The sequence below is a fragment of the Hevea brasiliensis genome, chromosome 3 (genome assembly GCF_030052815.1).
Source record: "Hevea brasiliensis isolate MT/VB/25A 57/8 chromosome 3, ASM3005281v1, whole genome shotgun sequence".
Taxonomy (NCBI): Eukaryota; Viridiplantae; Streptophyta; class Magnoliopsida; order Malpighiales; family Euphorbiaceae; genus Hevea; species Hevea brasiliensis.
This window is the reverse complement of record NC_079495.1, coordinates 19,391,123-19,463,211: the sequence shown is the minus strand read 5'-3', so window position 1 is coordinate 19,463,211 and position 72,089 is coordinate 19,391,123. Positions and strand designations below refer to the sequence as shown.

General features: G+C 31.5%; 1 protein-coding gene and 2 non-coding genes across 3 annotated transcripts; 2 read left to right on the top strand and 1 right to left on the bottom strand.

Annotated features, from left to right (window-relative positions):
• The first annotated feature begins 10,003 nt into the window (after window positions 1-10,003).
• On the top strand, window positions 10,004-15,780 carry LOC131178653 (transcription initiation factor IIB-2-like). The gene is made up of 7 exons (XM_058143927.1): window positions 10,004-10,578; window positions 11,216-11,240; window positions 12,602-12,731; window positions 12,824-12,954; window positions 13,109-13,197; window positions 15,035-15,114; window positions 15,378-15,780. The coding sequence occupies exons 1-7, from the start codon at window positions 10,226-10,228 to the stop codon at window positions 15,509-15,511; spliced, it is 942 nt and encodes a 313-aa protein (XP_057999910.1). The 5' UTR covers window positions 10,004-10,225; the 3' UTR covers window positions 15,512-15,780.
• Window positions 15,781-50,604: 34,824 nt separating this feature from the next.
• Window positions 50,605-50,711, top strand: LOC131178959 (small nucleolar RNA R71). The gene has a single exon (XR_009147966.1). It is a non-coding gene; the product is annotated as a small nucleolar RNA R71 (small nucleolar RNA).
• Window positions 50,712-62,112: 11,401 nt separating this feature from the next.
• On the bottom strand, window positions 62,113-62,219 carry LOC131178825 (small nucleolar RNA R71). The gene has a single exon (XR_009147834.1). It is a non-coding gene; the product is annotated as a small nucleolar RNA R71 (small nucleolar RNA).
• Window positions 62,220-72,089: the final 9,870 nt, after the last annotated feature.

The following is a 72,089-nucleotide window of genomic DNA, read 5'->3' as shown; positions in this document are numbered from 1 at the left end:
AGCCGAATCGCTACTGAAAGCCGCCCATCGTGGCGCTGTTTTCTCTCTCCTCTCCCTCTCTTGCCGCCGTTTCTGGTGGTCGCCGGAGGGTCGCCGGCCGGTGGGGAGCTGCTTGGGACGTCGCCGGCCGGTCACCGGAGAAAGGAAGAAGAAGAAGAGAGGGAAGGAAAGGGAGAGAAGAGAAAATGGGGGGGGGGGGGCTTCCTCCTCCCGTTTTTTATTTTGAATTTTTTTTTTTTTTTTTTTTGTTCTTGTACAAGAAAAGTTGGCTGTGACAGTGGGAAACCCACTGCCACACGCCAAAAATCCCAACAGCAATTTTTTTTTTTTTTTTTTTTATATGGGTTGTTACATTCTTACCCCATTAAGAAAAATTCGTCCTCGAATGTTAGAAGAAACAAGAGATATGGAAAAGAAGATTATCTAACAAGTGAAATCATTACTCCTCCATTTATGCAGGATTGATAAAACATTTATTCTTCAAACTCTTGTAACTATTCATTGACCATTTTCTGACATTTTAAGTATTCGCTATACCTCACCGTTCTTGACTTGATGTCTCATAACTTTAATCAACTTTAGTGCTTACCTCACTTTTATTACGCCCCAACATGTCTCTTGGTGACTTCAGTCATCATTCCTTTGTTTTAATAATCTCTGTTTTCCCCAATGACATAACTTATGTTCCTTATTCCATGATATCCTATGAGTAGCTTTCCTGTAGCACCTAATCTAGGCATCTTGTTCGAGATCTTCACTCTTCTTATGACTTCAGTGGTTAATACCTATAAATCTTCTCACTCCCATTATACTTTAAATTTTTAATCTCTCTTGTGTCATTACTAAGGTACTTAGACCAACCTCTATCGATCTTATGTAACTAGTCAGGTAGAGTCTCCTCCAAGGGCCAAGTGTATCATCTGCATGAACCCTTTACCGTACCATTGTCCTTCCTGACATAATATTTTATAATTTATTAACTTTACTTATACTCGACCTCTGATTCATATCTATCATCGTTTATATTGTGCCCTTAACTTTTGTTGAATTCTGAAAAATTTCTCTCACTAATAGATTCTTCCAACACTAATTCCACCCTTATATATGGTCATTAATTTGATCCTTGAACTTTCTAGTGATTTATTACCATCCATACTTGTCACTTTTCATTCTACCCCTACTGTTGTTCTGTCGTTATTGCTTCACTGCAAAGTGATTCTGTTGATCACACTAAAAATGTTTGCCTGACATTCATAACGAACCTCTAACTACCTTCTCACTATCTCAAAAGTCTAACCTAAAGCCTCTGTGTCATTATCTATCATTCTTTTCCTCTCATCATACCTATTTGATCTCTTAGATTGACTTTTATTCAACTTACTGCTTACTAACTTCTCTTTCTCTGCCTAATTAGATAGTCCGCAATATCATCGCACACCTTCTACTTTTTACTCATTATTATTGTATTCCATACCTCCATCACTATTCTTATTAATATGGTCCCATTTTGGGTTCTCCATCCTTGTCATTCACCTTGCCAAAATAACACTTAGCCTACCCTATATCTTAACTTTGTTCCTTTTATTATGCGCCCTTCGAATTGTCCTTTCATTTATTTCCTTTGTCTTACCCAAAATAGAACTTGACTATTCTATCCCTGGTTCCATTCTTCTTCCTAACATGACAATTGTACCTGCTAACTATATCTTCCAGAGTCTCTACCACGTTATCACATATCTATGTTACTCAGATTTGGTCCTTTGACCACTCTAGCTAGTACTTCCACTAGCACTTAGATTATATTGCATCGGCAATCAATTTTTCAAACTTTCATTCTGCACTTCCTTTATCCATTGGCCTTCTATGATTTATCTTTGCTAATTTATTACTCTTAATACTGTTATAATTAGATTATACTATTATTTTGAACAATATGAAGTTAGAAAGGAACACAGGAAATTGCAGTCATACCTTTATCGTATGATTTCTATTCTTATCCTTTAGCTTACATAATACCCTTACTACCTCGAGAACTGATTCTGCAGTAATTTTATTTATTTGTTATTATTATTATTATTATTATTATTATTTTCCATGTTTACTCAATTAGCCAAAACTTAAGATTCCGGGCACCCAAACCCATCATCCAATTCAAAGGATTTACATCCATCATGATCTGATTATATATAGTTCCTATAATGGAACTTGTACCCTCTGCAGGATACCCGAGCCAACTACTCTCTACCACACTTTACAGTCCCATCTGGGACACTATTTTTGTTCGTCACTATTATTAATAATAACTTTCGATCCCTTCTGAAAAGATAGGACTATACCCTAACTTGTTGCAACAAAGGTACTACATTTACTACCTTGCCAAAACCACGTCAAATTAATGACTCTCTTATCATATCATAGCTTGTAAATCATCAATTCATAGTTCCAAACTTCCCTAGGTAGTAGGGTTGTACTTTATTCCTTACTAATACACACAAGGTATACTATTCTCACTAAGTTCTAAGCAAAACGTCTATCGTTCTGCAAAACCATCCAAAATTCCATACCAAGACTAGACGGTCTCACTCTATAGGTGTCACCTTTACTTTGCAACTAGTCCAAACCTGCAGTCCGATGGCAACTTTTATCAGAACTCTAGCTCATGTCAGTAATCGAGTCACCGACTCTAGTTATCACCCAACCGTGACCTTTCAATATTCTAACTCTAGACCCTAATCAAGAGTTTCCAACTCCTCTGCCAGATATAGAACTCGCTCGCATTATCGCACCAAAACAGTAGACCGCTCGCAAACATCCTCATCATAAGCACTACAGGAGGTACGCAGCCTCTACACAATAATCTCATGTCAGATCGTGAATGCATGTGAGCGCATACATCGAGAACATTGTATAGTTACTACGATACGTCCTGACCGACTAGGTCTCCTAATTTCTTATCTCTCTTTAATCTTCTATTATCATAAACTTATTCTGACTGGGTCATCCACTGATGACTGCTAGCAGTGGTATCCTCATCCTTATCTAGGGCAACTGTACTTTCAAGACTCACCTTTATGTACTCGTGCCTTGCACGAAATGGGCACACCATTTAAACCCATACAGACAGAAACATAGCATTTCTTGGAGTACGTATCCTCATGAGGGACCTCACATGTCTACTAACTCTATTTCACATTTCTATGTACTCCACGAAAATCAAGACACTAATTGAGGCACTTTTACATTTCCCGAGGTATAACGCAGAATCTAGAAGTAAAGAATTACAGAAAAAGACAAAACAGAATCCTATACTCCGCATGTAACATCCTAACAAGACTCTTTTTACACTCCCAAGTATATTCTTTCCCATGAATCTAGAGCCTAAGCTCTGATACCAACTTTGTCACGACCCAACCTATGGGCCGGACCGGCACTAGGACCTGGGCCAGCTTAAAGCCCCCGAGGCCCGTAGTAAGCCTAACTATTCCTCAAATCCATAACCAGGCCCACAATTTAGACCCAATATGCATATAAGATAATTTAAATTAAACTGTTATAATTTCATTTTGGGCCAACTTAGCCCATAACTTTTCAGAAAACTAAAATCAGGGGAGCCCAGCTCAACCCTATTACCTCATTTATAACCATTTAAAACTCATAAATTTTTTTTTTTCTTTTCATTTATTAATATGAAAACTTGAATTCATACAGTCTCTGATAGGCTTAATGCTACTACTAGCACATGCGGAGTCCTAAATTACAAATTTAGAGAATAATAATACAATTAAGTAATCTTTTCATAACTCGAGAGGAAAGGGACAGTTATTCAAAAATGTCTCCTCCGTAGTCTGGAAAATGTGGTGAACAGGAGTGAGCGTTCGACTGAGAGTAAAATATCAATTTTAACAATATTCTATATAACTATCTAAAACTAATGCACTCGAGAGTGAAATGCAACATCAACATCATTTTCACATCATAACATCAAAAGGTAATTTGGAGCACTCACACACCGTAGTATCAATCATAACATATGGGAGCCGATCCCCATACACTCTCTTAAATCCAACCCGTGCCAATTACTCAAGCTCTGACTTCCACTTAATAACCAAATCGAGGTCCCAGTAATTACTCAAGCCGTGACTACCCTCGAAGGATCGGGTCCCAATAATTACTCAAGCAGTGACTACCCGTCCTATCCATAGTCCACACCACATCACACGCACGCCAACGCACGCACATCGCTCCAAATTACCACAACAACATCATGGCACATTAACAGTTATGAATGCAACATAAATCGTGCCTAGAGTTTAACTATATAAATATATGCATATAAGTGATGCATGGGTATGCTTGAACATATAATAATATCGAAATTACAATTAAAATTAATATTTTACTCACAGACTTGACGACAATCACTGTGGCGGCTGGGCGAAGGAAGAAGGCTGTCCCGGCTCACCTGACAATTTTATTACAATCATTTAATAAATTTGACTCAATACAAACAAAGAAAAAGACCAACACGCCCTAAGTCGTGCAAAATCCCAGAGTCTCCCTATACCTAGACCTACCCAACCTGCAAAAGGCTCAAATAGCACTTCTATATTCTCTATGTCCACAACCTCATCTCATCAATAGCCCAGGGCCCCTCCTGTGCCCTCCAAATCCGACAATACTCAAATTATCAAAAATTACGTTTTAGTCCCTATGATTGACATTTTTCAAAAATACACTCAAATAAGCTCTAAAATTCTAAAATTTTGCCCTCATGTCCTTAATAATCATATAAGACTATTGCAAAATGAATTGTAATTTTCTTGTCACCCATGAATATTTTATTCAAGAATTTTACTCAATGCCATAAGTTTCCAACAGCTCATATATTCTTAATTCAACCCGATTAAATATTCACATATTTAAACCTCCATCCTCAAGCTTTAACCAATTATATAAAATTTAATTATCTAAATTTCAAACAATCTTATATGCCCATATGCTAAAAATCTAATTAAAATCCATCCATATTTCTCAAAAATATTCTATAATCACTCAAAAATTCAACTAACACCATAGAATATCTCCAAATAATTTTACTTTCATCATATATTTTTCTTAGAATTTTTCTCCAATTTTTCCTGTTTAAGAAACACTTTATTTATGCTCCATGCAGAGAAATAATAGAAATTGTCTTACTCAAGTTTATCTGTGTCTCAAAATTCCAAAAATTTATGAGGAAGCCTCGGAAGTTGAACCATCTCCATAGCTCATAGCCACAGCACCACCACCGCGCACGGTGGCCGGCCGCCGGTCACCGGCAACATTTGCCGGATCTGATCATACCACCATGTTCCTTTCCTCTTCCTCAGTCCATATGTGGTCTCGGATGGTCGATCCAACGGTCGGATCGTCGTAGATCTGACGAAAAAGCTTGAAAAACCCGAAACTTTTCTCCTCCATATCTCACTCATCCGACCTCCATTTGCTTCAAATTTGGTGTCAAAAGAAAGCTCTCGGAACAAGCTTTCCAACGCCACCAGAATCGCCTCGATCGGACGTCGGATGAAGCCGGAATCGCGCCGGAAAGCCGCTGCCCACTGTGCGCGCGTTTTCTCTCTCCTCTCCCTCTCTTGCCGCCGTTTCTGGTGGTCGCCGGAGGGTCGCCGGCCGGTGGGGAGCTGCTTGGGACGTCGCTGGCCGGTCACCGGAGAAAGGAAGAAGAAGAAGAGAGGGAAGGAAAGGGAGAGAAGAGAAAATGGGGGGGGGGGGGGGCTTCCTCCTCCCGTTTTTTATTTTGAATTTTTTTTTTTTTTTTTTTAAAAAGAAAAGTTGGATGTGACAGTGGGAAACCCACTGCCACACGCCAAAAATCCCATCAGCAATTTTTTTTTTTATATGGGTTGTTACAAAATAAATGATATAATATAAAAGATTAATAATTATATATTTATTTAAATAATATAATCTATTAATTTAATAATTATATATTTAATTTAATAATAAAATAAATAATGTAATGTAATAAATTTATAATTTTATATTTATTTAAATAATATAATAAATTATATGATATATACCCTTATTAGTCATTTCACATATCAACAGCAACAACTAAATATAATTTTACCAAACAGTTAACATAAAACAGTTATAATCAGCTATCAGCTATCAGCTGTATTCAACGGTTAAACCAAACAGACCTTTAATCTTTTTGTCCACTTTTTCATCAATTAAATATCCAAAAATATTTCAAATTTTATAAACATCCTTCATTAATAAAAATATTTTTTTCGTGAATTTCTTTTAAGATAACATTTTTTTAAAGAATTTTTTTGCCAAAAAAATTAATTTCAAAGAAAAAATGTTTTCTCGAGAAAAGAATTTTCAAAAAAAATATTTTTATAATGTTTTTTCAAAAATGTTTTTTAAGAATAAAGTTTTTGCAAAAACGCATGGACATTTAAAAGGTGGATAAAATTTTTTTTGTTATATTCAAGATAATTTTTTTTTTCCTTTAGGATTTTTTTTTGGAAAAACATTAGAAATATACTCTTTTTCTTATTATTTTTTTCTTTGAAAGAGTTTCTACTTTGAAAATGTTTCTTCCAACAAAATTATTGAGAGAAAAAAAATTTTCAATGGTGATTTGTTGAGGATGTTTATAAAATTTATAATATTTTTGATCTAGAATTGTTTTGAGTAATAAAAAAATGTTTACAAAGTGAACAAAATGTTAATAAAATCAATTTTTAAGAAATAATTTATCACTTATAATTTTTTTTTAGAAAATAGAAGATAATTTTTTTTTTAAATGGAGGAAGAATATAAATATGAGGTACAATATTTTATAAGAAAATTTAAGATAAATTTTTTATACAAAATATAATAGTAATTATCTTGATTTGAAAATTTTAACCATGTTGGTAGAGCATTTAAATTGTCTATTCATGATCTTTCTATATACTCGATTTGAAAATTATTAAATTTTTTAATATTTTCATAAAAAAATTACACTTTTTATTATTGTATTATTGTCCAAATAACAAAATAACATATCTAACAACTCTATAATAAAAAAAAAAAATCATAATTGAAGAAATAATGAGCTTAGTAATATCTAACTATTTTTCCTTATGATATTTCATTTCAACAATTTTTAAACCACAATAAAGCCATATTATAAATTAATTTTTAGATATAATATATATTTTTTATAAACACAAATTTCTAATTTTATATACTGAAATATACATTAGGATTTATTTAAATGGCCTTTAAATAATAAGCCTCTTCACTTGTAAAATAAAAATAGCAACATCACACATTTCATTTATTTTCCATTAAATGTGCTAAATGAATATTACTGAATGTTTCGACTTTATATAAAAATAGGTTAGTAATTAAATTAAATATTTATATATTAAATTTTAAAAAAATATTAAATTTTATATAAAATTATTTAAATTATGCATAACGAGTGTTCGAATCTAAATATAAATATTTAATTTAATAATTATTAAATTTATTTTCATATAAAATCGAGTTTATAATTGTTACACCTTTTATTATTTTTCAAATCTCATTATTGCATTAATTATTTAAATTTAAAATTTATCGAGTCTATATCACCGAATAATCTTTATATATATAAAATAAATTCTAATTGGGACATATACTTAAAATTTTATAGTCTTAAAGATAATTATATAATCTTTTTAAAAATTACAAGTATAAATATTTAATTTTTAAATAATTAAAAAATAATATCAAAGGCATTAAATAATAAATTCAAGATGAAAGCAATCCAAACAAAGGCATTGTTTTAATTTTCTTGGTCAAGATCCTCCTCTAGCACCTACCTACAATGAAGCATTAAATCATGATTCTTCATGTGAACCTTTTCCTTTCCTTGATAAGAGCTCATCAATTTTGATTCTTTACCCCTTTGGAAAACAGAAACTACAAAACAAAATCTTCTCTATGGGTAGACACACCAAGCACATAACATCCAAAACACACTCCCTCATTTTCCAACTAGGCATCAAATTAGCTCGTGTTACTCAATTTGAATTATATCTCAATCTAATTAAGGCCTAATTTCATATATGATTAGACTTGACATTTGTTCTATTTGGATTACTCTTGCCAAGTTTTTGTGCATTGCATCAAGTTAATAAACATTACAATCATTTATATTTTCAGTAATAAAATAAATTTATAATGGTATTTGGCTATTATCTTTTTATTTATAGTAATACAATAAATCTTATAAAATAATATATTTATTTCTCTTTTATTTTTAACATATCATTAATTTTTTCATAAATATTAAAAATATTTTAAAAAATAAAAATACAAATAAAGATACCCATTAATTTTTTATGCTAGTTTTTGTAATTAATTTCAACAGTAACGAGCCAACTACGAAACCAAGCGAAGCTTCGAGCCCTACACCAGTACAGTACAACCAAACACAACCACATGCGACATAGATAAACGACAGAACCAGTGGGTCCCATCAGTCAACGGTTAAAACAAAAAATCACATTGATCAACGGTACATGTGAGTGTATCTGTGTTGTATTTATCTCTTTTAATGAAATTATTTCTTTTTTATTGTAGAGTTTTTATATTTCCTCCATCTCACTTCAAGTTTTCAACATTTTATTTTTATGAAAAAAATTAATAAATTAAAATATTTTTATATTTAATTAAAATATAAAAAATAATAAAAAATAAATGTATAAAAATAATAATAAATAAAAATAAAATAAAAAATAATACTTTCTTAATTTTTTTTAAAAAATAAATAAGTGGGATTTTTATTTTTTTAAATATCATTGTAATGGAACGAAAGTAATATATATCTTATACAATAATATTCGTTGAAAAATTATCTTACATAATAATATTCATTAAAAAATAAAATAAATCACTGATAAATATATATACTTTCTTTAACAAAAAAATTAAATTTAAAATTGAACAATTAACTTTATAAAAAGATTATGAAATTGAAGATTGAAGCACGTTTGTTCACTTATTATTCAATTAATGTGCTTTATAAATGTTATTGAATTTTTTAAATTTTTATTATTATTATTACTATTTTTTAATGAAAATTGAGAAAATAAGGGTTTGCTATATAACAAATAATGATGGATTTATGATATATGAAGTAGAATCAATTGACCCACTTAATTTTTTTTAAAGTTATATATATATATATTATTAAATTATCCATTTAATTATTAAAATAATTTTTATTTTATTAAAATATTTAAAATATTATGATAATGAATTTAGAGTTATTATTTTGACAATTATTATTATATAATAATTAATATTTAAATTAATAATTGTTACACTAATTATTTTGATAACTGACATGTAATATATAAAAAATTAGCGTACTTATTAGTTCATTTACTCATTAAATTGATGTTAATATTATTTATTACGATTGTAAATATTAAAGAGTATTTTCTACAATAAATATTATAGATACTCAATTGTGGAATAAAATGGGAGATCAAGTCATTAAATAATTATTTAACTATGCAACATTTTTAAAAAATAAAAAAATTTATTGAAAATAATATTAGATTTACGATTAAAAGAAAATTTATTATTTTATAAAATTATTTTTTTTTCTTATTCAATTTTTGTTACATATTTACATACATCATTATATTTGTTTTACAATATTTTTTTCTCTAAATAAAGTAAAATAATTTTTTTTATCTCACTAATTTAATTTGTTGGTTTCTTATTAACGAATGAGTAATATATTTTTCGTCACTAGATTAAGTCAGACTAAATTATTATTTTTTTAATATTAAATTCTCCTTTTACATAAGAAAATATAATATATTAATTAATATTTAATTTTATATTCTACTCTCACTTAATAAAGTATATTTTATTCCTGGCAAAAAAAACAATAATAAAGTATATTTTATTTTCTGAGAAAATAAATAACAAAAATAAACCACAGCACACCTGATCATTTCCTAATTCCTAACCCTGGCTGCAAATAACCGCTGTTTGTTTCCGTTAAGTTCTGGTCTTTCATTTCTGTTCTTCCACTTCCTTTTCCTTCCTCCCAATTTCAGTTCTCACAGGAACGCGATCAAACAAAAATGATGGGAAATTGAAACAGTAACAGAGCAAAAAACAATCTAAAAAACTTTTTTTTTAAAACTAATCATAATTTAATTTTTTAATGGGGGACGCGTACTGCTCCGACTGCAAGCGGCAGACGGAGGTGGTGTTCGACCATTCAGCGGGGGACACGGTGTGTTCGGAGTGTGGATTAGTGTTGGAATCGCACTCGATCGATGAGACGTCCGAGTGGAGAACTTTTGCTAATGAGTCTGCTGATAATGATCCCGTCCGTGTAGGTGGCCCTACCAATCCTCTCTTGGCTGACGGTGGCCTTTCCACCGTGATAGCAAAGCCTAATGGCGCTTCCGGCGAGTTCCTTTCATCTTCATTGGGTCGTTGGCAGAATAGAGGCTCCAATCCGGATCGGGGGTTGATTTTGGCGTTTAAAACTATAGCTACCATGTCTGATAGGTATCAAATCTCTCTTAAAGAAATGGAATTTCTTTTGGATTTTATTTAATTATGCTGGATTGCCATTTTTAATGTTTGCTTATGATAGGTTCTTTTGGATCATGTATTAAGATATTGAAGGAAGGCTGTTGATTGACTTTTAAGTATTGCGACTTAATGTAGTTTAAATGACCGAGTCTAGTGCATTGCTTCTTGTCGTTTTGAATTTGCAAAAGCAAATCAATGGAGTTCTCAGTTTTGGGTTTTCTTTAGTATGAGAAATTGTTCTGTACTTGGGCAATTCGGTAGAGGGGTAGCGGAATTATATTTGGATCTTGAATTTGGTAGGGTTTTTGATTGCTTATAATTGTATGAAATTAATTGATTTCTCAAGTCTGTAGTTCACGATATTGAAATTCATCTCCTTAATAATGATGGTGAGAAAGTGCCTTTTTTTTTTCCTTTTTTAAGAAAGATTATGGATTGAAGGAATAGTTAGAATCCATTCTTTGCTTTGTTTGCAAGTTTGCTTTTTTTTTTTTTTTTTTTTTTTTTTTTTTTTTTTGTAAATTATTGGTATCATATTGTATTTCAGTAATTAGTTAAAGAAATGAACTATTGCAAAATCATTGCTAATGTCAATAAATTTTTGTTTCAGGTTGGGCCTCGTTGCAACTATAAAGGTATTCTACTCAATGATTCAATATTTATGTTTCTGCCAATTGTGTTAACCGTCTCTTTAATGCAAATATCCACCCATTTGACTGGGAATTAGTAACTTGCTGCAAACTTCACTTTGTTGTCATTTATGGTATTATTCATTGGGGGTGGGCCTTGGAGCTGGTTCCAAGATGACTGGAAGTTCATGCTGATTTGAACTACAAAAGCATTCTCCTCACAAATACAAGAGAAGGCTGCATATTTTTTAATTCCTTTCTAGATCTTGCAATGTGGGATGCCTCATATGTTAGCTCACATTTACTTATTGGAATAGAATTTGAACAAATCCAGTATAACAATGCTATTTAACTGCAGGCTTAGTGTCAACAATTACCATTAAATTTTAATCTTATAATCCACCTTTGCCTTCTGTTCCAATAGTTATGGGATAGGGAGTGATAATTCCAGTGCAAAAGTAATTTGATCCTGCAATGTAATGTTTGTGGTAGATTTTGCTGAATCTATAATATAGTCAAGTGCTTCCCCGCCCCCCCTTCCTTTCTTCTTTTCTTTTAATATTTTTCTTTAGTTTCTTAGTTTAAATTTTAACTCTTCTTTGAAAAGCCATAGCTTTTATTTAGGCCTCTTTATAAAATCATAATAGTGGGCTTTCTTTGGAAGTCGTATGGAGGCTATATTTTTACCTTTTATATTTTTAAATATAGATAAAAGTGACATTTTGTCTGACAAGATCATTTTATAATTGATTTTATCACTTTCTTTTTATTTTTTATTTAATTTTTCCATTTTGTAATGTAGACTGAAAATTCAATTTAAACATTGTTAGTTCCACTAGAAAACGTCGCCATAGTTACTCAATTATGACTAGAAATCTGTATGCTTGCTCCTGACAGCAGCATATGCCCAATTTTGTAGGGTTTTCACCTTGTAGAATGAGGCCCAAATTAAATTTTTAGCCAACCACAACTAATTTGGGATTTAGACTTGGCTGAATTAAGTTAAGTGGAGAACAAAAGAGTAAAACATAATTTATTTTCGATGAGAATATGTGAGTATTTAGTTAAATCGATGTAAAACTATAAATTTGAGTAATGTTGCTTATTTTAAAATAAAAAAAATTGTTAGCAATGGCCAATACAGTTTGAGGTGGACTGTTATAGTCCGATACAGTGACATTGTGACTGCAACCAATTCCATTATTTAAAACCCTGATTATAACCCTAGAAATATTTTTGAAATTGTCAATTTTGATCCCTTGCTGCTTGGTTTGTATTATTTAGTTTTGTTGTTTATACGAATTAGAGAATTGGTTTCCTTGATGATTCTTTTGTACCTTTAATGATAAATTTGTCACAATCTGAAGGATCGGGCTAATGAGATCTATAAACGGGTGGAAGATCAAAAGTCCAGTAGAGGAAGAAATCAGGATGCCTTATTGGCTGCTTGCCTCTACATTGCTTGTCGACAAGAAGACAAGCCACGAACTGTAAAGGGTACAGCCTAAGATCCTTTTAACATCTGGATGCTTCCTGATTTATCTTTCTATATGTGTTTGAGCTTCCCTGAACCTGTGGATTTCAACTAGAAATTTGCTCTGTCGCCAATGGAGCCACAAAGAAGGAAATTGGCCGAGCAAAAGAATACATAGTGAAACAGCTGGGGTTGGAGACAGGTCAGTCAGTGGAGATGGGAACAATACATGCCGGGGATTTTATGGTGGGTTCCTTTTTTATAATTTTTTTATATTGAATAGCTTGAGTGCTCTTAGTTTCGCTATTTGTTCATGTGCAATGTTTCATATTGATCTGTATTGGTTGTTTCAGTGCTTTGTTAGCACTGTTGCTAATTTTAACCTCAACTTGATATGCAGAGGCGTTTTTGTTCCAATCTTGGTATGAATAATCAAGCAGTGAAAGCTGCCCAAGAAGCTGTGCAGAAGTCGGAAGAGTTCGACATAAGGTACTCATAATCTTCCAGTAGTTACTGTAGCTTCTTATTAACGAGAAAGTCAATGGTGCTTTAATTAATCAGTGGAGGAATTTTCCCTTTCAGGCTGTTTTCTCTTGGTTTACTGTAGTGCATAGCCTGTAGAACCCTTTTTGGTGGACAAGTAGAAATGCTTTAGTATAATTGGTAGAACTCTAGGGTTAAGATGATATGAAATGAATAGTTTCAGATTTCAAAGGAAAAAAATTGAAATATTTACTTCAGGTTCATTATGAGGCTGCACGTGATTGTTTTTGTCTCCAAGCTTGAGCATGTTTATAAATTGTTAAAGGCCTTTTTATTTTTAGTGCCCCTTCCATCTCTAACCATTTCATCTCAGACATTGGCCTAAAGTTTTAAAAGCAGTCTTTGATAGAATTATGTCCAAGCGGTCTCCATTTAATAAAAGTCTGATTTCTGGATTGTATTTCCTCAAATTTGATAAAGCTAATGCAATTATATGAAGGAAAGGCTAGGATCCTATTTTAGTTTCATTCTTGGGTACGAGTGAATGAGATACTGATTTTGAAAATTCAGTTTTCTTTTTTCTTCCCAGCTTGCTGTGGGGGTCTGTGGGGTTCTGTGAGGCTAGGTGATTTCCTTTGCTTCATTTTTGGTCTTCTGTTTTCGCTGTTAACATGATAGGAGTGCATTCCTAGGATCGAGCTAGAAAATCTTTTACGGGGCTCAAAACAAATGATATCATTGAAATAGTTTTTTCTTCATTTGACTGGGAGATATTTTAATCTTTTTCCTTCAAAAAAAAATGAATCAATAGTTGTAGATTTCAATATATTTTAACTTGATAAAAAGAAACAAATAACCAAATAAATAAATTATGTAAAATAAAAATCTAAACCTATTCAATCAAATGATGATCTCAACTTCTATCGATTATTCTTCATATATTAAATTCTTGTTGCTTGCATAATAGAATGATGAAAATTTATCAACTCACATTATGAGGGGAAAAAATAATGTGAAATTAAAAAAAACAAATTTTTATTCTATTACATAATAATACATCAATCACACAATCTTATAAATGAGAAATTGAAAATCCTAATTTCTAAAATAATGCGGAATAAAAAAAAAAGAATGAAGAGTATTTGGTTAGAGGAAAACAAATTTACCTATAGAATTTAGAAAACAAAGCTTGAGGAATGGGTTCAATCTATGTAAAATTCAAGAAGAAATTCTGAATCGGAGTAATAGTGTAGATAAACCACTCTTCCTTTAAAAAACTAGAGATTGAAAAATGTGAGTAAAAGAGAGGCCAATAGATTTTAATTTGAAGGAGAAAGAAGACCAAAAGACTTCTTTTTTCTTTTTTGGAGGATGTTTTCTGCTACAATTAAGAATTAGATGGAGAGAGAGTGTGAAAGTGGATTTGTAAATTCTAATGGTGCACTATATTTTTGGTTTTTTTAATTGGTTGTTTCTAATCAATGACCAATTTTTTTTTTGCTTTAAAATAAACTTTTAATTAGTTAAGGTTTAAATATTACCCATTAATTTTAGGAGGGCCACAATTGATATGTATGTGTGTGTGTGTGTGTGTGTGTGTGTGTGTGTGTGTGTGTATTAATTTGTGTTTTTTCTTATCTTCCATGTATTTTCCTTCCATGATTTAAAAGAAAAGGAGAATAATTGAAGCTTTGTTTGCAAAGCTTTGAGGGTCATGTTGTTTGGGGATGCAGTATTTTCATTTATGTTCAACTGATTTTCCTTGCTTAGTTCCTTACGCACATGCGTGTATGCTTTCTTTGGTTTCTTATTGATATTTTGTATTTGCTTATAATGCTTGCAGGAGGAGTCCTATATCAATTGCAGCAGCAGTCATTTATATCATAACTCAGCTTTCTGAAGAGAAGAAGCCTAGTCTCAAAGGTTTGATGATCTTATGCCTTTATTTCAAATGAGAACAGGAGGTTCATGTAAATATTTATGTACTATATTACTGGATTTAGTCATATATTTCCAAGTCGCCTGATTTTACCATTTGGTTCTGATAATCTATGGTTGTTACGTATTTACTTGCGATGCGCAATTTTACAGTACTACTGGACATGATTTTTTGAACATCTGTTATTATCTTTGGCACCTGAATCCAGAGACATTCGTGTTATTTGATAATATTGTTGTTGATGCAGATATTTCAGGTGCTACAGGAGTTGCCGAGGGAACAATCAGAAATTCTTACAAGGACCTCTATCCTCACGTGTTGAAGATAATACCAAGTTGGTTTGCCAAAGAAGAGGATCTCAAGAATCTTTGCAGTCCTTGAATTATAAAGTTGACAATAATGGGAATGCCTACACGATTTGAATTGGTTTTGAAACCTTCCATCAATATGTTAGAAACCGTTGAGACATGAATCATTGTATAAGGCCCTTCTGTTTTCAATTTTCCTGGACAACTGATTTAGTTGAGACACATAGGAAAGCAAAAGTATGTAAGCCATTCAATTCTAACTCACGCTTGAAGGAGCATTAACATCCAACATGTCAATGGATATTGATGTGTATTATGCAATCAAAGCCCACTTTTGAACCATTTCATTTTCATGAGATTTGGCTACGGAAATCATGTCAGCTATCGCATGAAATTTGGGCCGGATCCTTTAACTTACCTGATTGTTGGCTCTTACTTGGTTGAATTTGTTCTATTTACTGCATGTCTATCTGCTCATTTATATCCTTCCTGCCTTGAATCCTAAATCTTCTCTCTTCATAAGGGGTAAAATTTCTGTAGTTTTTGAATAAAGATTGCCAGGCTTCCAATTGTATTCAAATTTGTTCAAGGATATTTACTGATGGAGATCATTACAATGCCAATCAGATAACATATAATTGGGCTGGGGAGAAGTTTAGGTTTAGGAAATAATATTCATATTAAGTTAGGATTGAATTAGATTTTACAAGCATGATTACTTGCAGGTTGGCACAATATTCTTCAATAATATAAATAAGTATGTTTAATTCTATATTTTATTTGATAATTATCAGCTTTATTATCATTAAATTAAAGTTGGTGTAAATAAATTCTTAATTTTATTTTAAAGATCATTATAATCAGCCATTTCAATATTTGAGAAGTTTTCTTTACATTAAAAAAAATTAAGAAAATATTTCAATTTCATTCACATAAAAATCTTAAAGATATTTTATTTAAAAATCAATTTAAAGGCATAATTAAGATAAATTATTTAATTATATTAATTACATAATAAAATATTTCATATAAAACAATAGTAAAAAAACAGTGAAGAATAAGAATGAAGTGATTACATCAAGATAATGAAGGGTTTTAGTGTTCTAAAAAAAACAATGAAAGTACCCTCTCTTTTAATATAGTAATATATTAATAATTTAATTGAATTTTTGACATATTATTTTTTAAAATCTATTTTATAATTAAAAAAAATTATTGATTTCATAAAATAAAAATAAAAATTAAATAATTTTATGTCATAATAAATTAAAATAAAGTGATTGCATTAAAATTTAATGATAAATTAAATAATGACATGCTAAATTAATAATATGTATAAATTGAGATATCACTTTTATCCACTTCATTTTTATTCTTTATTCAAAATGTTGAGTATAAAGTTATAAAAATTTAAAATTTCAATTTTCAATAATTATAAAACATATACTCAATTATTGAAAATTATTACAATGTCATTTATTTTTTTTAACAGTTAATATCTTTTGATGGAAAAAGATAACTTATAAATTGAAAAAGAAAAGAAGGATGGCATTTATGAATAAATAAATAAACTAATAATAAGTAGAGTAAGAAAAAAAAATAATAATAAATAAATAAAATATATTATTAATATATTATTATTTTTCATCCCTATAACCTTTGATAATAACATATTATTATTTTTTATTAAAATTAATTTATTTTTACATATTCAAATATTTAAATATTACAATTTTAATGTATGTAATTAAAATTATATTTAAATCTTATATTTTTAACTTATAATTTATTTTTTAATAAATAAATTTATATTTTATAATGATATATTAAAATTAAAAAAAAAATCCCCACGGAAAAATCTCTCCCTTTTCCCCCTATCCTAACAAGAAAGTTCCCACCGCAAGCCACCGTTGCCTTTCTTATCCCCAACCAAACAATCTCCATTTCTGTATAAGGCTTATATATAGCCTAGATCCAACCATCTAGCCCATAATCTACTTCCTTTTCTATCGAAACCCATATATATTTATTATTTATTATTATTTTATTTTAATTAACTAATAATAATTTAATATATTTATAAAAATATATATATTTTATTGGATGATCTGCTTATTTATTTATATATATATATATATTATTTTTGAAATTAAATATATATCTGCAATCTGAACAGTCCAGTTCAATAATAACTCTTATCTCATTCTACACCTAATAGAACTCTTGAAATATATATATATACCCTAATCATCTCTTCTGCTAAACTTTGCTCTCAAAACCTGTTTGTCACCTCCTTATTCTATCAAATACTTTCAACAGAGAATCTCTAAATTTTTACTTCTCTATTTATCACATTCGATTCTGTTTTCAAGGTAAAAATTCTCATTCTTTATTTAATAATGGGTGAATTTGATTTTATTTTCTTTCATTAATTTGTTATAACTATCCTAGAAATTTATTTATTTATTTATTTATTTATTTATTTTTTATCATTAGTATTAAATTGGATTGATCATAATTACTATCGGACAATAATTAATTATTTTATATATATATATATATATATATATATATATATATATATATATATATATATAACTGTTCATCCCACATGCACCTGCACCTCGTCCATCCAAATCTGCGTCCCGTTCCTCCACCACAAATCCACATCCACAAATATATATATATATATATATATATATATATATATATATATAAAAGTTATTATATTTTATTATTATTTGATATTTTTCTTTAATATTTTGGGTGTGTAGGAGATTTGAATATTCAATCAGTCAGTTGAAATTGTCTTTCTTCCATTGAAATAACTATTGTCTTGGAGATTCCAGGTGAGTGGTAATTATAGTACATGGCACTGTTTTTGTCCCTTTTAAAATTTCTTAGCATTAAGTTTGTTATTAAATGAAATTTTAAATCAATATTTTAACAATGATTTTATATGTGATTTTCTAGAGTTTTATTTTATTATTGAATTTTATCTCGATTTTGATTAAATAATTGATTTTGTCAACTATCTCTGCATTAGACCCATTAGGATTTCGGGAACAGGCTTTAATATATTTATATTGATTTATATTTGACTATAAAATTTACCGATGTGTTACTGAATTGATTTGAGATTGATTTGATTTTATTGACTCTCTGAAACTATTGAAATACACTATTGGAATTGCACTATCAGTTATTATTTGCTATCTGAAATTTTTTATTGATTTTGATTGATTTGTACAAATTGATTTTCTGTTTTGAATTGGTACATGTGCCCAGTATCTGTTTCTGTTATCTGGCCCCACCGTGTGGACTATCACGGTATTAGGTTGCATTGTCGAGTCATGCATCATTACAGTTTATGGTTTGCATTAGTATCATATATATTGATATCTGTGAAGGAAGAGGAAGGTATCTAATATCCGTAGCGCTTACCATCCGCATTTGGTGATGTGTATCATCACCCCGTGCAATCGTACCATAAAATTTTTATTGAATGAATTTCTTTTACATTTATGTTTTTATGAAGTTGTTTTATTAATGATTTTTGACAGCATGAGCATGATTTTATTGAATAGAAAATTTATTATGAAATTAATCAAGCGTCTGCCTGTTTCTATTCCGTTGTGTGCTATAATTATCATTTACTGAGCATCTAGCTCAAACCACGTTTTCTCTGTCTGTTATCTGTTTCAAATCAGTAGAATTCTGCAGCTGATCTAAATATTCAGTCCATTTTCTGGAGGGAGACAACTTTGATTTATTCTCATGGTATGCCCGAATTCATGTTTTCTCGGGCTAATCATTAGTTTAGTTTATCGAACAGTTTAAGTTTTTATTTGAAATCTGTAGAGACTCCGCAGTTTACTTATGGGATATTTATGATGTTTATTTAGCATTTTTTCTATTTGGATTTTGTCTATTTTTTGGATTAGTAAGTGACAATATATTCATTCAAAATACTCTGATAAGGCTTGCATGATTTAAGAATACTTAAATTATGCGCCGGTCACGGTTCAGAATTTTGGGTCGTGACAAAATTGGTATCAGAGCTCGGTTGAGGTCTAGTAAACTTGCGGAGCATAGGATCCTTAACGCTCTTTCGCTTTATCATTGCTTGGATATCTGCGTCCTTCGTACTTTTTCACCTGTCTTAATTTGGCTCACATTTTCAAATTTAATGCTTGTTTATTAAAATGAATAGGTGCCTGGGACTGTTAGACGTAAGAGGAGAACTAGGGCCAAGGGTCTTAATGGTGCAAACTTTGATCCAACAGGGGAGGTACCACCTCAAGCTATTAATCAGACATTTGAACAGACGCCTATGGCTAAGACTGGGGCACAACCATTCCAATTAGCTACTGTAGCTCAAGCACCTAGGGCTGGTCAAGTTACTGTGGCAGATCCGCAATGGATTGCATGCGTGAATCGTCAGTTAATACTATAGCCGAGTACCTTACAACTCAACCACAAAGAACTGCTGGTTGGCCCTATTTCAGCACCACTGTGATAGGGCTCGATTCCTTGACTTAATAGACTTTCTCAAGCTAAAACCAAAGGAGTTCATCGGAGAGGATGCATTAGTGACCCTTAGATTTTCTAGATGACATGGAGAGGTGTTATGACACTATGGGTTGCGTGAGTGCTAGGATGGTGATGTTGGCGGAAATCACCTAAGGGAGTTGCTCGTGAGTGGTATATCTCTAAGAAGAATGGGCGACCAAGGTTCTATCCTCCGCCTGAGTTTCCCTCTCTTTTCTTAGAGCGATTTCTCCCTCCTAGTGTTCAAAAGGCTAAGGCTTTGGAGTTTGAAACCTTGAAGCAAGGTAAAATGACAGTTACAGAGTATGAGATGAAGTTTACCAAATTATCCCGTTTTGGTAAACACTTAATTCCAAATGAGGAGAAGAAGGCTCGCTGGTTTGAAAGGGGTTTACGAGATAGGCTAATTGATCGTGTAGCTCCTTTACGACTACCTAAATATGAGGAGGTAGTTGATCGGGATAGACAGATGGAGATGTATGATGATGAACATTGGGCTCGTGAGCAACGCAAGCGGTTTAAGAAAGATAGTCAAGGTAATCAATTTAACAGAGGACAAAGTCATCAGGGTTCTTATCAGGATAATAAGCAGGGTTCTCAGTCTACAGTTGGTAATAGGGCACATCAATCTGGAGTTGGTCAGGGACGTGAGCAGAGGACACATGCAGGGAATGCTCGGTATAACCAGATTAGCACTGAGCCTATTACCACTCTTTGTCAGCATTGTGGTAAGCCACATAAGGGCACTTGTCATTGGGTCACTGGAGCATGCTTTGGTTGTGGACAGTTGGGACACCGTAGACAGGACTGTCCTACTAGTGAGACAACTCAGGGTGCTGGTCAAGCAACACATTCTGCTCCCTCTCAGGTTCAACCAGTTTCACAGTATAGTGGTAGAAGTCAGGGTTTTGGTGGTCGTGGACAAGGTGGTAGAGGTTCTGGTGGTAGAGGATTTGCTCAAACTCAGGGACAGACATCTGGTAGTAGAGGTCAAGCTAGAGTTTTTGCTTTGACTCAGCAGGATGCTCAGGCATCTAATGCAGTAGTGACAGGTACACTTCCTATTTGCTCATTTGATGCTAGAGTACTGTTTGATCCTGGTTCCAGTCATTCCTTTGTTTCTCCATACTTTTCCATGAGATTTAGTACACCACCTACTTTGTTAGAGTATCCTTTATCTGTATCAACACCTATGGGGGATGCAATAGACACTGATATGGTGTATAGGGATGTCTGATTCACATTGGAGATAGGGAATTAGCTGCAGATCTTGTTTCTTTAGATATGTTTGAGTTTGATGTGATTTTAGGCATGGATTGGTTAGCCACTTATCACGTTTCATTGGATTGTCATAATAAAGTTATACTCTTTAAAATTCCTGGGGAGGCAGAATTTCAATTTCAGGGAGATCATAGTGTAGCCTCTAGTAATCTTATCTCTTTAGTGAGTGCTAGACGATTATTGCGAAAGAGGTGTAAAGGGTATCTAGCTTATGTTAGAGATGTTCAGGTAGAAGGTGCAGGTTTGGAGAATGTTGCAGTGGTTAAGGAGTTTTCTGATGTGTTTCCAAAAGATTTATCAGGTTTACCCCCGAAGCGAGAGGTAGAGTTTGGTATAGACTTAGTTCCTGGAACTGAGCCCATATCTATGCCACCTTATCGTATGGCACCCGCAGAACTTAAGGAGTTGAAGGAGCAACTACAGGACCTACTAGATAAGGGGTTTATTCGCCCTAGTGTTTCTCCATGGGGTGCTCCTGTGTTATTTGTACGGAAGAAGGATGGGTCTTTGAGAATGTGCATTGATTATAGGCAATTGAATAAGGTAACTGTGCGTAATAAGTATCATCTTCCATGCATAGATGACCTGTTTGACCAACTTCAAGGTGCAAAGTATTTTTCCAAGATTGATCTTCGATCTGGGTATCATCAATTGAGGGTCAAGAAAGAAGACATACTCAAGACGGCCTTTAGGACTAGGTATGGACACTATGAATTTCTTGTAATGTCTTTTGGTCTTACCAATGCTCCGGCCGCTTTTATGGATCTCATGAATAGAGTTTTCAAGCCTTTCTTAGATCAATTTGTTATAGTGTTCATCGATGACATTCTAGTGTACTCAAAGAGTAAGGAGGAGCATGAGCAGCATTTGAGAATTGTCCTTCAGACCTTACGAGAACACAAGCTATATGCCAAGTTCTCAAAATGTGAGTTTTGGTTAGATAGTGTGGCCTTCCTAGGCCATACAGTATCTAAGGATGGGGTGTGCGTTGATAAGAAGAAAGTTGAGGCAGTGCTTCATTGGCCTAGACCCACAACTGTGTCAGAGATTCGTAGTTTCTTGGGTTTAACAGGGTATTATAGACGGTTTGTTCAAGACTTCTCTCATATTACAGCACCTTTAACTAAGTTGACACAGAAGAATGTGAAATTTCAATGGTCTGAGGCTTGTGAAAAAGGTTTTCAAGAGCTTAAGACTCATTTAACTACAGCACCAGTGTTAGCCCTTCCATCTGGATTAGGGGGTTATGCAGTATATTGTGAAGCTTCTAGGATTGGTTTAAGATGTGTTTTGATGCAGCATGGACGGGTTATTGCATATGCTTCTCGTCAGTTGAAAAGGCACGGGCAGAATTATCCAACTCATGATTTGGAAATGGCTGCAGTAATTTTTGCTTTGAAAATCTGGAGGCACTATCTATATGGTGAGACTTATGAAATCTTCACTGACCACAAAAGTCTCAAATACATATTTGACCAACGTGATCTTAATCTTAGGCAAAGGAGATGGGTAGAATTGCTGAAGGATTATGATTGCACCATACAGTATCATCCTGGAAAAGCTAATGTAGTGGCCGATGCTCTAAGTAGGAAGTCTTCTGGTAGTTTAGCCCATATATCTACCAAGATGAGGCCTCTGATTGGTGAATTACATGGGTTGCTAGATCAGGGAGTAGAGTTTAAAATCATAGCTGGATCATTCTTAGCACATTTTTGAGTTAGGTCTATCTTGATTGATCGAATTAAGGCTGCTCAAAAGAGGGATTCTCAGCTGTGTGAGATTATAGATAATATTCATCAGGACCAAGCTCAAGGGTTCATGTTGAGTGATGATGGAGTTCTTAGTTATGGCATTAGACTTTGTGTCCCCAATGTTGATGAGTTGAGAAGAGAAATCATGGAGGAGGCACACCATTCTGCTTACACAGTACACCCAGGTTCAACTAAGATGTACCATGATTTAAGGGAGCATTATTGGTGGGGTGGCATGAAGAGGGATATTGCAGACTTTGTTGCTAAATGTTTGACTTGTCAGCAGGTTAAGGCAGAACATCAGAGACCATCTGGGTTACTTCAGCCATTGCCTATTCTCGAGTGGAAGTGGGAGCATATTGCCATGGACTTTATTGTGGGTTTACCTAGTACACGAGGTGGTTACAATGCAATATGGGTGATAGTGGACAGATTGACAAAATCTGCTCATTTCCTTCCTGTGAAGACTACATATGACTTTGCTAAACTTGCACAGTTGTATATAAACAAGATTGTTAGTCTTCATGGAGTTCCAGTTTCCATTGTCTCTGATCATGGTACTCGCCATTTCGATTTTGGAAGAAATTCCAAGAAGCTTTAGGAACACGAGTAGACTTTAGTACTGCTTCTCACCCTCAGACGGATCGACAGTCAGAAAGGACCATACAGACATTAGAGGACATGCTTCGTGCATGCGTTATGGATTTTGGTGGCTGTTGGGATCATCATTTGCCTTTAGTGGAGTTTGCTTATAATAACAGTTATCAAGCAAGTATAGAGATGGCTCCATATGAGGCATTATATGGTCGAAAGTGTAGGTCACCGGTTTGTTGGGATGAAGTTGGAGAAAGAAGGCTTACTAGACCAGAGTTGATACAATTAACTTCAGAGAAGGTTCGACTAATTCGTGATCGAATTTTGACTGCTCAAAGTCGACAGAGAAGTTATGCTGACCCTAAGCATAAAGATGTAGAATTTATGATTGGTGATCATATATTTTTTAGAGTTTCCCCTATGAAAGAAATCATGAGGTTTGGGAAGAAAGGGAAGCTTAGCCCTCGTTTTGTTGGTCTATTTGAAATTTTGGAGAGAATTGGAGCAGTTGCTTACCGTTTAGCCATTCCACCTGGTTTTGCACATGTACATCCAGTTTTCCATATTTCTATGCTTAGGAAGTATGTACCAGATCCATCTCATGTTTTACAACCTCAAACCATGCAATTTAGGGATGATATGTCATATGAGGAGCAACCAGTAAATATTTTAGATCGACAAATTAGGAAACTCCGGTCTAAGGAAGTGGCTTTGATCAAAGTCTTGTGGCATAATCACTCAAGTAGTGAGGCCACATGGGAGGCAGAATCTGAAATGCGAGCTAAATATCCTCACTTATTTGATTTTTCAGGTTAGAATTTTGTTTATTCAAATCCAGGGACCGAATTTTTTTTAAGGGGGGAAGTATGTGGAAACCCATATACATTTATTATTTATTATTATTTTATTTTAATTAGCTAATAATAATTTAATATATTTATAAAAATATATATATATTTTATTGGATGGTCTGCTTATTTATTTTTAGATATATATATATATATTATTTTTGAAATTAAATATATATCTACAATCTGAACAACCAGTTCAATAATAACTCTTTTCCCATTCTACACCTAATAGAACTCTTGAAATATATATATATATATATATATATATATATATATATATATATATATATATATATATATATATATATATACCCTAATCATCTCTTCTGCTAAACTTTGCTCTCAAAACCTGTTTGTCACCTCCTTTTTCTATCAAATACTCTCAACAGAGAATCCCTAAATTTTTACTTCTCTATTTATCACATTCGATTCTGTTTTCAAGGTAAAAATTCTCATTCTTTATTCAATAATGGGTGAATTTAATTTTATTTTCTTTCATTAATTTGTTACAACTACCCTAGAAATTTATTTATTTATTTATTTTTATCATTAGTATTGAATTGGGTTGATCATAATTGCTGTTGGACAATAATTAATTATTTTATATATATATATATATATATTTATATTTATATAAAGCAGTAATAGCCTCTCGTCCCTCCCACCATGCGTCCAGTTCATGCGTCTAGTTCACGTTTATATATATATATATATATATATATATATATATATATATATATATATATATATATATATATATATATATATAACTGTTCATCCCACATGCACCTGCACCTCGTCCATCCAAATCCGCGTCCCGTTCCTCCACCACAAATCCACATCCGCAAATATATATATATATATAAATAAAAGTTATTATATTTTATTATTATTTGATATTTTTCTTTAATATTTTGGGTGTGAAAGAGATTTGAATATTCAATCAGTCAGTTAAAATTGTCTCTCTTTTATTGAAATAACTATTGTCTTGGAGGTTCCAGGTGAGTGGTAATTATAGTACATGGTACGATTTTTGTCCCTTTTAAAATTTCTTAGCATTAAGTTTGTTATTAAATGAAATTTTAAATCAATATTTTAACAATGATTTTATATGTGATTTTGTAGAGTTTTATTTTATTATTGAATTTTATCTCGATTTTGATTAAATAATTGATTTTGTCAACTATCTCTGCATTAGACCCATTAGGATTCTGGGAACAGGCCTTTAATGTATTAATATTGATTGATATTTGACTATAAAATTTACCGATGTGTTACTGAATTGATTTGAGATTGATTTGATTTTATTGACTCTCTGAAACTATTGAAATACACTATTGAAATTGCACTATCAGTTATTATTTGCTATCTGAAATTTTTTATTGATTTTGATTGATTTGTACAAATTTATTTTCTGTTTTGAATTTGTACCGTCAAGATTCGCTTACATTATCCGCCCCGCCGTGGACTATCACGGTATTAGGTTGCATTGTCAAGTCATGCATCATTGCAGTTTATGGTTTGCATTAGTATCATATATATCTGTGAAGGAGGAGGAAGGTATCTAATATTTGGCAGCGCGCTTACCATCTGGCCTTTAGTGATGTGGGGTATCATCACCCTGGTGCACTATACCATAAAATTTTTATTGAATGAATTTCTTTTATATTTATGTTTTTATAAAGTTATTTTATTAATGATTTTTGACAACATGAGCATGATTTTATTGAATAGAAAATTTATTATGAAATTAATCAAGCGTCTGCCTGTTCCTATTCTGTTGTGTGCTATAATTATCATTCACTGAGCATCTAGCTCAAACCACGCTTCTGTCATATCCTGCTTTGGATCGAGAATTCTACAGCTGATCTAAATATTCAGTCTATTTTCTGGAGGGGGACAACTTTGATTTATTCTCATGGTATGCCCGAATTCATGTTTTCTCGGGCTAATAATTAGTTTAGTTTATCGAATAGTTTAAGTTTTTATTTGAAATCTGTAGAGACTCCGCAGTTTACTTATGGGATATTTATGATGTTTATTCAGCATTTTGTCTATTTGGATTTTGTCTATTTTTTAGATTAGTAAGTGACAATATATTCATTCAAGATACTCTGATAAGGTTTGCATGATTTAAGAATACTTAAATTATGCGCCGGTCACGGTTCAGAATTTTGGGTCGTGACATTTTTCCTCCCCCAGGCCTAGCCCTTTTCTCTCCCCAAAATGAATAAAGCCTTTTCCCTCTTAGAAATGAAATCCCTAAACCTGCCAAATCGTCCTCCATTCCCCCCTGAGCCTTTGTTTGGATAGGGTGAGGGAAGGGTAATTAATGGAAGGGTAAGAAGTGTTACAATAAAAAAATTCTCATATTTGAAAATGAGTGAATTAATGAAAAGGTAAGAAGAGATAACATATATTCTTTATATTTGAAAAAGAGGTGAAAAAATGGTAAATAATTATTAGAAAAACAAAATTATATTTTTCTATTAGATAAAAATTTATTCTGTAGAATTGATAATTTAGAAAAAAAAATTGATAATTAAAACATAATAATTACAACAAACTATTAAAAGAGCAAATGATTTAATAATTGAAATTAAATAGAAAGATAAAACTAACTTTGTTTCTGCAAGAATTCGAAATCCATGAGAAAGAATGGAGATATCAGGTACAGTCACTTGAGAGAGAAGATATATGTTTGTATTAGTAAATTAGATTTATTTTTAATGAGTATAATTAAATTTTTAATAAAAAAATTAAGTACACAGTAGAAAAATAAAAAATAAAGTAATTTTCAGCTCTCATAAAAAATAAAGTAATTTTTAACTCTCAACTCCTCTTGCTTGGGGTGTAAGAAAAATTGAGATTTGAATGATAAGGGATGATAAGCCTTTTCCTTACTTACCTTTAACTTTTACTAACTAACATTTTTCCAAGAAAAATATATAATAGTTACTTATCCTTCCATACCTTTATTTACCATTCTCTCAACCCTAATCTGCATTTTAATGACCCACTGCCATCTCCAATTCTCACTGTCGCTTAAGGTTTCAGCTGTGGATTTCCATTGGTTTCTATGGCCTCTCGCTATCTTCCTTCTCGATCCGGAGCCATAAAGAAGAAAGCCTCGCAGTCTTCCCCTCTTTTCTTCCCCTTTCTATGATCCCTTCGTCACAAATAGCATACTAGATACCCATCCCTCCCTCTGTCGCCACGTCACTTCGCCTAAAAACCCTAACCCAAATCGAGACCGTCCGACTCGCCGTTGAAGAAGGCTCCAAGTCTTTGACGAAGATGAAATAAAATTATAATTTTATCCCTCTCTTAATGAAAATAAAAATTAATTAAAACTAACCATTAAAATGCAAAGTTACTTTCAAAAGACAATAAATTTACTGAATAAGATTGTGGAAAATTTAGTTGTTTTTTATTAAAATATCAGCTTTCAGTTTCTTTTATTACTCAAAAAAAAATTTAATTATTTTAAAAAAATATAAAATAGTTTTATTATTATTAAAAATGAAAATCTTTTTTTTTTGTCAAAAATTGGATTCCATTAGCGTTAAAATAAAAAATATTAAATACAAAAATTTTATCTTTAGCCTATATATATATATATATATATATATATATATATATATATATATATATATATATATATATATGTATTCATAAACATATTTTTATTAAAAAAAATTAATTTAATTAAAAAAATAATAAAAAATAAAAAAACCCAATCAAACTCACCTTGGGCCAGAGATATTCTCTGCCCAAACAATAAACATAATTAAATATTAAATATCATAATTTCAATCAAATAAATCAATAATTTTTAATTTAACACTAACTGAATTTAGTTTTTCAAAAAAAAATAGCATGGTTTTTATTTTTAATAATAACAAAGTTTTAATATTTTAAATAATAAAAAATTTGTAAATACCGAAAATAAGCTAAAAATTAAAATTTTCATAATTTTATTTGATAAAATTATTATTTTAAAAGTATTTTTGTATTTTGGTGGTTTGTTTTAATTTTTTATTAATTTTTATTTTGATTTAGAGAGAAAGAGAAGGAAAAAAAAAAGATAAAATAATAATTTTATTTTAATAATTAGAAATTTATTATAGTAGCTCACAATGACACTTTTTTTAATATAAATTAAAGTTGAATGATATTATTTTAATAAATAAAAATTAAAAGATTGAAATGAAATAATCCTAAAAAGTTAAAAAGTAACTATTAGTATAATTTATCAGTACAAGAATAAATCGTAATGAATTTTACCAAGAGATTTGAGTCAACAATTTATTAACATATTGATAGCGTGTTTGAGATGGCAGCAAATAAGTAACCCGTAAAAATTATTATACTTAAATTTGATTAATATTTTTAATATTTTAAATTTAATTAAAATTTATTATTAACTATTTAAACTCGTATCAAATTTAATTATTATTATCTAGAAAATATTTGAACTCATTTAATTTTATATATTTTAATTAATAATTTATATAAAAATTTATATTTATTAATATTTTATGTTTAAAATTTTTACTAATTTCATAAAATATTTAAATTTTATTTTATTTAAAATAAAAATATAAAACTTATAAATATTAATATAAAAAATATATATTATATATTTAATTAAATATTTATATAAATGAGTTCGAGCAATGGATACCTAATATATAAAATCTGAACCCATCATGATATTATTTTTCAAACTTAAACTTATCTCAAATTCGATTATGTACTAATTAAATTTGTCCTATTAGGGTTCAATTGAATTAGGTACGACGAAATATGTTTGACATAAAAGATTAGGTTTACAAATTGTCAATAAATTTTAAAATTCATTGATAAATTACTAAAGGAGCTAATAAATTTTAAATTCATTTGTAAATTATGCTACATAAATTCACTTTTTTCTATTTTATTTATTTTTTTCTTTCTCCCATTCATTTTTCTTATCTTTATCATTTTCATTTTTCTTTTCTTTTCTTTTCTTCTCTTTTCTTATATTCATTTTTCTCACATTTATATTTTTTTTTCTTATTATTTTTTCATATTCTTTTTCTCATCTTCGTCATTTTTCTTCTTTTCTTTTTCTCTAATTTTACTCTTTATTTTCTGCTATCTTCAATTTTCTTCTTATTTTCGATTTCTTTCACATCTTTTTCTCATTTTTCCTTTCTTTTAGAGCAATATAATTTGTTAAAAAAAATTACGTTAACTAATATATTTTTTTAATTTTCATTATAATTTACTAATGAATTTATAATATTTGATGCTCAAATACCTTTTTTTTTTTAATTTTTTTTATAATGTAGTAATGAATTTGAAATTTATTGATAAATTATCAATGAAGTTTATCATAACCGAACTTGTCCGTTGGTAATTAAAATTATCTGTTGATAATCCCTAAAATTCTTTTAGTGTATTTTTATATATTTGTTTAAACTATATGTAAAAATTATATAATATTTAATATATAATAAAATCTATCAATAATTATAAAAATAAAAAATTTTACTCATTTATTAATAAAAAAAAATACTTAAATGGAAATGTGAAAGAAATTAAAGTGTTCCTTCTTTCTGACACAAAAGATTTAATTAATTAAAAAAATAGCATGTTAAAAGATTCAAAGATATGTCATGTAAAATAAAAAAAAAAGTTTTGTTTCTTTTAAATCATTGATTTATACCTAATCTTGCTCATGTCAAAAAAGTCTATCAATTCAATTCAAAACTAAGCCTTTATCTTAAAAATTTATTGGGATCGACTATATGGATTCTCTTTCTCCACTCTAAACAATTTTGAGTTAAATCTCCAAAAATATATAATACTTCTAGGTTATGCTGTACTACTCTACACAAAGTCAGTTTATGTTCACCTCTTCTTTTCTTTCTATTCTCCAATCCAATGTACTCTACTTGTCTAATTGAAACCTCCGCATGTCTACATTTCACATGACCAAACTACCTCAATTATCATTCGCTCATGTCAAGAAAGTCCATCATGAAGATAAAATACTTTCAATAATAATTTTCTCCATTCGAATATTAGATCTTACTTAAAGGATAGGGTTAAAATATTAAATTACACTTTATTAAAATATAATTATTTTAATTAAATAATAAAAATAATAAAACAACTTTAAAGTAATTGACGTTAAAATAATAAATTAAAATGATATATATATATATATAACACACGCACATTGCATATGCAAATGCTTGCTGGCTGTCAATGTACATCGTACATCACATGGTTCAATTCGTGACAAATGAAAAAAATAATAATAATAAAAAAAAAACAACAGGTTAAGGTTGATCAAAGGTGCAGCTCATTTAATTATATCCCGCGCAGGGTTTTTTTTTTAAATTAATATATAAATAAATAAATATTTATATTAAAAAAATATTTAATTATATTTTTGTAATAATATAAAATGTTACATTTACATTTTATAAACAAAACTATCATTTATCAATAATTATTAAAATTATTTAATTAATTCAATTAAAATAAAATTTAATCATTAATTATATTAAATATTAATTATGTATATATAGTTTATTTTAAAATTAACTAATTTATAATTTACTCTTTATAATATATTAAATAAAATATAATTTGATAATAAAAACATTTAATTATAAAGTCTAATTATATAAAATATAATAATAATAATACTGTTTAAAAAAATAAAATTATTAACCCATCTAAAAAAAGCTAACACATTCTTAGGTTTAGTATTTTAAAATAATTTTGATTATTAAAAAATAAAATCAATATGTTGTAAATTATGTTAAATATTTAAGAGGAAATAAATCCAAATTTTCTTTTATTTATAAATCAAATTTACATAACAGATTAACAATTCTAAATAAATATTATTTATATATATATATGTTGACTTTTTAGATACTAATAATTACAATATTATAACAAAAGAATAATAATATCAATAAAAATTTTGTTATTTTATATTAGTGTTTTTATAAAAAAAAGCTAGAAAAATATTGCTAAAATAGATGGGCAATTTATTATTATTATTATTATTATTATTATTATTATACTTTTCTTGTTACAAGTAAAAACAGTCATAATATTTCATTAATATAATTTTAAAGTACATATAGATTAAAATTTATGTATCATAAAATAAAGCCATATTAAATTGGCTTAAGAATGATATTAATAATTAACACAAATTTAAAAATTAAATAGTTAAATAAATTTTAAAAAATTAAAATGACAATAAAAGAAAATAAAAAAATAAAAAATAATCTGAATTCAAATATAAGCACTTAAGTGGTTTAAAAAATAAAATAAAAGATTAAAATTTGCAAAATTAAAGAACAAAATAAAACACTTAAATAAAAATTTAAAAGGGAACGTTCATTTCTAATTATTAAAGAAAAATAGCATATCAAAACATTTCTTTCTAATTATTAAAGGAAAGTTAGCATATCAAAAGATTTCAAGTATGATATAAAATAATTTATTTATTTTATTTTTAATAATAAAATAAAAAGTAAAAAAACATAAAAATAAGAAACGGCAAGGATTTACACTTTATTATAAATAATATTATTCTAAAATTATTTTAATAATAATAATTAAATAATTTAAAAGTAATAAAATAAAAAAACTGAAAGTCAGAAAAATAATTTGAATATATATATGTGTGTGTGTTGTTGATGTGAAATAAATGACTTTAAGTTTTTAGTTATTAAGATTAGTTTGAATATGAAATAATTTTTTATTTTAATTTTAAAATTAATAATAATATTATCAATCTACTCCAATAATAATATATTATTTTTTTATTAAAAATAATTTATTTTTATATATTTATGTATTTAAATATTATATATAAGATTATTTTAAAGATTTATTTTTTAAGTTATAATTTATTTTTAATAACTAAATTTATATTATATAATAGTAAATTAAAATAAAAAAATTTATTAAAAAATTACTATAAGGTAAATATAGTAATTATATGGATCATATTATAGTAGTAAATTTTATTAATGAGGTAATATGAATTATATTTATAAGAAAAATAATTAAAAATTGATTTTCATTCAATATTTTTATATATTTAATAATATTTTTTAATTGTTAGATAGTTATATTATTTTTAACTTTAATAAACTATATTAATATAAATTATCTATTATATAATTAATATATTTTCGCATAAATATGTATACTCACAAGCACAAATATAAATGTAGTGTTTATAATTTTATATTTGGTCCCTCATAATAGCTAGAATTTGAAGATTCACAAGAAATTAAAGAAAAAAATATATTTCATGATTATAAAAAAAAAAATTAAGCGCATAAATTGTACTTTATTATTTTGTTGAAAAATTTAATAATATCTCAAATTTGTATTTTGATTTATTAAACTTTTAAATTTTTATATTTGTATTTATTTTATTAATATATCATGTCAATACACAAATATACATATATAAAAGTAAAAATAATTAAAAAATATTAATAATGCCTTTTAATATTCTTAATTTCAATAAAAATTATTATTTAAAAACAAGATAGATGTGAGGGATATAACAAAAATAAGTTAAAATTCAAGAAAAAAAATTAATATTTGTATATATATATATATGTTTTGAAATATCAATATATGGGTGATAAATAAATCAAAGTTATATTTAATAAAAAATTAATTATTTTAGAAATAAATATATATGAACTAAATAAATTATAATCAAACGAAAGAGTGCAATCAAAATTTTCAAATAAAGTTCATATATATATAAGTGAAATTTAATTAATTAAATTATTTATTTATTAATAAAAATTTAATTATTATTTTAATTTATATACTAATATATATTAATTTAATAATATTTATTTTGATTGTTGATGATGTGAAATAAATTCAGAGTTTAAGTTTTTAGTTATTAAGATTAATTTTAATTATTGAATATGATATTTATTTAATTTTTAGAATAATTTTTATTTTATTTTTAAAACTAGTCATTTGATCTTGAAAAGAATTTATTATAATATTATGTGTTTTATATGTTTTTCTTTTATATATATATATATATATATATATATACACACATGTGTGTGTGTTTGTTTGTTTTTCATCACATCATACACTATCATTATTATATTCATTAATTATTATATTCACTGTAATCATCTCAAATAATATCCAAAATTGGATAAACTAATTTATTTTAAAGATTTTTTTTTTTGAAAAAACTAATTTCATTGATAAAGAATAGGGAAGGCAATTATTTTGGAATCCAATCTCATTGACCTTATACTTATCTAATTTTGATATTATGTGGGATGAGAATAAGGAGAAATTTTTTCCACAAATTCTCATAATCTATTTCAATAATAATATATTATTTTCTATTAAAAGTAATTTATTTTTATATATTTAAATATTATACATATAATATTATATTTAAGACTAATTTTTAAATTATATTTATTTTTAATAAATAAATTTATATCATATAAATAAATTAAAATAAAAAAATCTTATTTTTCTCTCTCTCTCACCATTATAATAAATTCTGCTCCTCTCTCTTTCTCTAGCATCTCTTTCTTCTATTGACAACAACACATACACGATAAATTATATAATACTCATGTGATTCCACAGTAGATGACTTACATGGAATGGAACTTATACACATGTGAGATTGTGACATGTTTGGCTTGTCCTGTTTACAGCTCGATGTCATTCCCTTACTAACACAAATTTTTTTTTTTTTTTCATTCCTAGTCTTTTCGCTCTAATCGAAACATAAAATGAGCATCTAAAATTATAAATATTTTTTTTAAAAAAAGTTTAAAATAATATTTAAAATATAAATAAAAACCATTTAAAATGTGCATTCGGTTTTAAAATAATTAAAAATAAATTCTTAAAATAAAATAAATTTAAATTTTGGACAAATTCCGTTAATAAATTTCCATAATTTAACTACATCAAAATACATTAGAAAGTGGAAAAAAAAGAAAACGGTATAGTTGCTAATATATACTATATTATATAATAAAAATAATTTTTAATTATATAGTCTTTAACTAATAAGGTATATATATATATATATATAAAAGGCTTAGAAAATATATTATTTAATACACTTATTATTAAAAATTATAAGACGATTGAATACATTTATACCTAAATTAATATAAAAAAGTAACGAAAGGAAAGATGATATTATATAGTATATAGCTAATAGTCATAATTGTATATATATGTACAATTTTATTTTATTTTCTTTTTTCCAACTACAAAATAGTTGCATTACAAGGCCAAATCGACATCCAAACAGATACAATGAAGAATTGAGGGAGGCATAACAGATAGCCAATAACAAGGAAGACTATTCTTATAGCACAATTTTGCTAAAGAATAAGCTATTATATTTGCTTTCCTATTCACTAGAGAAAAAGTGATATTCACAAAATTAGGAATAAAAGAGCAAACATGATTAATAATGGCCTTGATCTCCCAAGAAGGGCAACTATGAGGATTCTTGATAGCTTTTAACACGATGGAAGAGTCAGATTCCATAACAACATTCAAGAGGCCAAAAGCTTTTGCAATTTTTATAGTCTCTAACACAACAAAGGCCTCCCCTTGAAGCGAAGAAGAGCATTTTTAGATTCTTGCCAAGCAATCAATAATACGGCCCTAGTGATTTCCCATAACAACAACCACTGAACTCTTATCTTTTGAGGTCCAAGCTGAATCGCAATTTACTTTAAAAGTCCCCATTGAGGGGGGGGGGGGGGGGGGGGGGGGGGGGTGGGGGTTTGGTTGTTGGGGGGTTGGGGTTGGGGGGTGGGGGTGGTGGATGGGGGAAGAGGGAGAGTCCACCTAGGATGAGGATCCAAACTTAAAGAAATAGAAGAAGCCTCTTCCGAGAGGCTCGTTAAATGCTACAACTCATCAAGATTTCGTTTAATTCTCATAAAGTTTGCAATAGGATCTGGACAACTATGATCAAATACTGCTCTATTTCTATCCTTCCATATTGCCCAGAGCGTAATAGCTATAACACACATTAGATCTTGGCAGTGAGGCTCATTACCAAAAGCAACCCAAAGTGATTGCCACCATTGCACATAAGAAGAGCAAGTAATACTGCTTGGTTTATAAGAATATGGAGTAGAGAACCATGTGGCTTTAGCGTGGTCACACCAAAACAGATCATGTTCTAAAGATTTTGGCTCTTTGGAGCAGATAGAGCACAAAGGATCCACATGAATCCTTCTGATATTTAAATTTACCTTGACTGGAATTGCATTAAGAATGGCTTTCCAAAGGAAAACTTTGATTTTTGGTTGAATATGCAAATGCCATGTCTTGATCCATATGTTGGAAGGAATTTAGTGAGAGCTTGAAGATTTGCTGCCTTGATTAACAAGGACCCCATATTCTGACTTAACAGAGTATACCCCAGATTTCTCAAATTGCCATATAGTAGTGTCTTCATTTCCTCTAGGAGCAATAGGAATTGCCAAGATAGAAGAAGTTAAAATAGGAGAGAATAGACTATGCACCATATTTGTCCTCCATTGAATTTTGTCATGATCAATTAAATTAGCCACCCAATTGATATTAATAGGACAATTCACAGGATGTTGGGCCATGAAATTTAGAGTTGCTGAAATCCAAGGGTTAGAGCACGCCAAAGTTGGATAGCCATTACCAATTTTTATTCTAAAACCTTCCCGTAATACATCTCTTCCTGCAATGAGACCTTGCCAGGCCTAGGAACTGTGAGACTTCTTTAATGCTTGCCAGAAGGAATATCGGGGAAAATATAAACTCTTTATGATATTTGCCCATAAACTTTGAGGATTGTTTACCAAGCGCTAGAATTACTTACCCAAACAGGCTAAATTAAACTTCTCAAAATCTTTGAATGCCATACCTCCATGAAACTTGGAAGAGCAGACTTTATCCCAACTGACCCAACACAGATTTTTTTCCTTTTCTTTGCTGCCCCACCAAAGGCTGGACATTAAATTATTAAGATGGTTACAAAAAGTTTTTGGAAATCTGAAAATAGCCATAGAGTACGTAGGGATAGCACTCAGAATAGATTTTATCAATGTTTCCCTCCCAGCTTATGAAAGCAAATTATGCTTCCAAGATTGAGCTTTTGTATGAATGTGCTCTTTGATAAAATTAAGAGCCTTAGATTTTGATTTTCCCCATATGGCCGGTAAGCCCAAGTATTTATCTGAGATCTTCATTTCCTTTTATCCTAAAAAAATCTAGAATTGTGGCCTTCAAATTCCGTGGAGTGTGTTTGCTAAAAAAGATGCTGGACTTTTGAGTGTTGACTTATTGTCCTGAGGCAACCGTGTATTTATGAATAACAGATAGAGGAAATCCCAAACAAAAGAGTGTCAACTGCAAATAAGATATTAGTGAGAGACGGGGCATTTCTGGCCAGCTTAAGCCCTTTTAACCTCCTCTGCTCTTTGGCATTAGCTATAAGACATGAGTGAGCCTAAGTAATAAAGAGGAATAAGTATAGGGATAAGGGGTCTACCTAACGAAGCCCTCTGGGAAGAGAAAAAGGCTCTTTAGGATTGCCATTGGTCAGGATAGAAAAACTGACTGTAAATATGCACTGCATCACAAGGTTAACACAAGATTCTACAAAACCAAACTGCAGTAAAATTTTTCTCAAGACAAACCACTCCACTTGATCGTATGCTTTGAACATGTCGAGCTTAAGAGCCATAGAATGCTTCTTACTATTTGAAGACCTTAGAAGAAAGAAGGCTTCGTGAGCAACAATTATATTATCCTGTATAGCTCTAGCTGGAATGAAAGTTGCCTGCTCTTAGGATATAAGAGAATCCATACAAGGTTTCAATCTATTAACAATAGTCTTAGAAATGACCTTATAAAGATAATTGCAAAGGCTTATAGGCCTATATTGATTAATAACGGAAGAATTTTTACATTTGGGGATAAGTACAATGTTTGTTCTGTTGATCTCCCTTAACATAAAACCCCTCTCAAAAAACCTTTTGACTGCACTACAAACATCAACCCCAACTATAGCCCAATTCTTCTGATAAAAGAGACCAGAGAACCTGTCTAGACTTGGCGCTTTCATACTACCCAAATAAAAAACTGCTTTCTTTATCTCTTCATCTATAGGAGAAGCATAAAGCATAGAGTTCATTTCAGGAGTGACCACCCTAGGAAGAAGATGGCAGACCTCATCCACATCTGTTGTTGTCTAAGAGTGGTAAATCTTCCTAAAAAAAGATGCGATTTCCTTTTTAATGTCAGACTTTGATTCAAGCCAGCGGCCATTCTTCTTTTACAATTTAACAATTAAACTCCTTTGCTTTTTTTGAATGGTTGTTAGGTGGAAAAACTTGGTATTTTTATCCCCTAATTGCAGCCATTGAACTCTAGATCTCTATTTCCAATGAAGCTCTTGTCTGTTCCAAAGCTCATTGAGTCTGTGGATGACAGAAGCTTCTACTTCCTTATGCCCTTCAAACAGAGGGTTACTATATAGCTCTTCCAGCTTATTTTTTAGGCATAGAATTTCGTCATGTTCCTCTTTAAAGTTGGATTTACTCCATCAACTAAGCTCCTTCCTGCACAATTTCAGTTTTTGCACTACTGAGTACATTTGAGATCGTTGAACTGTTTGATGCCAAGTCACAATAATTAAATTGTAACATTGGGGATTCAGGAGCCACTTCACTTCAAATCTAAACATGAATTTCCTCTTACTGGAAGAAAACTCTAGCAAGAGAATTAGTGGTGTGTGATCAGACCCCGTAAGTGCCTCATGGATCACCAAAGCTTTTGGGAACATCTCTCGCCAATCAATGGTAACTAAAGCTCTGTCCAGGCATTGTTGAATAGCAAGACTCCCAAAACGTTTGTTGAACTAGGTGAACAAAGGACCTTTACATTCCAAATCAAGGAGCTCACAAGTTTGGATGAAATTATGAAAGCCATAAACTTGAGACAAGTGGACTTTAGAACCTCCCCATTTTTCATCCTGAGACAAAATAGCATTAAAGTCCCCTATGCACATCCATGGTTGGGGGGAAGAAGACTTTAAATTCTGTACCAAGTCCCAGACAGGTAGCCTACCTTCTTTGTACTGACTGCCATAGACACACGTCAACTACCAAACTTTGCCACTATTTACCAAAATAATAAAAGTATCAATATAATTTTCACAAAAAGATTTAATAGTTATATTAACATCAAAGCTCCACCATAGAGACAACCCTCCTACAGAACCAGTTGGATCCACATAAAAGCTTTGAGTGAACTTAAAATGACACCTTAACTTTTCCAGCTAACTTCTTTTATTTTTTGTCTCTATAAGATTGACTATGGAGGGGGCTGTATTTTATAATGAGCTCACACAGAGCTCAAACTGTCTGGGTTGCCCAATCCCCTAACAGTTGCATGCTATGCTCGTCATGGTTTTTGTGGTGGCTCTTGGCCAGCCATTGAAGCCTCAGAAATGTTAGTTTCTGCCCTTACTACTGTACCATCACCTAAATGTTCTAACTCATCATTGCTTGTCAATACTTCTCTGTGATGTAAAACATTTCTTTCTATAGCTTGAGCACTGTCTGTACCTACTTCCTTTGCCCTGCACTTTCATTTTTGAGTAAAGGAAGGAGCTACTATTTGAAGTTGATCAGAAGAAAAGTGGCTACTATCTGCTTCCTTGGGCAGCTGGGAAAAGCAAACCTCAGAACAACTTTGGGGAGGCATAGGTTTTGAAGAGAGGGATTTACTAGATTGCAGTATCTCCAAATGAGATAAAAAAGGATTCAAGCCTTGGGCTTTGAACACAGAAACAATCTCTTCCAAATTTGGTCCACCAATAATTGATTCTGGCTTTAGCAAACTATAAGCCATCTTCTAAAAAATCGAAAGGCTTGGGATCCAAATTTTCCACAAGGATGGGCTCATGTTTTTCCACATTTAGATGGGCCAAAGGTCCTTGGAACTGCTTCTTCCTAACTTAGCACACCAAACTAAGCTGAGTAAGACTTCCCTGTTCTTTTTGTGAAGGTCAAGAAATAGAAAGAAGACTACGTTCTTGACCCAAGCCCACCTCACCACTTTCTTGAAGGCCAACAGAAACATTATAATTAAAGGGAACAAAAAAGGGCATACCTCTCATTGATGGCTCTTGAACCTCTACAACATCATATTACAAACCCTATGGGATGAGTAACAGGTAAATATTTGGAAGAGTAAAAAATGGCTGCTTTCGTACCTTGATTAGAGAGATGTTGTGACACCCCTTACCCGTCTACAGTGTAGCCAAGCAAGATATGTCACACAGTGTGCCGGAGCACCATATCTTATGCCATAACAATTTACCCTTTTTAATTAATTTATTTATTATTCACCAAGTGCAAAATTTTTCCAATTTTATCATTTATTTACAAATTTGATTAATCTGAATTTTTCATAAATTTTTATAGAAAATCCAGCAGAGTGCCGGCTGTAAATTGGAAAACAATTCTTCTGAACCTGTTAAAAGAAACACTTCCAATATGGTTCTCAGATCCAGAACTCCAATATACATCCTTATCAACTCAATCTCCAAATCTCAACACAATTTTCAAAATTTTTGTTCACATCACAATTTAAATCAATTTCATGAATATTTTCCCAACATTTATTTTTTAACAAAATATACTGATAATTATAGTAACATGAAATTTCATATATTTATATTATCATATGATTTCATGAGTTTGTAATTACAATCAAGAACTAGTACAAAATGCAAAGTACAAAATACAACCCAAAATCCTACCAAGTGCATTGCAGATATGAGATGACTCTGGACTCTGTGCAGATCTGACTAATCACCTGGTCTGAGGTATGCTGGACTCTCCAACTATGTCTCCAATACCTGCGCGTGGTAAAAGCAATGCGCTAAGTAATTCTGCTAAGTGGTGCCAATATAAAATAAAATAGCTAAAATAAAATGGATATGCAGAATGCATGCTAACATCTTATGTAGACTAAGTTCCTGGCAATTATTGTAGTATTATTTTGATTAAAATTTGATAAGATTTATTTTGATTGCCCAAGTAACCTGTACTAGTCGACTGGACTGGATAAACGGGTAAACTGGTACTGGGCACCAAGTACCTCAGGCCATCACACTATCGGTCACATTGTGTCTCCCGGTGTGCAACAGAATAGCTAATAAGCTATAATAATTATTTGGCATGAAACCCACGTATAGTAAACTCAATCATAATAGCTAAAGACTATTATATCACAGAATGTCACATAAGGCCATAAAATACAGAATGACATGAAGCCATATGCAGTACTGCTAACAGAACCCTATTGGCATGCCAACCTATCCAAACCAATCATTCTAGGCATACTAGGGCATTTTACACAGTTAATAAATTTATTATTTGTTTTTGTAATGTAGAGGTCACTATTTACTTGACTATTTCCACTCAAGGGTTGACTTTTTAATTTATAATATATTTGTTGAACCTAAGTTCACTAAAATACCACATTTTGGTTCACAAAAGTGTTGGTATTAGTTGCCAATCAATACTTAAAACCAAAATGAAATAAATTAAAATTTTCAATTTTGGGTGCTAGAGTTCACTATTCTATTAGGCAATTCTACAATGAGAATTTTGTCAAATGTTCTTGATCAAAGTTATTCCTTTATTTGTCCTCTTTAATTTCTTTTTTGAATCACTCCATTTGGAGTTTTCTAGCTCAAGTTATGCTACTTTCTTTAAGACTGGCCGGATTAGCATCTACCCAGAATTTCTGGGCAGAAATGGTTCTGGCAGTTTTGATACCCTGACTTTGGTTAGCAATTCTGATGGGTTATGGTCAGAATTTAATTTGGCGTTCTTCATGAAAGTTGTTCTAAATTGTCTAAGCCTTTCATTGATATAAATTTCAGGTCAATTGGACTTTTATACACTGAGTTATGACCATTTGAACAAATATTGTTCATTTGGTCATTTTCCAGGGACTGCATGTTGGTTTCCCGGATTAGAGTAGTTTTTAGGTCAACTTGGATTGGTTTTTAGGCAGGGTTTCTTCACCAAAGTTGTGCCATTATGAGTCTAGTTTCATGTCCAATTAGCCTTGCACCAATTGCACCTACACCTTTCAAGTTACAGTTGCCCAAACTTGTTGGACTCACACCTAGCCCTACAGGTCACCAAGGGCAGCATACCTAACATCAATTCCATTGTCCTAAATCACTTCAATTCCTCATCACATATAGTTAAATGGTCACTAATTGACTATTACACTGTTCATATAGCATTACATAAGCAAACCCTAATTTTGTTCAAGTCTCCAAGTTCTCAAAGTTCAATTTATGCATTAAACTTACAATTTCAACTTATATCATATCCTTAAACATGAATTGAGTGAGAGAGAGAATAAATTGGGTACTAACCTTGAATGGAGTCAATTCCAAGCTTGTAAAAGCTCTTCCTTTTTACTTCTTTTTGCTCCCAAAAGTTTCACTAAGATGAAAGATTAATGTTTTGTGTTGGAAACTTAGGGTTTGGTTGAAGAAAAACTAAGGAAGGAAGCTTTGGAAACCATGGCAATGGAGGAGAGGGGTGAGGGACAAGTTTTAGCCAAGAGATAAGGAAGAAGAAGGCAGCTGATTTTTTCTTCACTTACTCTCTTTTTGTCTTTTAGGATGAAGCTTATCTAATTGTGATTGGTTGGAACAATTTTAATTGCATCACTTGATGTCATTATTGATTTTAATTTCCATTTAGTTTATTTTTTTTTTCTTTCTTTTCTTTACTACTTATTTTTAATTCCATTTTTAGCAATGTTTATTCATATTTGATATTATATAATTTATATACTTAATTGGAAAAGTTGATCAAAAATCATCTTTAAAGACAAAATGACCAAAATGCCCTCCGTTTGGCTTAACGAGTTAAAATTGTGTGTACTGATTGATTAAATTTTCCTTGTATTTTCTTAGCATTTTATTATCATTGAAACCCCAACAATCCTTTCCTGAGGTCCCAAAAATTATTTCATGAAGTTTTCCCTAGGTCTAGGGTTACTAACGGCCTTCGCCGTCACTTTCCGTTAAGGTCACTCATCACTGGGGCTACGGCTCATTTAACCTTAGTGCATTTCATTTCTGAAAATTTTTCATAATTTTTCTTATCATTATTTGGTTTATTTATAACTTCCCACTCTAGTCTAATTATGATTCCAAATATTCTAGCTGCCCGGACTGACATTGGTCACCGGAACAGTAGAACGTACGGATTAGCTAAAGTGAGGATGTTACAGATGCTCTATCAGATCGACATTGTCCCTTGATTGCTGAGATTGTGGATATCCTTTTGCAGGATATGATTCCATTAGTTTCTTTTGAGAGGGACCTAATAGGGTGGCTTCATTTTTTCCAATATCTGACACTGATGGGTTTAGCTTCTCCTTCCCTTTCATCTGTCTTAGAGATTGAGCTACCATTGGGAAGAGAGAGAAATCGGAGTGTTGGAAGTATGCACTTGGCTGGAAATGTTGCTTCCTAGGTTTTGGTATGGAAGTAAGGTGATAAGCTCAACTTTGTTGGAAGGATATGGTATAGGATGTTTTCCAGGGGCTTCTAGTGAAGGAGGAGAGGGTTCTGATAAGCTACTTATGTTTGGGGGTTTAGCAAGAATCCATAATCCATATTTGAGATTTTGCCTACCATTGCCAATTTGAATATTTTCAAGATATTTCTCCTGACAAACTCTTATAATAATGACCAATCCTCCCACATAAAAAACAAAAAGTAGGCAAGCGTTCCTATTTGATTTGAACCCATTCTCGCTTAGATCCAGAGGTGAGAAGCTCTCGTAACGAAGGCTTGTTAATATCCACTCAAACTTTAATACGAAGAACTGATAACCATTCTGCTGCCTGAAAAAGTATATTATCAATTGTTATGAGACTTTTATTGTCAATTGTTATGAGACTTTTAAACATATTCCCAATCCTTCTTGCAGTTCCCATGTTCCAATTACTTGAAGGCAGACCCTGCACTTGCATCTAGAACTCATTTTCAGAGAAATCAAGGTTCTGTATAGATATATCAGGTGGCCACTTTCGAAATTGTCAAGCACTTTTCCCACATCTTGGATATCCTCAAAGCTAAAGTAAGGTAACCATTCGAACCCCTCTTTACCAAAAAATCTTTTTGTGAACTCTAAATTCTTTTGAAGATCGTATCAACCAGAAAATACAATCATTGGGTTCTCAAATCTACCACGTACAATTTTATTAATTACATATAAATATATATACTTATATTAAAAATATATAATATATCTAAAATATTATAAAAAAAAGCATGCACAAAATTAGTTGTTTGGTTCAGCTATGTTTCTCTATGGATTTGATATGGTTTTAAACTAAACAAAATGCTTACCGGCCGTCAATGTGCACCGTACACCACATGATTCCATTCGTGACAGATGAAAAATTGAAAAAAAAAGGGCAATGTTGACCTTTTACTGTTAGAACAGTAAAAGGCTGGCTTATTTAATTATAAAACAAGAAATAATAGCTTATTTATTAATAATCTTAATGCTAATAAAAATTATTATTTGAAAACAAGATAGATGTGAGGGATATAACAAAAATAAGTTAACAAGTCGAAGAAAAAATTAATATTTGTATTTTTTTTGAAATATTAATAAAAAATTTAGTAATTTCATTAATTTATATATTAATATGTATTAATTTAATAATATTTATTTTGATTATTCATGAGGTTAAATAAATTCAGGCTCTTTATTTTTAGTTAATGAATTTAGTTAAAAAATTAATTTTTTAAATATGAGTTTATTATTTTATATATAAAAAGTGACCTTAATTTAATTCTTGATCTCTTATTAGACTATCTTAAACTTAATTTTTTATTTTTTTTATTAAATTTATTTAATTACAGTTAAATTAATTATATCTTTCATGACAATAACTCTGCATTATCAAATTATCTATTACCCATCAAATCATGCTCTTGATTTATCGGCGGGTTAATGTTATTATTTGAAATTGAAAAGTGATGTTTATCGAAAAAATTTCCATCACACCGTACTATCATTATTATGTCATTAATTAATCTTTCCATTGTAATCATCTCAAAATTAATTTATTTTATAGATTTTTTTTTTTTATGAAAAAGCTAATTACAAGCAATTATTATCGAATCCAATTTCATTTATATAAAATTTTTTTGGCCTTATCTAATTTTAATGTCTGTCGTGTGAGATAAAGATGAGGAAAAAGTCTCTTTCCTATGAATTTTCATAATTCATATCAATAATAATATATTATTATTTTTATTAAAAATAATATATATATTATATTTAAGACTTATTTTTTAAGTTAAAATTTATTTTTAATAAAAATAATATATATATTATATTTAAGACTTATTTTTTAAGTTAAAATTTATTTTTAATAAATAAATTTATATTAGATAATAATAAATTAAATAATTTTTAAGTAATAATCTTAAGTTATAATTTTTAATAATAAACTTTTAAAATTTACTCACATTTTTCTACTTTTTTTATAAGAAATCACTACTTCAAATTCTTAAGATTTGTTTGATATTATTATTAAAATTATTATTAAAAAAGTTATTTTTTTAAATATATTATTTAAAAAATATTAAAAAATAATTTAAAATTAAATTTAATAAATTTTAATTATAAAAATATTAAAATAATTTTTTAAATAATATCTAAAATAATATTTTTATCAAAACAATAATTTTAAGTCTTTAAATACAATAAACACTTAATCATATAGAAGATAACGATGAAAAGCGATCTCCATCCCTCGTCGGCCTGTTGTCATAAGAAAATCAATTACATCAGCATAAATAGATAATTGATGATTGAATCAAATTGACTTTTTTTTTTTTAAATTTAATAATTTTAATTGATAATTATCCATTATATTAATTACAAAAATATAATATATTTCAATCTTTATTTTAAATAATTCCCTTTTTTAATAAATTAAATTGTACAATTTTCACATTTTACAAATAGAGAAACTCTATTATGTCTATATATATGTTTTTATAATATTTCTTTTAAATGTGTAAAAAAAAAAACTTCACAATTTTAATTTTGTTTTATTTTTTTTTCCACCTTGACAATTAATGAATATATTGATAGACATTTTTTTGGACAAAAGTGATGTTGCAAAATCATAATTTAGAATTTAAAATTAAAAAAAAAAACAAAACAAAACAATTAAAGTCTTTAAAAAAGAGAATAAGAAAAACAATATTAAAAATTAATTGAAAATGCTATCCATTCACATAAAAAAAAAAAAAGACTCATTTTCCTTTGATGCCAAGAAATAGCTTTATTTTAATGTGAATGAAAAATTAAAAAAGCATGAATAGTGAGTTTTTCTGTAATTACAGAGACAATTGAAAAACTAAATAGATTCCACATTAAGTTTAATAACTACATTATAGTTGTGATCCTTAACTTATTTTTTATTTGCAAATAATAAATATTATTTCTTTTGATAAATTTAACATTTAAGTTTTTAAGATTTAAATTTCAAATTTTATTTCCTTTTTATTTAATTTAAATTAACTTATCTATATCTTCATAATTCATTAAATTTAATTTAAAATTTCTTTTCATTTAATATTTTAATATATTAAACTTTAAAAAATTATATAGAGAGAAATTAAACTAATTTAAAAAAAAAATAGTTATATCTTGCATTATATTTTCTAGTAAGTCACTGAAAATAATTTTAATTATTCTAATTGTATGTTGTAAAAAAAATTATAATACAAAATTATTAAATTGGGTGAATTTTCATTAACTCAAATTTTGATATCAAATTTGAATGCTCTAATTTTTTCCAAATTAATTTATTACAATTTAAATTATTGAATTGATTTTAATAATTTACTTAAAAATTTAAATAAAATATACCAATCTTAATACGTTTTATTTTTTTATAATTTGCAATAAAAAATAAATTCATGTATTTTATTTTTAATATTTACTTAATTTAATTTTGATTTAATCGATATTCAACCCCTCTAACTTGACCATTTACCTATAATGGTTAAAGATGGAAGCAAATTTGAAAATCTTGACTATTAATTATTTTCACATTTTTTTTATTAATCTCTTTTTGGATGGGGTTGTAATAAAATAAAATTTTACTTTAATTTTAAAATTAATAATTTGATGTTGTCATTTGAGATTGACAAGTGATGTTTATCACAATAATTTATTATAATATTATGTGTTTTTTCTGTTTTCCTTTTTTATATATATATAATTTATTAAATCAAATTAAATAGGTAACTATCAAACGTAAGAGGAGCAAATCAAATTGATCCCATCAAAAGATTATCAATGTGTGGATCGCCACGTGGGCCTACTTAATTTCTGCCACTAACACGTCGTTTTAATTTTTTGACGTAATTGATAATTATATATTATATTAAGTGCAAACATTTAATATCTTTTCGTCTTTACTTTAAAAAATTCTTTTCGTTTTTATTTTAAATAATTAATTTTTTTGATAAATTTAATTGCACAGTTTTCATATTTCATAAGTTTTATAATATTTTCTTGTAAAAGTGTATAAAAAAACGTCAAAATTTTAATTTTTTTTCTTTTTTTTTTCTCCTTAACAATTAATCATATATTCATGACATTTTTTTGGAAAAAAGTGATCTTGCAAAATCATGATTTAAATTTTTTTTAAAAAAATAAAGTCTTTTAAAAAAGAGAAAAAGAAAAAATATATTAGACATTAATCGAAAATACTATCCATTCACATCAGAAAAAAAAAATAGAAATAGACTTATTTTTCTTTTATGCTAAGAAATAGCTTTATTTTAATTTCAATTAAAAAATAAAAAAAAATGAATACTGATTTTTTTTTTAATTTTAGAAACAAATAAAAAATGAAAAATTAGATATATTCCACATTAAAAATTTATTTGTAATAATAGAAATATCTTATATTTTTACATTTAATAAGGTAATTATAGAAATTATATGGATCATATTATAGAAGGATATTTTAGTTTCATAATTAAAATAATATTTAAGAAGTTGTTGTATTAGTCATTATAGGCATGAGTTCTTAATGTATTTTTTATTTATAAGATAATAAATATTATTTATTTTGATAAATTTACCCTTTAAGTTTTTAAGATTTAAAATTCAAATTTTATTTCCTTTTTATTTAATTTAAATTAACTATCTCTATCTTCATAATTCATTAAATTTAATTTAAAATTTCTTTTCATTTAATATTTTAATATATTAAACTTTAGAAAATTATATAGAGAGAAATTAAACCCTTAATTTAAAAAAAAATACTTATATCATTTACCATTTGAGAAACTTTTTTAGTTTTGATATTTCACTTGCATAATATTTTCTAGTAAGTAATTGACAATAATTTTAATTATTCTAATTGTATGTTGTAAAAAAAAATTATAATACAAAATTGTTAAATGGGGTGAATTTTCATTAACTCAAATTTTGATATCAAATTTGAATGCTCTAATTTTTTCCAAATTAATTTATTACAATTTAAAATTATTGAATTGATTTTAATAATTTACTTAAAAATTTAAATAAAATATACTAAATTTAATACGTTTTATTTTTCATAATTTGCAATAAAAAATAAATTCATGTATTTTATATTTAATTTTTACTTAATTTAATTTTGATTTAATCTATGTTCAACCCCTCTAACTTGACCATTTACCTATAATAGTTAAAAGATGAATGCAAATTTGAAAATCTTGACTATTATTTATTTTCAAATTAAGAGCACATTTTTTTTTTCATTCATTACTAGTCTTTTTGCTCTAATCGGAACATAAAATGTGTTCTGAAAATTCTAAAATTTATTTTGAAAGTCAAATAATATTCAAAATATAAAAACCATTTAAAAGGGGTCACTCGGAATTAAAATAATTAAAAATAAATTCTTAAAATAAAAAAAATTAAATTTTGTAAAAATTCCATTTGTAAATTTCCATAATTTAACTACATCAAAATACATTAAAAAGTGAAAAAAAAAATCAGAACATTATAGTTGCTAATACTATATTATATAATAGACATTTTAAATTATTTTTAATTATATAGTCTTTAACTATAATAAGATATATATATATATATACACACACACGAATATAATTAAAGATTAAAGAAATATTATTTGATATACAAATACACTTATTATTAAGAATTATAAGATCATTTAATACATTTATAACTAAAATTAATATGAAAAAATAGCAAAATAAAAGATAATATTATGTTGTACATAGTCAATAATCATAATTATATATAAATATACAATCTTACTAATTACATATAAATATATATATATATATATATAATTATATTAAAAATATATAATATATCTAAAAAATTATAGAAAAGTGCACGTACAAAATCAGTTCTTTGGTTTAGTTATGATTTTGTATGGACTTGATGTGGTTCTAGTTTAATTCTTAATAAAAAACAAAAGCTGAACAAAAGTAATAAAATAAATTTGAAACTTATTTAGCTTAAATATTTGATAGTTATAATAAATAATATCAAAAATTTATATATATATAAGAAAAAGGAAAACACACATTTAAATATTGATAGTCCTTTACGTAAAGCATCCAAATAATTTTCTCTTAAAAGTCTAAAAACTACAATGAATAATTCTTGTAATTGTTTTCTTTTCTTAAACTATACAAAATATTTCCTAAAAAAATAGTGAATAAAGACTATAATTTCTTAAATTTTACTTAAAAATATAACATTAAAACAAAAATATGAAAAATGTACATACTAATTAAATTTACAAAAATAACTTATGATATCTTGATGATACGTTTCTCCAAAGGCCTAGTTATAATAAAGTATATAATATCATATAAACCGGGTGGGTCTCTAAGGACAAAAAATTTCATGGTACTCGTGTGGTTAGATAAGTTCTTGAACGAGTTATACGTGGTTTGAGATCATTAAGTGGACTCGCAGTATCACTTTTTGAAGTTGGACGATCACTGAAAGTTGGTGATAACCACTTAATGAGCCGGAGATTCTTCATGAGTGACCTCAAAATAGTCTACAAGTTAATAAATGGTTAAAGAGTCAAGTGGAGCTTCCTAGAAAATAAATTAATTAGTGGTAGATTGTAATAAATGAAAATAAATTTTGGGAGTTAAAAGTGTTTGAGAATGAATATCTAATTGTTTATACCTAGTACTTGTAAGAGGTCATAAATGGTTATCTGTTCAATGGTGTTTTGCCAGGTTTCTTATTAGGATAAGCGGACGTATAAGAGGTATTATTAGATTGGTACATATTGAGCAAAAGTCTTGCTTGCCACGCCAATAAAGGAGTAGCCACTGCCGTATTTTTGTTATCTTGAGATTAGCGTTGTGCTTAAATATATTGTTGTATCAGTACCACATATGTAACATCCTCATGAAAAATATTTTAATAAAATTAAATTTATTATAAACATATTTAAACAAGTTAAATCTCTATTTTCATGAGCAAATTACGCACATATTAATTAAATTAATAAAACATGAAAATGATGCACATACTAATTAAACTTACAAAATTATCATGCCTATAGGATATAATTCCTAAAGGCATAGTTCAGTTGCTCTGAAAAAGGATTATTGTAATAATTGTACTTTGAACTTTGATGTCCTCTTCCACACTGATCATAGATCAAGTTATTAGCTCTAACAACGTTAGCATTCAACCTATCTAACCTCTTTGTTAGCTGATCAAATTAAGCATTGATCATGCTCAATGCATCCAGTAAAAGTACTCCAGCTGATTTTCTTGTGTCTCCTCTTTCATTGGCTCACTTAAAGTTGTGGTAGGCAACTTGTTCAAGGAGATTGCACTCCTTATTTATTGTCTTTTTTTATTGGATCTCCATCAGCTACTGAATCAATGGTGCTCCTTGTTGATGGTAGTAACCCATTATAAAAATTTTGAATAAGCAATCAATTTTGAATGCCATGGTGTGGGCACTCCCTCTAAAGATTTATGTACCTCTCCCATGCATCATAGAGAGATTCATAATCCCTTTGCTAAAATGTATTAAGTTTAGTGTGAAGTTTAGCTGTCTTCCTAAGTGGAAAATATGTAGCTAAGAAAGCTTGTGACAGATCATCCCATATAGTGAATGAACCGACAAGCTGAGATAGTAACCACTTCCTTGTTCTTTCCTTAAGAGAGAATGGAAATGCTATTAGGCGAATGGCATCTTTAGAAACCTCATTCATCTTGAATATATCACATAAAACAAAGAAACATTGGAGGTGGAAATGCGGATCTTCTAATGGAGAACCCCCAATTTGGCCTTATTAAATCATCTGAAGCCATGTTAGTTTCAACTCAAAGTTGTTAGCGGCTACTCTAGGTCATGTTACACTTGGTTGAAATCCTTCAATGTTAGGTGAACCATAGTCTTTCAAAGGCTTGGTCTCCTACTCTGCCATTTTTGAAGATTCAGTCTCTTGTTCCTTCTTCTCCCTTTTAATGGCTTTTAGAGTTCTGCCTATTTCTAGATCTAATTCAAGCAATTCCTCCTCTGGTTTAATTATGGTTATAAACTAAACAAAAATTCCTGAAAAGCAACAAAACAAAGCACAGTGAGGTATAATAATTAAAACAAAATGTCTAAATTAGTTAAATTGCCTATTGCTCAATATCAAAGCACTGATCCCTAGCAAGGACGCAAAAAACTTATTATGCAAAATTCTGCAAGTGTACAGATCATTAAAAGTAATAAGGTGATGAGTGAGTATTATTCCTATGAGGACCATGTTGAGTATTAAACTAAATAGCAATTACAATTATCTAGATGATAGAATTATAGAAAAATAGTAATTAAATCTAAATTAAATGAAATAAAATCTAAAGCAATTAACTAAACTTGAATATCAATTAAATAAAAGTATACAAGAGTTAGGGGTTCACACTTTCATTAATTATAGACCTAATCCAATTCATTCAATACATGGGAAATTATTACTTTTAAGGAAATTAATCCTAAGTTACCTTAATTCCTCTCTCAAGATTGTATTTTAATTAACTTAAACCCTACTTTCGTAGCGATTAAATTAATTAAAACCTATTATGTTCTTTAATTAATTGTTAGATCCACATAGAATTTTAGTTGTAACACCCTCCTTACCCGATCTACAGTGTAGCCGAGCAAAGGAATGCCACATTCTGTGCCAAAGAACCTAACCTTATTTTATTCAATTGATGATCAATTTAATTCCATTATAATTTAATTAAGAAAATTTTAAATGGAAACTACAAAAGTTTCCCCATATTATTAATATTTTACCTGTTAAAGAATTATCCTATAAAAATTATCCATATTGGAAAATCTCAAATTTATAACAATTTCAAAATTACAACTCATATTCCCTTGTCTATTCACATCCATTTTTATACATAAATTTTCTTCGTTACATTCATTTACAAAATGTGTACGTTTATCATACATCTCAAAATTAAATCACAAACTTTGTGTTTAATTACAATACACAAGATCTTGCACTACTGTGGGCCAATGATCTCTACTAGAATAATGTGCTGAGGTGGCAATGATCGCTACTGCAGATCAGTCCAAAATCCCTATCCAAAGTCTACTGGGTCCTATTGCCTGGACTTGCACGAGGAGAAACCATCATGCTAAGTATTTCTGCTTAGTGGTGCACTAACATAATTAAAAGTATAATATACAAACAAAAAATAATTCTTCATGCTTGTATGAAATAAGGAAAATGCACACTTAAATATTCATAAATTATTTAAAAGAATATAGATTTCATAACATCAAAATTCTGTAGTAATTTCATTTGTTTTACTACGTAACGATTTTGAATAACTTTCACAATATTTTCTCTCGTTTTCTCATATTTTCATATTTTCACAATCTTTAGAAATATTTACTTTCATAGGATCTTTCATTTTCTTTATTTCGATATTCAACTTTCTTAATTTATTTTGGTGCCCAAAGTAATCTTTAACAAGACTGTTTGGACTGGATACACGGGTTTTACTAGCGCTGGACACTTAGTGCCTCTAGCCGTCATATCATCGGACACATCGGTGCCTGCTGGGTATGCAAAATAATTAGGCACAAAAGCCATGGGAATAATCATATCGGACACTCGGTGTCTGCCAATGATTATTCAAAGCAATCATGAATAAGGGATAACCATATCGGATACTCGATGCCTGCCAATGGTATTCGGGCATAGAAGTCATGGGCACTACTGCTAATCTCATCTCTTCTTGGTATGCCAATCTATCCAACCCTTGCATTACTGTCTAGGCATACTCGTGCTAATTTATTATCACTAGCAATTCAATTTTCTTATTATTTCATCATTTCGTTATCATTCTTTCATCATTCCATCAACATCTCATTCATCACGGGAACATAGGTCTCAAATACAATTTCACATGCCAATCATGCTTAACATACCATTGGCATTAATCACAATTCACATTTTAAACAATTATGCTTACATTTCATAAATTTCAGATTTGGTACCTCAACTTCCTTAATAAATTTGGCTAAGGTATAGTAGGAATTAGGCCATACATTCTTCATAAGAATTGTAGATCTATGTCTTATATTTATTTTGGCTTTGGAATCATTCAATTTGCATTTGTGTAGCTTGAGTTATAGCCATTTTTCCAAAACTGTTCCGGTGATCAAATTTCAGTTTTTCAGGTCACTTCCAGAATCTAGACAGATTTCTGAACTCAATTTGTCAAGAAAATTTGAATAGGTTATAGTTATAATTTAGCATCATAGTCCTCATATGAATTATTCTTCTATATCTTAAGATTACACAGATTCAATAATTACTTAATTTTGAGTTTTATAGAGTGAGTTATGCTCAATTTAGTGCGTACTATTTATTTAGTCATTTTTTAGGATTTCAGTTTTGCATTGTCAGATTCCAACCATAATTCAGGTATCTTTCAGCTAGTTTCAGGTCAAGCGTTCTTCATGAAAATTTTAGTATATTGTCTTATCTTTAATTTGCCTTTGGTTTTACGTCAATTGGAATTATATAGCTCAAGTTATAAGCATTTAATCCCACTGGACTTAGGCTGTCCAAATTCATACTTAATGCACAATACCAATTCATTTAATTTCTTCACCATATAATTAATGTTTCTCAATAAATATATATCAACTAATCATAATACAAGCATAATAGTATTAAATAGGCTTCATACAATGAAAACCCTAATTGTATAAAACCCTAACTTAATTAGCAATAGCTTTCAAAACTCATAGAATTTCTTAGCACTAACTTTAATTATAAGTCCTAATCAATCTCAATCAACCTTCAATTCACCAAAACCTTGACTCTCCTTCTTGTTCTCCCAAACTGAAATCCCTTCCTTCAATAACATCCATAATTTCAATCAATATTCATAGTAATCTTCACAATCAAACTTGAATTCCATTCATTCACAACTAACTAAGCTTAAATCATAACTTACCTCAATTGGTCAACAATTTTTCTTCACTGATCTTCCAAATAATCCTTGCTTGATTTCTTCAAATCAAAGCTTAATACAAGGTTTTTTTATTAATTTCCTATAAAAATTATAGAGGAATTCACGTGTTTAAAACTTGGAAAATGAAGCTTTAATGGAAAAAGAGAGAGAGAGAGAAGGACGGCAAAGGGATGGGAAAAAGAAGATGATGGAGATGAGATGATAGTGGTGATGAGGTGTATTAATGAGGTGTCCCCTTAATTAATATTCTTTTCTTATTTGTTACATAAATAACTAAATAAATATAATTATAATTCTAATTCTAATTATTACAATACAATAATTCCATTTACGTCCTCATTAAATTTCCGTACTACTTTCGGTTAATTAAATCCTATTTCGATACATCAATATCACTTAATTTAATTGATATTTCGGTCAAAAGTCAACTCTTCAAATGAATTAACCAAAATGCCATTCATTAGGTTATAGTCCATCTTTTTCAATAATACATATTAAGTCTATAACCCGATGGTCACTTTGGTTTTTATTCTACTTATCTTAATTAATTTACATCTCATTTTTAATCCTGAAGCTGGCTTTGAATAATACTATTCATAGACCGAAAATAGTACTATTCAGAGCTCAAAATTGTCGGGACGTTACAACTCTTCCCCTCTGAAAAGAAATTTCGTCCTTGAAATTTATCTGATGTAAACAGCTGATACTTTTGCTTCATTGTCTCCTTGCTCTCCGAAGTGGCTTCCTCTGTGTTATGGTGTCTCCAAAGCATCTTTACTAATGGAATCTTCTTATTCCACAATTCCTTGATTTCTCGAGCTAAGATTTTTACTGGTTTCTCTTCATATGTCAAATCTAGCTGCACATCAATTGCCTCCGCTGATATGACATGTGAAGGATCTGATCTATACCTCCTTAGCATCGAGACATGAAATACATTGTGGATCTTATCAAATTCTGATGGTAAAACTAGCCTATAGGCTACCGGACCCACACGTTTGGTGATTTCGTATGGATCGATAAACCTCAGGCTTAACTTACCATTCTTTTCAAATCTTAACACCTTTTTCCATGGTGACAACTTGAGGAAAACTTTATCTCCGACTTCATATTTTATGTCTTTTCTTTTTAAATCCGCATATGACTTTTGTCTATCTAAGGCAACTTTCAAGTTAGCTCTGATCACCTTTACCTTCTCCTTAGTCTGTTTCACCAAATCTGGCCTCACAATCTTATCTTCACCCAATTTTGTTCAGCATAAGGGTGTCCTGCACTTTCTCCCATACAATACTTCACAAGGGGCCATCTTTATACTTGCTTGATAACTATTATTATATGCAAACTCTGCTAATGGGAGATACCTGTCCCAATTTCATTCAAATTCCATAACACAACTTCTTAAAATATCCTCAAGTATCTGACTGCTCATCTGTTTGAGGATGAAAAGCTATGCTATAATGTAAATGTGTACCCAAGACTTCTTGTAACTTCTTCCAAAACCTGGATGTAAAGCTCGGGTCTTTGTCTGATGTGATCGATACTGGAACCCAATGTAACTGAACTATCTCACTTATATATAATTCTGCTAACTTCTCTAGTGAGTAGTCAGTTTTAACTGGTAGGAAGTGAGCTGACTTCGTCAATCTGTCTACTATTACCCACACTGCATCATGCTTTTTCTGTGCAAGAGGTAGACTAATGACAAAATCCATTGTCATACTGTCCTATTTCCACTTAGGTAAAGCTATAAGTTGTAGCAAACCAGATGAAACTTTGTGCTCTACCTTAACCTGCTGACATATCAGGCATCTAGTCACATAATTAACAATGTCCTTCTTCATACCATGCCACTAATAATGAGACTTCAAATCACGATGCATCTTCGTACTCCCGGGGTGCATAGCATAAAAGCTACTGTGTGCCACTTTTAAAATGCTCTTCTTCAATTCTTCATCATCCAGCACACATATTCTTCCTTGGTAGTATAAGCACCCATCTTCCTTTATCTCATACCCATTCTCCTTCCCCTCTTTGATTCAGCCCATAATGGTCATCAACTTCTCATCTAGCTCCTACACTTTTTGCACCTGCTGTAGTAAACTCAGTTTTATTTACAATTCGGCTAATATAGCCCCATATTGTGCCAAAGCCAAGTGAGCATTCAAAGTCCTTAATGTCACCAATGACTTTCTACTAAGTACATCTGCCACCACATTTGCCTTTCCAGGGTGATAGTCAATAACATAATTGCAATCCTTTAAGAACTCAATCCATCTTCTCTGCCTCAGGTTGAGTTCCTTCTAGGTTAGCAAATATTTAAGACTTTTGTGATCCGTGTAGATATAACACTTTTTACCATATAAGTAAAGCCTCCATATCTTCAATGTGAATACAATTGCCGCCAATTCAAGATCGTGGGTAGGGTAATTCTTTTCATGTGGTTTTAGCTGCTTAGAAGCATAAGCAACAACATTTCCTTCTTACATTAGAATGCACCCAAGCCCATTATGCGAGGCATCACTATAGACCACAAAGTCTCTCCCTGATACTGGTTGTGTCAACACTGGCGCTTCAGTAAGCATAACCTTCAATTTCTCAAAACTAGCTTGGCACTTATCATTCCAGTCAAACTTCACTTGGGATCCACTCTAATCCCATCAGCTGATACTATGTGTCAAAGGAAAGAAATCTCATTCAACCAGGATTTACACTTGGATAACTTAGCATACAACTTCTTCTCCTTCAAGGTTGCAATACAATCCTCAACTGTTTATCATGCTCATTCTGGTCCTTGGAATACACTAGTAGATAATCAATAAAGACCACTACAAATCGATGCAAATAGGGTGAAAGATACGGTTCATAAGGTCCATGAATGCCGCTGGTGCATTTGTCAATTCGAATGGCATCAACAAAAATTCATAATGCCCATAGCAGGTCCTAAATGTAATCTTAGGTATATCCTGTAACACCCTAGGCAAATCCCACATCGGCAAAACACGGGAGAGATGCTGGGTTTATAAGTTGGTGGTTTGTAACCCCTAGTGACTTGTTTTAAAACCGTGAGGGCTTCGGCCCAGAGCGGACAATATCACTAGTGGGCCGGGCCATTACATTTGTGGTATCAGAGCCGCTCCGCGTGTAACCTTGGGCGATGGTGGGGCAAACCTCAGCGAGGATGCTGAGTCCTATAAGGGGGGTGGATTGTAACACCCTAGGCAAATCCGACATCGACAAAACATGGGAGAGATGCTGGGTTTATAAGTTGGTGGTTCGTAACCCCTAGTGACGCGTTTTAAAACCGTGAGGGCTTCAGCCCAGATCGGACAATATCACTAGTGGGCCGGGCCATTACACATCCGCCTCCTTTACCCTTAGCTGATGATACCCCGATCTGAGATCAATCTTAGAGAAAACACCTGCTCCCTTTAACTGATCAAATAGATCATCTATCCTGGGCAAAGGTTATTTTTTCTTTACCGTTACTTTATTCAATTACCAATAATCTATACACAATCTCAATGTCCCATCCTTCTTCTTTACAAACAACACCAGTGCTCTCCATGGCGACACGCTAGGGCGTATAAATCCCTTATCTAACAGTTCTTGCAACTGTATTTTCAACTCCTTTAATTCCGTTGTGCCACCTATAAGGAGCAATCGATATTGGTGCTGTACCTGACATCACTTCAATCGCAAACTCTACTTCTTTTTCCGATGGTAAACCAGGCAATTCCTTTGGAAACACATATGAAAAGTCACATACAATGGGTCTTGGAGACTAGATCCAGCCTTCCTGGTATCAACCACATGTGCTAGGTATGCTTCTCAGCCCTTTCTTATCAGTTTCCTAGCTACTTTGGCCGATATGACATTGGAAAGGTAGCCGGTCTTTTCACCCACAACTGTCACTTCTTCATTACTGGCAGTTTTCAAGGTGATCTACTTCAACCGATAATCTACCATTACTTAATAACGCGATAACCAATCCATCCCCAGTATCGTGTCAAATTCATGGAATGGCAACTCAATCAAGTCAGCCAAGAACTCATGTCCCTGAATTCTTAAGGGGTAACCCTTATAGACCTTATTCACCACTACACTATGGCCTAAAGGGTTAGTAACTAAAATGTCTTGTTAAATCTCATCTATCTGAACTCCTCTCTCCACAGGCAAAGTAATACAAATATGTGTGGATCTTAGGTCTACTAATGCATACATAGACATGTCATAGAGAAAGAAAGTACCCCGGATCACGTTGGGCGCATCCTGCTCCTCTCGGGCTTTCATAGCATAGGCACATACCGGTGCCTTGGCCTTTGGTCTCTCCATTATCTCAGAAGCAGCTCTTTGTGAACTATTTGCTACCTCCATCCTACTGGGTCTCCTACCCCTTTGGGTTGCAGGGGCGGATCTCTCAATCTATGCTGGAGTAGTAGAAGCTCTCCCTCGGGGGCAATCTCTCTAAAAATGATCTATGGCCCCACATTTTAAGCAACCCCCAGTCAAGTACCAGTACTATCCTCTATGTCTCTTACCGCAGTGACTTCATGTGGCTGGGGCTGCTCCTCAGGTTACTATCCCCAGAGAAGTAGCCACTGATGTTGCTGACTAGCCTCTCCTAGGTATAGTCTGTGATTTTAGCCTCTGTGATTGGCTCTAGCTCTGGGATCCCCTAGGCCTCTTACTAGCTATGGTTGAGGAGCTAAATTGCCTTGGGACTCTCTTATACTATCTGTCTCTACGGCTCTGCTCACTGTCTCTGACCCTCTCCATATTCAGAGCCGCCTCCACAATCTAAGAAAAATTTGTAATTTGAAGTGCCGTAATATGGAGCTTCACATTATCATTCAGCCCCTCCTCAAACTTATGACATCTGTCTCTACCTTAGTGGGTACAACCTCGCAGGCATAATGGTTCAACCGCATAAACTCCTGCCCATACTCTGATACCGTTAGTTGTCTCTACCTCAAACTAATGAACTCCCTCCTCCTAGCCTCTAGATATATGTGGCTGATGTACTTTTTTTCTGCACTCAGCCGAAAAGTACTCCCATTTCACTTTCGCTGGCTTCACTACCCTGGACATTGTGTCCTACCACTGGTAGGCATCCTCTTGAAGAAAGGAGACTGCACTCTCTAAACTCTGATTTGGAGTGCAGTGTAGCTATTGGAGAACCAGCTCTGTCCTCTCTAGCCAGTGCTCGGTGATAGTCAGATTATCATCTTTCTTACCCTTAAAGTTGATAGCCCCATACTTCCTTAACTTCTCTAAGTGGGACCTCTGTGGGGATCAAGCTCATGGAATAGCTCCTGACTGTCAAGCATCTCACCATCCGCTCAAAAATATCTCACGAGCCGGCTTGCATCGCTCGGCTATTGCCTTTCTCCTACCTCCACTAGAACTAGTAGGAGCATGGCTCTCTACCTCCTTTTCCATCGGTTAAGGGAATTCGGGCTTGGTGGGGTCGGACTCCATATTAACCTATAATAGACACGAGAATAGATCTGCATTAGTATCACCTTGACTTTTAATGAATGCAATGCATGACTGTACTCTATGTCCTTCTGATGCATACATTTTGCATAATCATTTAGGTTTAATTTCATAGCCATTTTATTTGATTATTAGTCACTTTTAGCTAATTTCATTAGTTATTTAGTTAGTTTTTCATAATTGTCAATTTTGGATTAATTTGTAAATTTTACTTTGTTTTGTAGGAAAAATGGTGTTTTTGGAAGGACTAAAAAGAAATTTTGCCATTGAGGAGTGATCTCTACAGCCAAAGATGTCAAAAACAAGTTTGAAAGTTGAAATATGCATTGGCCAAATTACGCATAACTTGCCGCATAAGTTATGCAGATCTGCATAAGGAGAAGAAACACTGTTCCAATACCTGCCGAATTGTGCATAAGGAGAGTGCATAAGGAGAGTGCATAGCTTATGCAAATTCATGCCTCCCTTATGCAATCTCACGGAATTGTGCATAACTTATGTGCCTGGTCATGCAGTTTCGCCTAAGTGAGCCAGAAACCAGCCGAAAACTGCATAAGGGACTGCATGACTTATGCAGTCCACTTATGCAGTCCCACAAAGATTTCATTAATGAGCTGGCAGAAGATTCCCTCAGAAAATCTCTCCTCAAACACACCATTTTAGGGCTTCATGTCAGAAAATGTTATAAATAGCCTCATTTCCCATTTTAGAAAGGGAGGAGAAAAGAGAGGAAGAAAGAAAGGAAGAGGAGAAAAAGGAGCAGGGAGCAGCTGAAGAGTCACAATCATTTTCCACACCATTTCCAACCAGATTTGGAGATTTCTTTCTTTTCTTACATTTTTCCTACATTTCTAGTGTTGAGCTTTTTGTTTCTTAGCTTAGATTAAAGTTTTATTTCCATATTAATTCACAATATCTTGTAAATATTATGGATAGTGAGTAGTTTTACTTAGATTCTGAAGTAAGGGATGTAATATTTGAGATATTTTGTGGATTTTGATTGGGTAATCCATATTTTGTGGTCTTAATGAGTTTTATTCATTTCTTGTGTGCTTAATGACATGCTTAATGTAGGATCCCATTAAGTGATGTTCTTAATCCATGGTTGAGGCACCGAAAGGAGAAAACTTTGTGATAGATAATCAAGAAATTGGACTTAATTAACTTAGATCTAGAAATAGACTAAGGATTAAGAGGATTTACAGATTAATTAAGGAACTTAATGGGTCTTAATTAACTTTAACTCCACGAAAGTAGGATTAGATTGATTAAGACACTCTTTGTCCCACTCGAAAGGGTATTCAAAGAATTTAAGAATTAATCTCCTTAAAACCCATAAGTTTCACAAGATTAGATAACCAATTTAAAATCCCAAAATAGCTTGAATATGAAATCCCGAACTCTGGAATCGCCTTTTTTTATCATTGTTAGTTTCTAATTGAATTTAATTACTTACCATTTTAAATCTTGCCATATTTGAATTTGCTTATTTTAATTTGATGCAAATTTAGTTAAATCATTACATAGTTGAATAGATTATTAATTTTGCACATATAGATTTCATACTCCAATACCCATCAATTTATTACTTTAATTTCAAAAATAGTAAAAAATAGTTCAATTTAGTCAACTTTTTATATCAAAAATTCAATCATTAACACAACTCCTCGTGGGAACGATATCTTTTCTATATTACTTGTACGACCCGTGCACTTGCGGTTGGGCCACATCAAGTTTTTAGCGCCATTGCCAGGGAGTTGTTTGTTTAAGATTGAATTCTTGATTATTTTAGTTGTTTATAGTTTTATCTTTGTTATCTTTTCATTTTGTGTTTGTTTGTTCTTTTTCAGGTACTTTTAATCTTTTATGAGAAGAGCTAGAAGCACAAGTGACACATCCTTATTGTATAATCCTGAAATTGAGAAATTTTGTAAAGCCAACAAGAAAGAAACCAGAAGAAGAAAAGAAGCATTGAGAGAAACTGAATTAGAAGCAGACATGGCTGATGAAAGAATTAGAATTGGTGGTAATGTTAGAAATGATCAAAACAATGAAAATGCAGCCCAAGGTGAAGAAGTTGTAAATGCTAATGTGCCTAGGGGAAGTATGATGGATCATGCTTTTCCTCGTTTTGATGACTTGAGAGAGAGTATAGCAAGACCAAGAATTGATGCAAATAGCTACAAGATGGATTTTGGAGTTCTTCAAATGATTCAAAATTCTCAATTTGGGGGACATCCTTCTGAAAATCCACACACACATCTAAAGAAGTTTGCTATGATTTGTGATATGCAAAAACAACCTGGAGTATCTGATGATGCAGCAAGATTGAAGCTATTCCCATTCTCTTTGAAAGATAGAGCATTGGATTGGCTTGATTCTTTACCTCACAACTCCATTACAAATTGGGAGCAACTCACTGATGCATTTCTTGCACAATATTTTCCACCTGGAAAAACTCAAGAATTGAGGAATCAAATGACAGCTTTCAGACTAAGAGAAGATGAAACTCTCTATGAATCATGGATGAGATGGAAGGAATTAGAAAGACAATGCCCACATCATGCCATTCCAAAATGGATGATAAACCAGAATTTTTACACCAATGTTACTCCTGTAATTAGAGGAATCATTGATGCTCAAACAGGAGGAGAATTTATTATGAAGCATGAAGATGAAGCTTATGAGCTATTGGAGAAAATTGCAAAGAATACTCATCTTTGGAGTAGTCCAAGAGGACCAGCTCCAACTCAGAAGAGGCAAGCTGCTGGAATGTATGACCTTGATCCATTTAACATGATTCATGAAAAGTTTGATGCACTTACAAATGTCTTGGCTAAGAAGATGGAAGATTTAAGTATGTTGGTTAGTTCATCATCATCATCTGGAAGTTCACAACAAGTTGCTTATGCAGAGGGAACTACCAGCTGTGGAGTAGACTATGGAGAGCAAGCTGCATATGTTGGTAATTATGGAAACAAACAAATGGGGAATCCTTACTCTCAAACTTATAATCCAACTTGGAGGAATCATCCCAACTTTTCATGGGGAAATCAGCAAAATCAAGTGCCAAATCAGAATCTTCAACCACAACAGCAACAAGGAATTCCATATCAGCAAAATAGGCAACCATTGCCTAATTTTCAGCAGAAAAATATGAATCCTCCACCAAAACAGCAAGAACAAAGTTCCACCATAGAAGCTTTATTACAACAGATTCTTGCTAACCAAAATAAACATGATGAGGAGATGAGAGAGATGAAAGCAAGGCTAGAACAGATGCAAACACATAACAGAATATTGGAAAATCAGATTGCATAACAATCATCTTCCTCAAGTACCAAGTCTTTTGGAAAGCTTCCAAGTCAACCAAAAAATCCAAGAGAGCAGTGTCCAGCTATTACTTTAAGAAGTGGGAAAGTTGTAAATAATGAGAAGAGTGAAAAAAATGAGAAAAGTGAAAATAGTGAGAGGAGAGAAAATGAGAAAGAAATTGCTGAGAGTGAAAAACAAGAAAGTGAGAAAGAAAGTGCAGAAAAATGTAAAGAGAAAATTGAAGAGAAGGAAGAGAAGTATATACCTCCAGAGCCTTACAAGCCACAACTTCCCTTTCCACAAAGATTTCAAAAAGCCAAGCTTGATAAGCAATTTGGAAAGTTCTTGGAGGTCTTGAAGAAGCTTTACATAAATGTGTCTTTTATTGATGCTCTTTCACAATTGCCCTCTTATGCAAAATTCTTAAAAGAAATTCTTTCAAACAAGAGGAAACTTGAAGATCATGAAACTGTAGCTTTGACAGAAGAGTGCAGTGCTATCCTCCAAAGGAAACTTCCTCCAAAGCTCAAGGATCCAGGGAGTTTTTCAATTTCATGCCATATTGGAGAATTATGTTCTACAAAACTTTATGTGATTTAGGGGCTAGTGTTAGCCTTATGCCCCTCTCCATTTATGAGAAGCTCAATATGGGAGATCTTAAGCCAACCCACATTTCTCTTCAATTAGCTGACAGATCAATTAAGTATCCTGAAGGGATTTTGGATAATGTGCCTCTGAAGGTTGGGAAGTTCTATATACTTGTTGACTTTGTCATCTTGGACATGGAAGAGGATTCTAATATTCCAATTATCTTGGGAAGACCCTTTCTAGCTACAGTAGGAGCATTGATTGGATGTTAAGGGAGAAAAATTGACTCTTAGAGTTGGTGAAGATCAATTGGTTTTCAATATTAATAACACTATGAAGAAGCATCATTCTGAAGCTGATACTTGTTTGAGAGTTGATATCATAGATGATCTGGTTGAAGAACACTTCAGAAAGAGATATCCGGAAGATCCACTTGAAAATTGCTTGGTTCATGGAGAAGGCATAGACTATGACAACCCTCATGTGGCTGCATATGCTCAACATCTAGAGGGAAGTCCACCATTCATTTCTGCTCCAGTTTTTCAACTTACACAAAAGGAAAAAGTCGAATCTAAGCAACCATCGTTCAAGGAAGAAGATGCACCTAAGGTAGAACTTAAGCAACTTCCTTCTCAGCTCAGGTATGAATTTCTTGGCACCAATAACACTTATCCAGTAATTGTAAATGCAAACTTGAGTACCTTAGAGGCTGATAAGTTGTTAAGAGTGTTGAGGCAATTTAGGAAAGTTTTAGGATATTTCATAGATGACATTAAGGGAATAAGCCCACACTTTTGCATACATAGAATTATTTTGGAAGAAAATTGTAAGCCATCTATTGAACATCAGAGGAGGTTGAACCCAAATATGAAAGAAGTTGTTAAAAAGGAAATTTTGAAGTTGCTTGATGCAGGGATCATATACCCTATCTCGCATAAGATTTGGGTGAGCCCAGTACATGTTGTCCCAAAAAAGGGAGGAATGACAGTGGTCAAAAATGAAAATAATGAATTAATTCCCACCAGAACAGTGACTAGTTGGCGAATGTGCATAGATTACAGAAAATTAAATATTGCCACTAGAAAAGATTATTTTCCACTTCCCTTCATTGATCAAATGTTAGAAAGACTGGCTAAGCATTCTTATTTTTGCTATTTAGATGGATACTCAGGTTTTTTTCAAATCCCTATCCATCCAAATGATCAAGAGAAAACCACTTTTACTTGTCCATATGGAACCTTTGCTTATAGGAGGATGGCATTTGGGTTGTGTAATGCACCAGCCACTTTTCAAAGGTGCATGATGGCAATCTTCTCAGATTTCATTGAGGACATAATGGAGGTTTTTATGGACGACTTTTCTGTTTATGGATCTTCATTTGACATATGCTTGGCTAACCTTTCTAAAGTTTTGCAGCGATGTGCAGATACTGACCTTGTGTTAAACTGGGAAAAGTGTCATTTCATGGTTCAGGAAGGGATAGTGCTTGGACATTTGGTATCTAACAGAGGAATAGAGGTTGATAAAGCCAAGGTTGAAGTGATAGAGAAGATGGCTCCTCCCACCAATGTCAAGGGAATTCGAAGTTTTCTAGGACATGCCGGGTTCTACAGACGCTTTATCAAGGATTTTTCTAAAATAGCTAAACCTTTGTCTAATTTGTTAAGTCATGACATACCATTTATATTTGACCAAGAGTGTTTGGATGCCTTTTGCAGGTTGAAGCAAGCTCTTATCACTGCACCAATCATGCAACAGCCCGATTGGAGCCTACTTTTTGAAATTATGTGTGATGCTAGCAACTATGCAATTGGAGCTGTTCTTGGTCAAAGAAAGGACAAAAAGGCTTATGCTATTTATTATGCTAGTAGAACACTGGATGAGGCTCAAACAAATTATGCAACAACTGAAAAGGAATTCTTAGCAATTGTCTTTGCATTAGAAAAGTTCAGACCTTACATTATTGACTCAAAGGTGGTTATATTTTCAGATCATACAGCCATCAGGTATTTACTCCGTAAAAAGGAAGCTAAACCTAGGCTCATTAGGTGGATTCTGATGCTACAACAGTTTGATTTGGAGATTAGAGATAAGAAGGGAGCTGAAAATGTAGTTGCGAATAATCTTCGTAGGCTGAAATTGGATGATGAAGAAATGGATGACATCCCTATTGATGAGTTTTTCTTGGATGAACAACTTTTCTCTCTTGTTGCTAAACTACCTTGGTTTGCAGACTTGGTGAATTATCTATCTTGTGGAGTTTTACCTTTAGGAATGACATGGCAGCAAAAGAAAAAGTTTTTGCATGAGGCAAAATTTTATAGATGGGATGATCCTTTACTCTTTAGGAGATGTTGTGATGGTTTAATAAGAAGATGTATTCCTGATGAGGAGACACAGAGTATTATGCATCATTGCCATGCTTCTGATTATGGAGGACATTTTGGAATCTCTAAAACAGCTAGTAAAATTTTGCAAGCTAGTTTCTTTTGGCCAAATCTTTTTAAGGATGTGAGGAAATTTGTGTTGGAATGTGATAAATGTCAAAGGAGTGGAAATTTGTCAAAAAGAGATCAAATGCCCCTAAATGATATTCTTGAAGTGGAATTATTTGATGTCTGGGGAATGGATTTTATGGGGCCATTTCCTCCTTCATATGGTAATAAATACATTCTAGTTGGAGTTGACTATGTGTCAAAGTGGGTGGAAGCTATTGCAACTCCAACTAATGATGCTAGAGTGGTAGTGAAATTCTTGAAGAAATTTGTTTTGAGTAGATTTGGAGCTCCTAGGACTGTAATTAGTGATGGGGGTTTACATTTTTGTAATAAGCAATTTGAGAGCTTAATGAGGAAGTATGGTGTAGTGCACAAGATAGCTACCCCATACCACCCTCAAACTTTAGGACAAGTTGAAATTTCTAACAGAGAACTCAAATATATCTTGGAGAAAACAGTAAGCAATTCTCGAAAAGATTGGTCTGTCAAACTAGATGATGCTTTATGGGCATATAGGACTACTTACAAAACCCCTATAGGAACTACTCCCTTTAGGTTGGTGTATGGTTAGTCTTGTCATTTACCTGTGGAGCTAGAACATAGAGCATATTGGGCCATTCAGACCTTGAATTTTGATCTTAAGCAAGCTGGTGAAAAAAGGCTATTACAACTTAGTGAGCTTGAAGAATTGAGGATGGATGCTTATGAAAGTGCCCGTATTTATAAAGAAAGAACTAAAGTTTGGCATGATAAGCATCTTAGAAAAAAGGAATTTAAAGAGGGTGATTCAGTTTTGTTGTTCAACTCAAGATTAAAATTGTTCCCTGGAAAACTTAAATCAAGGTGGACTGGTCCATATAGAGTTTCTAAGGTTTTCCCTTATGGAGCAATTGAAATTTGGAGTGAAAAATCTAGGAATTTTAAGGTCAATGGGCATAGATTGAAACATTACATAACTGGAGACCCAATAAAGGGAGCAAGCTGTTATAAGCTCTCCAATCCCTCACCTCTTTTTAAGTGAAATGCATGAAGAGTCCAGCTAAGGACTATAAATTAGCCCTCTTGGGAGGCATCCCAAGTTCTTTTATCTTGCTTTTGTTGATTTACTTTTATTTACATTGCTTTTGTTTTTATCTTAAATCTTCCCAAATTCAATTTTTGACACTGTTGAATCTTGTTCCTTGTAGATGTATTTCAATGGAGGAAGGTTGATGAACTGCTGGGGAGTGACCCTTAACTGATATTTTGTCCTTCAACTCTCCCAAAAATTGATTGATTTCTACTGCATAACCTGTGCAGGTTTGCTACCTGGTTTATGCAGAAAAATGAAATTTGCAGCAAAGAAGGGTCTGCAGCACATGGCTTATGTTTCTTGGTGAGGTTGGGTGTGTAACTTTTAAGTATTTGTGCTTATAATGTTAATATGATGGTAAGTGGGTCATCTTTGTAGTTTTGAGCTTATTTGGGTTGTGAGATTCAAGGTGGACATATTGCATTTTCTTGGCAAAACTTGGGGAGTCCATTCTCATTTGTGGATAGATGCAACTTTATGCAGATTTTATTAAGTCTTAATGTGCTAAATGTTGATTTGCAGAATTTGAATTGAAATGACATGATTCACAAGTGCCTTTTATGCAGGATTCACTTCTACAAGCTTGTGTGATGTAATTTTGATGGATTCTGTATATATTGATGTGTTTTTTGTGACAATTTCTCATGATTTATGCTTCATAGAATTATATTTCTTCATTCTAGGGTATTTTTCATACTTGCAAATCATTTTCAATTGTAATCTCAATCTTGTTGAATTATGCATAAGTAACTGCATAGCTTATGCAATCCTGCATAACCACAATTCTTGTCATTTTTCATCTCTGTTGCAAACTGCATAAGGATGTGCATAGCTTATGCAATTCTGCATAGCCACATTTTTATCAAATTTCATATCTGCCGAAACTTGCATAAGTGTGTGCATGACTTATGCACTTCTGCATGACTTCAAATCCTGCATTTTCTCTTTCTGCCGAGACGTGCATAAGGAGAGTGCATAGCTTATGCACTTCCGCATAACCACCAACTCCAAAAATCAAAAACTGCCGAGACTTGCATAAGGAGAGTGCATAACTTATGCACTTCCGCATAACCACCAACTCTGAATTCCAAAACTTGCCGAGACCTGCATAAGGAGAGCGCATAGCTTATGCACTTCCGCATGACCTATTTCTCTGAAATCCAAAACAGGCCGAAACTTGCATAAGTTAGCGCATAAGCTATGCACTCTTGCATAATCAGTTTTTCACACTTTTTATCTTCCACCGAAACCTGCATAAGAGAGTGCATAAGTTATGCACACCCATTTCCCCCCTTATGCAATTTTACACAAGTCCTGTTCAAATCAAAAATTTTCTTCGGCATCCATTTTTCCCACCTCCACTTCCCGTTTTTTCTGTTCATGACTGTCTTTCCACGTCCATTTATTTCGGCATTACCCCTCCCCTTCTTCTCCACTAATTTTTCTGCCCCCTTTGCCCTAGCTTCCCTCTGCATCCTTTATTTTCTCCCTCAACTCCTCCATTCTCACCATCGACACCCAATGGCATCGCCTCCTCATTCCCCTCCAACTTCCCCTCTCCAAGTCTCGTCCTTGGCAATGCGGCCTCCTAACCCCGATTCCCCTCTACAAGAAACCCCTCCACCACCTCCCACAGCCACTTACAAGAGAAAAATCAGGTCGAAATCCACCCGACCCATGGCTTCTGCACCTCCTCTCTCAAAACGCAAAGAACCACCCACCACTCCACTGTCAGAGCCTCCACCCAAAAACCCCAAAACTTCAGCCTCCACACAAGCCAAATCACCCTCTTCCAGCAAAAAGCAAATGTCAGCAGCATCACAGGTATCAAAACTCCCTTGACCTCTTCCTGATGCAGCTCACAAGGCAGCCTTTAAGAGACTTAAGGAAAGGAGGGTGCAACCCACTAGGTATATTTCTGCAGATGCCCTCCAATCAGTTGGTTTATTTGATAATGTGGTTGCATACCTTGATGGTTTAGGTTGGATGGAATTTGTGCATAAGCAAGAAATAGTTTATCCAGCTTTAGTTTTGGAATTTATTTCCTCATTCTCTACCACCCTGAAATTGCATGACGTAGATTACAAGCCAACTATGAAATTTAGATGTTTGGGGCAAAATAGAGAGTTATCATTAGACCAATTTCATAGCATTTTTGGGTTTGCAATTGATGGACTATTTAGGGTACCATATACAGGGGTAGAAGTAGCAAACAAAGGTATTTGGAATGCTGCTCAGTTTTGGAGGATTATCACAAACCAACCTCAGACTTTTTCTGCTGGCAGATCCAAAACCTCTCAAATACTAGACCCTGCACTTAGATTTATCCATAGGCTTATTGCTAGCACTATCTTGGGCAGAGGGACTAGTTCTGGTGCTGTTGGAAAATCTGAATTGTTCATGCTATGGTGTGCTTTTCACAAAGTTAAAGTTTCTCCTGGTTACTTCTTTTGTGAGCATGTGTTGCATATTGCCACCAAATCCATAGGTGACATTGTCATGGGTGGGCTCATAACTGTTATAGCCAAGCATTTTGGTTTTAATTCGGAACAGCATCCACTACCAGCACTTTCAGACACTATATATTTCGATGCCACACACCTATCCAAAACTGGCTTCAGTTTGCCACCTTCTGACACTGCACAACTAGCAGCAGACACTGAACCCATTGCACAACCAGAGGCACAATCTGTCCCACCAGCCCAACAGCATTCTGCTGAACCTACACCAGCCCCTCAGCCTACACAGGACATCCCAGCTGATTCTGCACAGCCCACACCTTCTGCAGCTGGACCCTCTTCATCCACAGCCCCTCCTGCCTTCAACACTAAAGCCTTATTCACCTATCTTGAAAGGCTTAGTGATGATATATACTTTGTGGATAGAAAGCTTGAATCTGGTCTTGATACCCTCAAGGATTGTCATGATCAACTCTTTGACTTTGTCATGGAAACCAGAGATAAGCAGAAAGAATTAAAGGAGATGATGAAGCAGCTCATGATTTTTCTGGGAATGCCACCTCCACCTCTATCACCTCCTCCAGAACCATCACTTTGACAGCAAACAGCTCCAACAAGTCCCTTAGTAGCATCTTTGGACAAGGGCAAAACAATAGAATTAGATTAGTTTCTGTTTTACTTTTGTTCAAACTTGTAGGAGTTTTTCTTTGTAAATATGTTGAAACAATTTTAGTTTGTTTTGAATTCTGTTTTTCTTGAAGTTTTATTGGATGGCTATTACATTAGTTTTTCATTGATTTTCATTGCCTTTACTGCCCTTTTGTGCATACTTATCCATACTCTGTATATATTTGCATGCTTCTACTGGTGTTTGCATTTTTCCTTGCTCATCATCATGCAGCAGCTTTTGAATGTACTGCACAGGCTGTAAATCCTCTTATGCAAATGTTTTGCATAGCCTGTGCCGCCCTTTATGGCACTCATGCAGAAGTGCACAGGCTGTGAATCCCCTTATGCAAATATTCTGCATAGCCTGTGCAGTCCTTATTGTCACTCATGCAGAACCGCACAGCTTATGCACCCTCCTTATGCACCTGTTCTGGACAGCACTTTATTCTGCATAACCTGTGCAGCTTCTTATGCATCCCCATTATCTCTTGAATTCTCATCTGCTCTATACCAGGTAACTCTTTCTTTTTGCTCTTAAATTTCACAATTCCTGGTAATTACTATTTGCTTTGAGTTTTGATAATGCACTGCTTGAGACATTGAGGACAATGTCTAATTTTGAGTTTGGGGGTGTGCATTTTGATTTTTGTTACATTTTTTTTACATTTTGAGTATAGGAACATCTCATCCCAATCCATTTACATATATTGTAAATATTTTACATATACATCCATACATACATATACATAATACATTCACACACACATTATACATCACTTAGAAATTGTACACATTGCATACAAATAGATTTCCTCCATTTAGATTTCCTCCATTTAGTTAATGCATTGCTCATTTTTAGGAATCATGCATCATGCATTAAAATCTTTTGCCAAATCCCTTGAGTATTGAAAATGTGCCTAGGAGAGTGATTTGACTTACCTTTAGTTGGGTTTGTGGATTGAAAGTTTCCTAAGAAGTGCAAAGTTTTGAAGTGTCTATCCCTTGCCTATATCTTCTTAGCCAAAAAGCCACCCAACTAGTCCTTTAGAGATTAGAATGTTTAGAGGGAGTTATTGGATATAAGATAGTCAAATGATGTCTCACTAATCCTAGAACAAATTTTCTAAACCTTTCAAGGCGAAATACCAGCTTGTACTTGAAAAGAGAGATGATTAGGCATTCTTTGATTTAAACCTTCTCATTTTAAACCTTTGGCCCTTTTCCTAATTAAAATTTACCCTTGCAAACCCCTTTGAGCCTTTTTATTCCTAATTTTTCTTGAAACCCTTATTGCTACCTAGCTAATGAATCAAACACTCCAACCCTTTTCATGAGAATAATTATTTATAACATTAGGTACATAAAAAAAAAGAGAGAAAAAAAAAGAAAAGAAAAAAATACAATAAAAGGGAGAAGAAATGCTTGTCATCTTGTAAAAGTGCTAGTATATGTGCTTTTCACTATTGTCATATAAATTGAAAGAAATCCACCCAAGTATTAAAAGAAATGAGTTTGGGGGTGGCAATTTTAGGGATAATCATCAAAAGAAAATGCAAGATACAAGTTTAAAGTATCAAAATGTCCCTCCATTTTTATGTGTTTTGTAAAATATGCTAGCACTTGACAATCCTCATTGTGTATTTCTCTCCCCCATATAAATATATAAAAATAGAAAAAAAAATATAATAAAATAAGAAGTATACCTTATGTTTCAAAATTGAAAATATTCTCATGCTTTGAACCCTTTTTACCCATTTTTCTTCTTATCCTCATTTTGAACCCCATAGCCCTATTACATCCCTAAAAAGACCTTTGATCTCTTGATAGTACTTGCTACAT

Coding starts and splice junctions, on each gene's coding strand:
- LOC131178653 (XM_058143927.1), top strand. CDS start 10,226: ATGGGGGACGCGTACTGCTCCGACTGCAAGCGGCAGACGGAGGTGGTG. Junction 12,955..13,108: donor TACATGCCGGGGATTTTATG/GTGGGTTCCTTT, acceptor CTTGATATGCAG/AGGCGTTTTTGTTCCAATCT. Junction 15,115..15,377: donor GAAGAAGCCTAGTCTCAAAG/GTTTGATGATCT, acceptor TTGTTGATGCAG/ATATTTCAGGTGCTACAGGA.